We start from the raw sequence: 70,710 nt of genomic DNA on the forward strand, positions 1-70,710 counted from the left end.
CTGTCTGTTGTGTTTGAACAACCAGACACAATGGGTATTTGAAGACCTCAATGCAGAGTTAGAGCATGTTAACAGTGAGCCACAGTAATGCATTATGGTGTACTGTGCTCAACCTGATCCTGCAGTTTTGGTGCCTGTTAGGAATTGTGTGGTATTTGGTGTATAACAATTTATATAACACTGTCAATGCACTTATTAATTTTGTGGTGCTTGCTGTACACTTATGATTGTTACTGTTTGTCACCGACCCTATGAGTTCTGTCAGGGAAACTAGTCTTCAGTTTCTACCCTTCTTAGGCTTTCAAGAATCCTTGGTGGGCATATTTCTTGATGGGCACCATCATTGCTTTGGTGGGCATATTTCTAGGAACTCAGTACTAATACTACTAATGAAAGACTGATTTATTTGCCGTAACCAATGTGCACTTGTTAGAATGTTGCCACTTGCCTCACTCACCTCCCTCTTGGCCAAAAACCAACAATGCGCACTCTCTTCCTTTGCCATTTTGTGCACATTTGACCTGTATTCAATTGATGGCTCTAGTCCAAGTCCTTCTCTTCCTGCCAGCCACCCAATCTATATTTTCATTTTTATTAACTTGAGATAGGATCTCAGTGTAAAATCCTAGCAGAGACAAGGGCTGTAGTTTGCACCTCAATGCATCTAGTCAAAATAAACCCCAGGTTGGGGGTACAGTGTTGACCTAGATTATCTGCCTAGAGGAAAAAACTTGTACCTTGTCTCCACTAGGATTTTACAGTGAGATGCTTTGTCGAGTTAGTCACCTTAGTGTAAAAAGACACTTTTGCAGTGAAGCTAAAGCCCAATGTGGACTCCACACAAGGCTATTTCGCTAAGCTATCCTGCTTTCGATACCACCCTCCACCATCACCAGCTCCCCCACCCTTAGCCAGTACTGGCCCCCACCTGGCACCCCCAGCCAATGCAGTCCATCACCTTCCTCCCACCCGCCAGCCATTGCAGACCCACACCTCCTTCCCCCCACGGCCAGTGCAGACCCCCCAGCGAGTGTAGGCCCCGCCTGGCACCTCCCAGTGCCGGCCGGGCATGGCCCTCCGAAGCACGTGCGCTGTGCAGGCCCCGACCGGGCTCAGGGAGGACTGGCCCCCAGGGCTCCCCCACGGGGCTAAGCTGCCCGGCGCGCCCATGCCCCACTCCAGGCCTTTGTGTGAAGGACCCGACCCAGGCCGCGCTGCTGCCAGGGCTCCCATCCGGGCCCGGGGCACCACCCTCCGGCCGCCTCAAGCCCCGCCCCTCCGCGGCTGCCGCGGCCTGGGTCAGGCGGGGGCGGCAGCACGGCGGAACCCAGCGCCGCGGCACGTGTTGCACGGCGGGCCGGAAGTGCTGCACCGAGCCGCCGCCGGGGCCGGCGGTGCGCCCAGCTCTCCCTTCCCCGGGCAGAGATGGCCGCTGCCGGGGCGCTCCTGGCCTGGTGCATCCAGCAGCTGCGCGGCGACTTCGGGCTGGATGTCAGCGAGGAGATCGTGGGGTGCGCGGCGGCCGGGGCGGGGGAAGGGAGAGGGTCAGGTAGATGGGGGAGGGGGAGGGTATGAGAGAAGGTGGGGGAAGGGAGAGGGTCGGATAGATGGGGGAGGGGAAGGGTATGAGAGAAGGTGGGGGAAGGGAGAGGGTCAGGTAGATGGGGGAGGGGAAGGGTATGAGAGAAGGTGGGGGAAGGGAGAGGGTCGGGTAAATGGGGGAGGGGAAGGGTATGAGAGAAGGTGGGGGAAGGGAGAGGGTCGGATAGATGGGGAGGGGAAGGGTATGAGAGAAGGTGGGGGAAGGGAGAGGGTCGGATAGATGGGGGAGGGGAAGGGTATGAGAGAAGGTGGGGGAAGGGAGAGGGTCGGGTAAATGGGGGAGGGGAAGGGTATGAGAGAAGGTGGGGGAAGGGAGAGGGTCGGATAGATAGGGGAGGGGGTTGGGTAGATGGTGTGAGGGGTAAGAGAGAAGAACTGATTCAAATTGGACTGGTCAGGTTTCAGCTCTACAGATCCTGCTGTAGGGCTCAGTTGACCCTACTTGGGCCCCCACCCAGTTTGGATTGGGATGGCCTGGATTGGCCCTGGTGGGTCTTTCTGTCTCTCTGGTCCCTAAGAGCTCTGGGAGCCAGGAACTAATCTACTACATACATCTGTTTTGCACTGTTCATGGGCCTAAAGCTCCCTACACTGGATATTGAAGAGAGGAAGCTTTTCTTGCAAAAAGGAGTCTTTGATCTTTTCCATTTTTCCTTTTTTTGGCTCAGGTTTTTGTTTAATCGAGGTGTAGTTGTTGGTGTCCCTGTTGAATAAAACTGTTGTGCAGTGGACTGATTGGCACACGTGTGGGGGTTAATGCATGTTACAGCTGAGTGGCCTGTGTTTAACACTGGTATTTTTATTACAGTTTTGCCCATCCCTCCGCTAAACCAAAGGTAGATACAGATCCCATGGAGAGGAGGAGAGGGAATTGTTTCATTCAGGCCTCCATCCTCCAAAGACTTATACTATTTCTTATTGTTATACACATGGGTGGTCCCACTGATGTCAGTGGCACTATTTGCATGCATCAAGTTAAGCATGCTTGTAAGCCTTTCCAGGACCATAGTGTTTGAACATCTTCTGCTAACAGTCATGGAACAAAGATGAGTTTTTTTTAAATGTAACACCTCTTGCTGTGTATATTATTTTTCTTTCTCACTTGTTTATATACAGACATGGGGTGTGTCTTCACACCAGTTAGTTCGAGTTATAACTCAGATATTACCACTAGCTCAAAGCCTGTTCACGCACAAAAATCTCTAACTTGAGTTAAATGCTGCTGTAGGGTACATCTACATTGCAAAACAAGCCCCGCAGCAGTGAGTCTCAGAGCCCAGGTCAACAGACTCAGGCTCATGCTGCAGCACTAAAAATGGGGCTCTGAAACCCAGCGATGGGAGCCGGTCTCAGATCCCAGGCCCTAGCCCAAGCGGGAATGTCTACACTGCTATTTTTAGCCCTGTAGCACAAGCCCAGCAAACCAAAGTCAGTTGATTCCGGCTCTGAGACTGCCCCTAGTAAAGCAGTGGGGATGCTACTGCTCAAGTTACACCTGACAGCAGCTAATCAATTCATTCTGTCATTTGAGGGTTTTTGTAATGGCTGCAGACCCCGGTCATTGATGGGCAGGATCGAATCTGAGACCACTTAAGCTTTGTGTATGAGCCAATGCTGTACGCAATGATTCTCAGTCTTTCCAGACTACTGTACCCCTCAGGAAGCTGATTTGCCTTGCATACCCTCAAGTTTCACCTCACTTAAAAACTATTTGCTAACAAAGTCAGACATAAAACGACAAAAGTGTCATGGCACACTATTGCTAAAAATTTGCTCAATTTTTCATTTTTACCATATAATTATAAATAAATCACGACCTCAGGTTGAGAAACACTGGTCTAGTATAAACAAGTCATTGTCTGTATGAAATTTTAGTTTGTACGGATTTCGCTAGTGCTTTTCATGTAGCCTGTTGTAAAACTAGGCAAATATTTAGGTGAGTTGATGTACCCACTGTAAGACCTCTGCATATCGCCAGAGGTACGCATACCTTTGGTTGAGAACCACTGCTGTATCAGACTCATCAATCTGTAGATGGTCTAGTGCCACCAAAGAGGAACAGAGCACCACACCAAGCAGCCATTGAATTGTGGTCTCTCTGCAGGTACTCGAGTGCAGTAAACTTGAGTATGGCGAGCTATTTGTGCTGGGAAGACCCATCCATAGTCTTTTTCCCTATGGTATCACTGTGCCAGTTCTCTCCCATCACACCTGCAGTCTTTCTCATATAGACATTATCAAGTGGATTTTTATCTCTTTCCAAGGGAGAGAGAGTTTTAATCATGCTGGTATTTCCTCACCTGAAGTCCCTGTCCAAATTCAGAGGTAACTTTGTAACCTTTGGAGCGAGCCTCTAAATGTAACACTGGGTGTCTCAGGACAGGGAATGGCTTAGTTGTGTCTGATTACTAGCAGAGCTCATTTAGCCCTTCAGGTAGATGTGTCAGCTCCTCTGCAGTTTACTGTTTATTCATCTTTGAATGAGCCCTGGAAGGTTATGTGCAAGGGAAAAACTGGGTTTGTGCCCTTCTTTTGCTTCCTTCTGATGGATAAAGATAATCTGAAAGGTGTTTTTTTTTGTTTTGTTTTGTTTTTAATCTCCCTCCGTTCCAGATACTTTCTTTTACATTCAAAATTCTTGTTTTTCCTGGAAGACACTATGAATGATTAGAGAATTAATGGGTTTATGACACTGCAGATACCAAGCAAGTGCAACTTGATTTGCAAAGGACAGATTATTCACATTGTTTACAATTTTGTTTATTGTTCAACACCGGCTTAACTCAAACACTGTGGTACAAACAGTTGGAAGAAAATCAGTACTTCTGCACTTTAAGGATTGAGACGCTCTCAGTCTACCTCTTTGGGACCCTCAGGAAATTCTCCAGTACATGTAAAATGTTTTAGGCCTTTGTTGTTCATCATAAAGAAACAAACATGGGTACAACCTTTTTTCTCCTCCAGTTTCATCAGTCACTTTTAAAGTGAAGGTCCAGTCTGTTCTATGTGGGCGTTCTCTTTTTGATGTGTGTGTCTATAGGTTATGAAGCAGTTTAGGTCACGGCTGTGATTTGTTAGCCCTGGGGTTTTTTATTCCTGGCTCTGACACAGATTTCCTGCATCATCTTGGGCATATCATGTAACCTCTCTGTGAAATAGGTCAGGATTAACTCCTTCATCTGCCATGTATATGGGAAGGGGGTGTTTGTTTGTAAAGTGCTTTGATATTCTTCCATTCGAAGGTGAAAGAGAAGGACAAAAGATTTTGATAAAAAGAATGAGGAATACTTGTGGCACCTTAGAGACTAACAAATTTATTTGTACATGAGCTTTTGCGGGCTAAAATCCAGCTTTTGTGGGCTAAAACCCACTTCGGAAGTGGGTTTTAGCCCACGAAAGCTTATACCCAAATAAATTTGTTAGTCTCTAAGGTGCCACAAGTACTTCTAATTCTTTTTGCTGATACAGACTAACATGGCTACCATTCTGAAAAAAAATTTTGGTGTTTGTAGACAAGTAGAAGGAGGAAATATTTATTTCAATAATATTTAAACCGATGAGATTGTCTTGGACTTCATTTGTGGCTAGATATTCGGGAGTACGGAGTGAGCAGTGTGGTTTTAATTTCCTTTGATAGTAAGGAGAGTGTAGTTCTCATTGTGTTGGTGGGAAGGGGGTGGGTTGGAAAGGTATCTGACCCTCTCCTTTTTTCACTGGTCCAGAAATAACAAGGGATTTCTCCAAACGTATCTTCCTCAGATATGTGTCTTCCTCTTGGGCCTTTTTTGTAATGTCTTCTCTCCCATGCTCGCTGCACTAACTTGATTCGAAGAGTGTGGAGGGGAAGTTGAGGTTAGCTTTGGTGTTGCCTGTCTCTTGGAAAATATATTCACGTTATCAGTTTTCTTCTTTTTGTCCCCTTCCAGGTACATCTTGTCAATTGAAAATGAGGAGGAGATCCGAGAGTATGTAATTGACCTCATCCAGGGGACTGATGGGAAGAAGAGTCAGTTTATAGAAGAGCTGGTAACCCAATGGAGAAAGTCCTCTCAGCCGGCTTCCAACCCTTTGCCAGTGTATAGAAAAAGAGACGGTGGGTCAAAGTAGAGGATAAGTGGTAGGATGAAAGTATCAGAAGTAACCAAAACTTACTTGATTAGCAGATGCTCGTAGGGCCGCAAAGCATCTTCTGCAGCTGGTCCTGGATCTCCCTTTCTGCCTATTTTGAAGGTTTAAAACCAAGTGATCACCCTCCCCAAGAGGTCATCAATATTCACTGCTGCAAGCTAACACACCTTCCTCTCTCTTTGCACAACCCTTTAGAGATTTCAGATGTGCAACGGGCTGGAGACCAAGGCAAGAGAGGGAGACGCAAAGGAAGGAACAAGCAAGAAACATCTCTGTATACTGAGCCGAACCTGCCTGCAGAGGAAGTAAAAACACCCCTTGATCTCGCCAAGGTGAGTGTGCCTGACAGCCAGGGCAGAGTGGCAACTGTGGAATGCAGAGCAAATGGGTCTCACAGAAGAACAGGAGGCAACAGATGGCTTTGTGCAAGCCGCAGCTAACTTCCAGCAATAGGAGTGAACTGTGTGAATAGATGTAACTGTTCTGGGGATTCATTAGCACTGGTAGCATGGGACATTCTTTACTAAACGACTGCATGTAACATGGCCTGGAGCAATACCACTTTGGACTAGGGTAGCAGATCTAACCGACCACAGAAAGCAGACCTTCAGGGCTGATCACTTTAACAGAAACCTCCAGCACCTTTTAGGGCTTGTCTGCACTGGCACTTTACAGCACTGCAGCTTTCTCCCTCAGGAGTGTGAAAAAACACCCCCCTGAGCTGCAAGTTTCAGCGCTGTAAAGCACTAGTATAGACAGTGCACCAGTATTGGGAGGTATGCCCCTCGTGGAGGCATGGCCGCCCGGGGTGGCAGCAAGTGGGGCAATTTGCCCCGAGCTCCCAGATGCCCCCATGAGAATATAGTAGTCTATAGTATTGCAACTTTTTTTTATGGAAGGGACCCCCGAAATTGCTTTGCCCCAGGCCCCCTGAATCTTCTGGGCAGCCCTGTGTGGAGGTGTTTTTTTATTTTTAGAGCACTGGGACTGTTTTTCGAGCACTGCCACGACTACACAAGCCACATTAAAGCGCTGCTGCAGCAGCACTTTAATATTGCCAGTGTAAACTAGCTTTTAGACTAGTCCCACCGGAATGAATGGGGCAGTTCACACATGTTGTTTCAGGCTCTCCGCAGACTCATGCACACAGTACTGCATTGGCATATGCTCTGTTTGTATTTTCAAGATTCTCTGCACAACAATGGGGACAAGAGACATAATTAAAAAAAAAAAAAATGAAAGCTTGCATTAGTACATGCAATAGACATTGAAGATACCAATCCCCAGAAGCAACGTAAATGATTATGCCTGGCAGCGTTAATGCATACAAAGCTAACATTGAAATGGAAAAAGTAATGTGTGTCTTAGATTTTGGCTCATGTCTAAAGGTATGTCTACGCTGGCAGAGTTACAGCACCGCTCAGAGAGCGCTGAAGGGAAACCGCTGTTGTGTGTTCACACTGTCAGCTGCCTGTGCAATAGCATGTTCACACTGGTGGCACTTGCAGCACTATTTGGAGCGGTGCACTCTGGGCAGCTATCCCACAAAGCATCTCTTCCTCTTCTGCTGCTAAGAGTTGTGGGAAGCAAACTCTATCAGAAACATTACCTATAGTATACAATGCCTGCTAGCGAACTCATTTCAGTGCTCAAGATGAAAGAGGACTTGAGGGAAAAGATTGAGAATTCAACTAACCAGTCACTCATGTAGCCATCATCCATGGTATCCTGTCCCAGCTATCATCAGAGTCACCGTGGCATAAGACAAGGTATACACCTGAGAGATGAACATCAAAAGTAACTTGCCAGTCTTGCTAATATTGTGCTTCATATGAGAACAATAGTAAATTACGTTATGTCAAATTGTCAAAGATCATGGAGAAATCCTGCTCAGGTGGTGGTGGAGGGTGGGAGAAGTGAGTTGTGGATTAGATGTGCAGTCCATAGAGCTAGCTTTAGCATTAGAAACCTACAGGCCATTGGTTTCAGCATGTAGCATAGGGCTTGAGGCCTATGAACTCTGGCACAGATAAATAGTCTAATGATCACCCTAAGTTCTGGGGAATTGGAAATAGAATGTGTAGAGGGGAATTTTGTCCATAATGACACCAGCCAACCACAGGAACATGAGCGAATGCCTGCTTTTGGATAGAACATCCGCAGCGGTCTGACAACAAGAGTACCATGGCAATGAATTGATGTATATGGTAAGTTGAGATCATTAATATACTAACCTGCAGGAGAAGGACACCTCAACTTTAGTAGTGTGAGGAAATATAAACAAGGAAGAGGGGAGAAACCCCAACTGAACAGGCATTAGATATAATGGTATCAGCGTAACATATAAAAGTTATATCCAGCCTGTGGGCAGGAGGAGAGAGGGAGCCAGCTGTTGGGAGGTGCCAGAATGATGGCTAATGGTGATGAGGAAGATACTGGCTAACAATTCAGGTGGTTCTGTAAGAGATAGTGTGAGTATATTGATGTTCAGATGTACATTCTATATCATATCTATCCACCTTGCTGGGTTAGAGAGTTTGTGACTTTGCTAAATACGGGAGGGTTCCTAAAGTGTGAGTGTTGCAACTGTGCACGACAGGATTCCTAACTGAACAGTAATTGTAATAATACTTGGCCTGATTTTGGGACAAGAACCTGTCAAACCTCAGAGTGATTACTGGGAATTTGTAACTGATCAATATAATTAATACATAATCTATAGATTGTGCTACATACATGAGCTAAAAGGTGTCTATCTCAGATATTTGTGATTTCTATCTGCATTTAGGCGCATAGGTTACTTTATAGATGTGTCAGGAATGTGGATTTACTGTACTATAACATTTGCCCACCTTGTCCAGCACTAGCACTGTGTATTGCAGCAATGTGTTGGCTGGGGCTTTTGATTGCTGGTCTGATTTTCTATGCTTTTTGTTTGATTTAACAAAACCTAATCTAGGTTCCTGGTTGCAGAATCCAAGAACTTTCTCTCCAGCATATAGAACCCAGTCAATTCCAGTTTGTGAAGAAAGGACACAAAGCTGAGCAGTCCTTCTTTCATGTAAATGGTGCTGACCTTTTCTGAGACTTGCTTCTGTTCAGTGATATCGTCCTGGTTTGAATTTGGAGTCTCGTCCCACTTTCACTCAAACTGGCCAGGTGGCTGGCTGGCTGGCTGTTTATCCCCACTCTTTGTTTAAAGGGCCCCTGTTTCTCTCTGATGTTTGTGTTGCAGTCAGAATGCAGATTAAATTCACTGTTTGCTCTTTCTCAATTAGGCACAGGAGATGGGCAGTGATGGCAGTGTCAGCAGCACCTCCAAGAAGAAGGCCAAATTCGTCAACTTGTACACCAAGGAGGGGCAGGACAAACTGGCGGTCCTGATCCCCGGACGCCATTCCTGTGAGTGCCTGGGCCAGAAACACAAACTCATCAATAACTGTTTGACCTGTGGCCGTATTGTCTGCGAACAGGAAGGCTCCGGCCCCTGCTTGTTTTGTAGTACACTGGTATGTAACCCCCTGCTTTTTTCTATCTGCCATACTTAACTGCAGTCTATAGTGCTTGGGTCTTGGAGATGGCAAGTGGCTGGATTAGCCCCACTAGTTTCTTATCTTTCCTGTAAATTAGCAAAGTTCTCTCACTTCCGAATTGGCCTGCTCAGATCAAAGTCCCTTAAGAACAGGGATTCTCAAACTAGGGGTTGGGACCCCTCAGAGGGCCGCAAAGTTATTACATGGGGGGTCGCGAGCTGTCAGCCTCCACCCCAAACCCCATTTTGCCTCCAGCATTTATAATAGTGTTAAATATATTTAAGTGTTTTTAATTTATGAGAGTGGTAGGGGTCACACTCAGAGGCTTGCTATGTGAAAGGGGTCACCAGTACAAAAGTTTGAGAACCACTGCTTTAGAACCTGGGTCCTCACTAAGGCTGTAGGGCAGGGGTTGGCAACCTTTCAGAAGTGGTGTGCCGAGTCTTCATTTATTCACTCTGATTTAAGGTTTCACATGCCAGTAATACATTTTAACATTTTTAGAAGGTCTCTTTCTATAAGTCTATAATATACAACTAAACTATTGTTGTATGTAAAGTAAATAAGGTTTTAAAAATGTTTAAGCTTCATTTAAAATTAAATTAAAATGCAGAGCCCCCTGGACTGGTGGCCAGTGTGAGTGCCACTGAAAATCAGCTCGCGTGCCGCCTAGGATGAGAGTCTGTGCTGTACCCAACTTGCAGCTCAGGGCAGGAGTAAGGTAGTTTTAAGCCATCTGTTCACCCTTCTGATTTTGGGTGACTGCAAGGGCTGGAGAGGCTGCTGGCATAATTTACATAGGTCTGGGGGCATGCCTAAATTATGACAGCTTCCTGAGGCTTCCCTGTGGGCCATAGCACTGCAGCCCCGGCACACTCACTTTGCCTGCCAGGGCTTGCAAAAGGATCCTCCACAGTGCCTGCGCTGGGGAAAGTCTTCTCCAGCTGGAACCAGGGTATTTATGCTGCTTTGGCTCTTTAACCCAATATAAAGAGGCTGGAGCAGAAATTTAGCATTTCATTCTTATATTTAGAATTTTTTTTAATGATCTTTACATTCAGGAAGGGCTGGGAGGCAAGACAGGACCAGATCAGAAGGTGCCTCCCAAATAGGATTTCATGTGATCATATTTTCTTTGCCATTCAAGCTCACGTGTGTCCTTCCACAGAAGGACATGAATTGCATTTGCCTGGCCCTCAGTTTCCCCATTTATAAAATGGATTGATACTCTCTGATTCCTTAGGGTGGGTGAGAATTAATTAGTTAAAAGCGCTCTATAAAGAAAAGTAAAATAAAAATTGGGGTTGGACCCTCTTTTGCTGTTTCATGATGGATGAAGACCTGAACGGTGGTTATGACAGGCTGTGCATACGTGTCATTTTTTTAAAGGTTTTTTATATTTATTTTTACCTTAGGAATATTAAAAATGTCAAATTGGGCCTTCCTTTGTTTTGCAGGAAAGAATTCTCGGGAGTCTCAGAGCATATTGTGCGTTCTGTCTGCTTATTTGAAGGGAAAATGAGGGGCGGGAGGAGGGTTACATCTTTTAACAGAGAGTTCCTTTCTCCTGAGAGTTCTCTACAAAATGGAGTTAAATATGTTATTTAAAACAACCAAAATGAAGGCATTTTAAAGATAGCCTGAGGGGAAAAAAACTGGCTTCTGACCTTTTTCCCCCCACAACGTTATGATGGATTTTGTTTAAAAAAACAACAAAAATCCTTGAACTTTTTGTGTCCCTTGGACAGCGTAGTGACTGGAAAGCCAATACAATTGACTTCACAAGAAAGTGAAAGCTGAATAGCTGAGGGGAGAGAGAAGTTTTAATCAGACTACTTTAAACTGTTTTAAATGTCTGTTTAACTCCAGTGCCTAGTGATCACCTGAGAGAAAGGATGCCTTTGTTAAATGCCACCCACCTCTTTAATGAAGTTGTGAGAGAACCACACATCCCTGAAATCCTCCGGCAAAAAAACAGGGAAAACCAGTCTTGGTGTTACTGAGATGTCTAAGATAAAAAAGTGAGCAGAGAACCAGGTCTTCTTTCCGTATACAGCGAAGATTCAGAAAGGTCCACGGTCTGTGGAACCTGGTGCAGTCCTGTGGACCTGCTCTTCATTATCCTTTGCAGCTCACCCTTAACTCTTGTCAATGGCTTTGAGGCTGTCAGGTGCTAAGTATCACTCTTAGCCTTGATCTTCCTGTTGTCTTCTAGGTGTGCACGAAGGAAGAGCAGGACATTCTGCAGCGTGACTCAAACAAGAGCCAGAAGCTGCTGAAGAAGCTCATGGCAGGTTGGTAGCAATCATGTGCAATGCAGTTAATCCAGTAAGTTATACACAATTTCAGCTCTGCTTTTCTGTTACATTAGACTAGAGCCCGTGCCTATGTTTTCACCAGTGTTATGTAGTAGCCAGGGCCTAAATCTTTTCTGGCTCTTAGCAGTATAGCTCTATTCCTTCTGGTTATAGAGAGGGGCTCTAGAAAACTGTGTGGGAAATTTCCCAAAGATTCAGGGACTCCCACTGGATGCTTTTTGCATAATTTGAACTCCATGGAGAAGATGACCAAAGCTCTCCAAAATGTTTCCAAGCCACCACAGCCCTGTGGCAGCATTCTTTGGCCTTGAAGGCTTGGATGAGAATCTCGTTGGAGCTCATCAGTCCTGTTTCTTGCCCAGCCTGTTGTGCTTCCTCTTCTACATGGTTCCCAGGCACTAGCCGGGGGAGAGACCAGATCTCGGTATAGTGCCTGAGTTTCTTGAGTGGCAATGCATGATGCACTGACCACAATGCACCAAGGCTGGCCATTAGACAGCCTGGAATTATTTGTGGAAATGAGACACTTGCAGCAGTTCTTAAAAATTAGAATAAAAGTCCCATGTAGAGTGCCCACTGCAGGGGAGTGGGATTACAGCAGTTGGACTTGGGAGGTTTTTGTGGAAGCAGCTGATATTAATATTTGGGAACGATTTTGTGTCTTACACTTTTCTCAGGTGGTAAATGTAGGAACAGGGCCAAGAGGAGAAGCAGAGCTAACAACACTTAAGTCCCTGATGAAATCCTATGGATTCTGGGGCTGGCTGCATTAATTTTGCTGAAATATCTGGATTTCCAGGTTATCTGGTTAGAGCCTAGAATCTAGTCTTCTATGGCCTCAATGTCGACTTCTCTTCCTAGTAACTGAGGAGCAAGAGCTGGCACTAAGTGGCAGCGCCCCAATTTGCTGAGAAGGTCTTTTCAGTATCTCCCTGTCTTTATTGCTGCGTATTTGATTTCAGACGGTGCTGCTGGTGATGGTGTGGGTGAAGGGGGACAGGAGCTGAACTCCATTTCATCTGGGGGGGGCTCTAGTCTAGTTTCCTTTACAAATGTCAGTGGAAGTATCCTCCTGACTTGGGATCTTTAGGGCTCAGCTCTGCCCCTCTCCCATCAAGTGCCACTAGACCCTACTTGGAGTGTGGCTGTTCTTGTCACAGAACCAAGGCTTTCACTGGCACCCTGAGAGCAGGAAAGAATCTAAACCCCTAAGCATTTACAGTGCTTGAGCTGGTGTGATGAAGTGAGATATGATCTGTGAGTCCATGAAAGCTAGTTCTTCAGATTTGTGTCTGGCTATTTACAGAGAGCCACACTCCCAGGAGTAAAATATCCATCAATATGAAACCTGCTCCCAGAGTCCAGCCATAGGGGAGAAATGAGCCCAAGCTTCTGGATCTGCTAAGGGCCTGATGCAAAGCCTATTGAAGCCAGTGGGAATCTTTCCATTGACTTACCAGGCTTTGGAGTAGCCCTAATAGAAGAGATATGTTCCTGAAGAGGAAACGGAGAGGAAAATCCCACTGGCTGGCTTGGGGACTGTGCTTGCTTTCCCCGGCGGGCTGCTGCTGCCATCTCCTCCCTGCTTTTTTGTCCTGTTAAGGTTGAATTTGTTCAGCCCATAAGGCTGGCTTGACCCATAGATGTCACACACCTCTCACATCACCCACTTTGGAAATGCATGTCACTCTGACAGGCCTTTTGGATTTCAATCCCACTGGGAAGTGCAAGAATCAGGTGGGGAGGTCCAATCAAAATAGCTAATGAGGGACAGACATCTGTGTGACTGAGCATGGGGAAAGAGGACAGTCAGTGTAAGACACCCAGGAAGGGAAAGGGGGGCAATCAAACAGTGCCAGCTAGATCAGGGAGCAAGAAGAGGATTGGGGGGTTGCATGTTGAAAGGTGGGGGGAGTAGGAGAAAAGAGAAATCAGAGGATCAGAAAATAAAATAACGAGCAGCATATTGTGGCAAAGAATTCCACGGTCAGGGTTTTGGAAATCCCTTTTCAATAGGGAAAGGATAGGAGAACAATCAGGGGTTCCAGAGAAGGGCTTGAATTAGGAGACATAATCTGAAATTGAGGGAAATAAGGGTAAGTGGGGGAACACAGGCAGAAATACTTCCCATAGAAACTAAACAACTAAGTTACTGAGGAAGGTGACTGGTAAATGGTTTCTGTCTAGATTTTTATCCCATGCCCATCGGCATGGTATCTGAGCACTTCATTTGTTGCTGGAGAAAGGAGGATGAGAGGAGGACATGGAGGGGAGGGGGAAGCAAGGAAGTGGGGGTTAGGACAATTTCAAAAGTGCCGGATTTTTGGACAAGTGACCTCTTCCGTTTTCTATACTGTCACATGTTCTTGGGAGTATCTCTATGCCCAGCTGCAGCAGGAGCGGTGTTTAAACTGATAGCCCATCCCCAAGAACCAGATCATGATTTGTGTCTGTGTATCCCAGGTACTGAGAGTTCTGGGCAGATGGAGATCCTCAGCAGGGACCTGCTGCCTCGTCAGGAAGCTCGGCTTAAGACAGGTCTGGAGTTGGCTGTGAAACACAAAGACAAGTTGCTGGAATTTGACAGAACGAGGTACGGTGCTTGCTGAAATAGCACAAACCATCCTGCAGGCCAGAGTCACTTTTGCTCTAAATAGTATCAGCATTCCATCCCTTCCAAAACTGCCTTGGCTGCAAATCTACTAAACCTGAATTTATGGGTGGGATCACAATCATGGAGAAAATATCACAATATGAGAGTGGTCCAGGCAGTGGTATCACAAGCTGGTGCCTCCTGCCCCAGATGGAGGCCCTGTAGCGGGGACGGGAAGTCTAGTCTCTGACTCATCCAGTCCTAACCTGTCAGGTGAGACTTCCAGCAAGCACACCCATTGTAGTAGTTTTGTCCGCTAGGAATTGCACTGAAGGCATCAGTACATTTCATATTGGCCACTGACCAGTCAGCAGGTGGTCACGCCAGTATTGTATACTGCTGAGAACAGTATTTCTGCTGGAGAACATGGTTCCTCTCTGGCTGTTGGACTTGAGATTGGTAGGGAAGTGGTACATCTGCTGGCTGGCTCAATCACATGAAATGTGCCCAGATTCCCTGGCTCTCACGGGAATTTCTCTTTGGCCCATTGATGGTTCTTGTTTTGAGCTACAGTCTTTTTTGTAGTGCTGCATTTTCTGCTTGTCCATCTTCCTTTTCCCCTCTGAACAGATTGTCTCTCTAAGTGGAGAATGTCCTTTAAAGATGACCAGCAAAGGACATTTAAAAAAAAAATGGTATTTTCCTCTTTTTTCTGCTGATGTATTAAGAAGGCCTGAAATGGTGCGTCGTGGTTGTTTTTAAGGAGTTTTTTCTACTACCTTGCAGTGATCAGGAATTTCAAGTCTAGTCTTCTCTGGTGCTGCTTTCTTGGGGGTCTCTGAGGATGGGTATTGTGAGCTCTTACAAGCTAGCTGTAGCCCAGTGGTGTTGAATCTTTAACAGACACACTCTTTCTTCCCCATGATCCGAAGCCTTTGGAGTTCAATAGAGTTTTAAACAGCCAGAGTAAAATTCATTTCCCCTCTCAATTGCTGCCACTTTCGCTCTCTTGTGATCTCATTTCATTAGTTCTCCCTGTCACCACAGGGTGTTCCAGGGCAGACAAGACTTGGATTTCTAATATAAAAACGAGCAGAACAAACTTTTGCTGCTGCTGTTGGGTGGTGGGAGGCATGGAAAGACGCAAACCCCCCCTCCCCTTACAAGTTCACCTTTAAAGGAAAACCACAGGAACTTTGCACAAGGCAATGGCGTGACAATTCCCCTGCTGAGATGACCATCTTGCTACATAACCACACACCTTAAATGCCCTGTCAGCTACAGCTGATGTTTGTCTGTTCTGACAGTACTCGCCTTGCAGCAGCTGTGGGAACTCTGTGATGGGGACTCTAAACCAGGGGTTCTCCACCTTTTTCTTTCTGAGCCCCACATCAACATGCTATAAAAACGCCACGGCCCAGTGGGGGTGGGTGGGGGGATTCAGGGCTCTGGGCCAAGCGGGGCAGGACCTTTGGGCATAGGCGTAGTTGGACTTCTATTTGGGGAGGGCAACAGTTGGCAGGGCTCGGGCCAGCTCCGCATATCGGGGTCCAGGGAAAGAGCTCCACCTCCACCCCGTAACTCACCTCAGCAGGCCACCCAGCCTGTCTGGATTGTGTGGGGGTGGAGCTGCCCCACTCTGGGTAAGTCACTGCAGTTGGGGAGAAGGGGGGCAACACCCTTATGCCTCCCCAACTTTGCCCATAGGCTCAGGGTGTCTGCCCATGGGGAGCACCAGGGCTGGGAGCTTCAGTCCCGCACTGCTCCCAGCTTCAGCGGAGGGGGCGGGAGGGGCTGCTGGAGTACCCGGCTTCAGCCCTGCACCTGCTCCTGGCTTTGGGGGGAGTGGGGCCTTGGCTTCAGCCCCACGCTGCTCCTGGCTTTTTTTTTTTTTGGCAGAGGGGAGTGGGGGGGATTGACGCTGGCTTCAGCCCCACAGCCACTCCCGGCTTCTTTTATTGAAAAAGTGGAACAGCTTCAGTGAGAGAGATTGAAAGAGCCCAGCCGCAGAATCTCCCATTTCCCAGGGGCCTGTGTGAAATTTGCAGGTCATTTTGGGTTGACAGGCTGCATCGTGCAGTAGATAAACTCCTCACTATCACTGCCCTTCGAGATGTGTTCACAGCCGCCGGGTGGAAGAAGTGTCATACTGAGTGAATTTTTCAAGCACTGTGTTGAGGCCAGGGGCCAGCCCGGTGATCTGTTGGCAGGGCTCTGCAGGAGCCTTGGGCTTAATTCCCTGTCTGATCCCTCATCCCCTGCTGGGCCTGCGAGGTCTGGTGGTGCTTTGCACTCAGTGCTCTCTGCCCTGGGGAAGAGAAAACTGTTCAGTCCCTTTCAGCCAGAAGAACAGGGCTTACAAGGGAAAAGGGCCTTAACCTAGGAAGGGCATGAGTGGGGGCAGATCTTGGGGATCTGTAAAGGACACTGGGGCAGCCTCTGTAGGGAACAAATCACACTCTACTACGTCCATGCCACTACAACAGTGTGCACACCGTGGGCTGAATGCAACGCGTGCCTGACCTGTTCATTATAGAGCCTGCAGAGGATACAGGTTCTAGCACATGATGCCCTGTCTCAGTCCATGAGAGCTGCATCCAGAGCTTGCTGTTGTGTGTAGTCTCCCCAGGTTCTCCTCCATATTTAAGATGGGAGTAGTTGTGATCTCTTTCCATTTTATTCCCTTGAGCTCCAGACAGGTTGCCAGCATGACCCCCAGAAGGGCAAAATTTCATGCCTCTGGCTTAGTGTTACTGACAAGCCATGTTCTCCAGAGACCACAAGGGAGTCGTGGGAGCACAGGGTGGGGTGGCTGTGTGATTGACGTGATGTTCCCAGGTATGTCTGGGGCTGTTTGTTGTCGTACCTGGTACCACTCCACTTTCTCTCTCTCTGGCTGTCTCTCACCAGTGTGTGCCGTACCCAAGTCATCGATGACGAGTCGGATTACTTTGCTACAGACTCCAACCAGTGGCTGTCCAAACAAGAGCGCGAGGCGCTGCAGAAGAGAGAGGAGGAGCTGCGAGAGCTGCGCCACGCTTCTCGACTTGGCAGAAAAATCACCATTGACTTTGCTGGCAGGCAGATCTTGGAGGAGCAGGACAGTATGGCTGAATATCACAGCAAGTGAGTAGGTGGCACCAGGCACCGAGCTGGCAGGGAGCGGAGTATGCTCTGGAGAGCAGAGAGAGGAGCAACACTGTCTGTGATTGTCAGCAAGGCAGCTGAGCTACCGTCAACAGCAACAGACTACAAACTGCAGAGCCCATTCTCTTGAGAGGCAGCCCTGCCACTCGGTTAGAATGTTCTGTGCTTCTCCCTGTATCTCATTGTTTGGGACAAACAGGATCCTAAGCTCTTAGCAACCAATTTGCTCCTGCTGCTTATATTTCCCCCTTTGCAGTCTCATCCCTCTGTCTGTGGTGTTGCAGACATCTGCTGTAGTCATGACAGCACAAACAGAGAGTTTAGGGGTTTGTGCTTCAGGAGCAGATGATGCTCATAAGGAGCAAAAATCTCTTTGTGTGCAAATATGCCTAGTAATAAAGAAGAGGCAAAAAGAAAGCAATAATATAGTGTTCTGTAGAGCTTTGCATCCCTGGGCATCTTCCAGACTCCTTATAACAGGATCACTTCCCCCGCAAATGAAATTCAGCGTCCTCTGGGGTGGAACATGGGAGCCATTCTATGTGTACAGTACTGCCCCCCAGCTTTTAAGAGAGAGAGTGAAGAATACCACATCCCAAATGGAGATGCCCACATTAGGGTTTGGCCAGGCCACCATGGCTCTTAGAAGGCAGGTCTAGTGGCTTGGACACAAGCCTGGGACTGTTTAAGTCTCTGCTCCACCACAGACTCCTTGTGTGACCCTGGGCAAGTCACCTAGAGTGTCCATGCCTCAGTTTCCCGACTGTAAAATTGTGATGTGCCATCATTCCCATCTCACAGGGCTGTTGAAGACTGTGAGGCTCAGATACTACAGGGTGCCAGATAACCACTTTAGATAGAGTCTTGCTCTGTGACCAGTATCCTTGGATCATTACTGACCAGGGGTGATCTGGATGCCAATTTTACAGGGCTATCCTATGCTGTGCAGGGCCATGCTCTCAGTACTGACTGTTCCTGCTGAATTGCGCTCTGTCTGACTTGCAGGCAGAACTGTCCTAAGCTGGCATGTTAGTCAGCGTTCCAGGCTGGTAGCTCTCTGGGAGAATGCAGGGCAGAGCAGCTATATATCTACAGCAGACATGCCCTGAGTGTCTGCAGGAGCCCGAGTATCAGAGTGAGGGAGGCTGCAGGGGAGCAGCCTGGCTGGGAGAGATGGCAGGAGGTGCTTCTGGGATGGGGAGGCTGGGAGGTGTTAACCCGGCTTGTGTCTCCTTGCAGGTTGGATGAAACGTTAGATGCCATTAACTGTGGCACATTAAGCAAGCCATCGAGGAGCCCCAAGGGGAAGTTTGAAGAGAGCTCTGGGCTTCTGGTGAATCCCCACCTTCTCCAGCCTGCCCCCTTGGTCAGTGCCCATTTCTGATTCCTTCCTGAGCAGTGACTGCCAGGAGACATGGGCCAAGTATTATCAACACATGGGAAGTTATGGCATCTCTTCCCTGTCCCCCAGCCTCCTCTGTGGGATTAGGATCATCTGAGCTAGAGATGGACATGGCCAGCTAGGTGGGTTAGTCCATCCCAAACTCTCGGCGTGGGCAGGATTTTTGCCAGTGGCGTATTTAACCCTGAGCAGTGGATTTCCTGCCCCTTCCTCAGCCCGATGTATCTCGCTCTTGGGAAGGTTTCCGGACATTCAGTCTAAAGGAGGTTCCCTTTTAACGTTTCATTTATAAGAATCCACCTGCCAGATTTCAGTTGTGCCCTCTCAGTCACGCTCTCCACTTGCAAGTGTCCCTTCTAGTCTGTCCTTGCTTCCTGTGCACCATTTGTGCTCAGACACTTCCAAGTATTAATATGCACTTGTTCTTAGTCTATGACAGGCCATGCCAGATAATGCAAGTTAAACCCAACCCTGTCTTCATACCAGGCTTTGTGCCTCTCTTGCCTCCACTTAACCTTTTTTGTACATCCAGGTATTTTTTGAGAGTTGTGGGAGCTCTTGAGCTATAGTTGGTTGGTTTTTCTCCTGGCCTCTCAAAGGAAAAGACGTGATAAGTGGCCATGAGTAGTGCATGTGCACCCAGAAGGGGTCTGTGGCTGCACCAGAAGGCTGGCTCTGAATGCCAATATCCCATATGGCAGTCCACAATGAGGGGGAGGATGCTGCGTCAGCAGGTTGTCTGAACAATCCCTTTGGCCTCCCTTAAACTCTTCCTGGTGCAGGTGCCGCCAGCAGGGTGTTGCTCAGTTGTGAACACACTATGAATGTTCCGTCTATGCTTTGGGACACCGGTGGTTGATAGTTCTACTCTTTAAATCTGTCATTTAGTTCAAGGGCAGCCAATGTGAGGGTTACATAGAGCAGATTACAGTTTCCCTTGCTTTGACTGCTATCAGGGAGTGTCACGCCGAGACTCCAGGCTTTGGCATGCAGTGCTCCATTTGATGAGTGGTCTGCACTTCTTCGTATGCTTGGCTTGTGGTCTCTATGGGGGGCATGACAAAGGTGGCCACCTGGCCCACATCTTGCCCTTAGCTTCACTGGCACCATCCCAGGTTAGATTTTCTCCCCCTTCCCTCCCCTTTGGGTTCAAGTCTGGCTTACCCAGCAGAGAATGATAAGAGCAGGGTTCTCATCCAGTGGCCAAGGAATGGACAGATCTAATCCAGCAGGGGGGCTAGGCCTTAGTGCCTTCTGCACTGTTATTCTTAAGTAAAGGAAAAACTTAGTGATTTGGACCAAGAGTTAAACCTTCTGTTATGTGTTTGTTTTGAACATGCTGAAGTGGGTAGACCAGACTGGATTGCTCCTGCACAGAAAAACTGCCCATTCTGCAGAAATGGGGCATGAGTCTGCCTCCGAAAGGAACAGGTTACGGATTCAGGATCGAGAATTACAGGAGATCTCAGATGATGGCTGGTGTCTCAGCATGCACCAGCCTTGGGCTTCCTTGCTGATAAAAGGAATCAAAAGGTAAAAAAAAAAAAAAAAAAAAATATGGAACTGTGATATGTCCTGAACAATATGCATTTATGCCAACAGCTTTGTAATGTCCCCCCTCCCCCCGAACATAGTGCCTGCAATGAGACCAGTTCCCAAAACTCATACCATAAGGACAGAATTCAGGTACATTGCACTGATGTTCTGATACATGCTGAGGATTCGGTGGTCCTAAGCTATTGCCCAGTACCGTCCCACTGGCACTTTCCATCTAGCTTTCTAATCTCACACAGCCCGCTTCCCTGGAGGAAATGTACGAACAGGAAGCTGCACTTCTTCATCCGAGCATGCTGTTGGGTTTGGAGCTGAGCAGGCTGGAAAGAGCCAGCTTCTTTATGATGATAATTAACGAAGGCCTGAGAAAATACTCCAATATTTTGCTATTTTTGTACAAATTCCTTAGTAGATAACCTGCAGCATCGCGGTGCTCCATGCCTAGGAGCTGGGTTCCCAAGGGAGGGCCAGGAGGTGTTATTAGACAAGCTTCCGCTTTACAAGGCAGTTTTCCAGACAAAGCAGCTGCTATTTCCCTGTTCCACTATAATTGGGGTGTCTTAGGAAATCCCTGAATTTCTGTAGATTTTTTTTTTCTGAAGTTTCTGAGGAGATTACATTTAATTCTGAAAAGCAGACTTATCAGTTCCTCAGTCTGTAGAGACTTCAGATCCCACGTTACCGTGCTCCTGGATCTAAGCAGCCTGGGAATGCTGCAAGCCAGCCACTCTGATAAAGTTGAAGCCTTTCGTGCTGTCCCCATAGTCTCCGGGAGCTGCACCTAAAGAAAAGGGCAGATGCTGACGGCTTTGTCTAAGTCTGTGGGCCATGTTGCCCATTAGATTGCATATTGACCGCTGCCTAGCCTAGTCCCTAGGAATACGGGGACTTGATTTCTGGGTACTGTAAAGTCAAAGTAGACTGACTAAACCATGTAAATAAATCGTTTGATGAGATTCACTGACTCCAGAAGTCTTCTCACTAACAGCCCTCCTCACTGAAGAGGAAAAAGCCCTTTCCCAGGGCAAAGGTTGGCAACAGGAATCACAGGGTGAAACGTTCCATTGACGACTGGGCTATGTGGGATCTCAGCTGGTATGTCAGTTCTGCATTCTCTTCTGTCCTCTCTAGGGTGGAGGGCAGGACCTGGTACACATCCCACAGAGGGCGGCTGTGGATAGCAGCGACTGCTAAAAGACCATCCCCTCAAGAAATCTCTGAGCTAGAGGCCACCTACAGAATGCTGCTCCGGGAAGGTGAACCTCACTGTTGAGTCTCTGATTTTTGGTACCTTGAGCAGTGTCACGAGCAGAGGCAGAAAGCAGGTGCTCTTGGGCAGTTATCACTGCTTCTCTCATTAACATTCCTTTCTCCTTTCAGTTCCCCTCTTCCTTTCTGCATTTCTTGAGCCATAAGGGTGTCATGAAGCAGATCAACCCTGCCCTCCTGGCTAGTCACAAGCTGTGAGCATGAGTGAATTGCATCTTACTTTGACAATACCTCCTGGCAGCAATGCCTCTTAGTTCTTGGTTCAGGCAATAGGTCATTGCTTGTGAATGTAAAAAGGAGCTGGTGCGCTGAAGTTCAAATGCTGTCATACGTTCTGGCCTCCTGGAGACCAGGAATAAAAAGCTGCAGGTTAGCATGCAGATCTCTCACTCTTGTGAGGCTAGGTAAGCCCGAGGCATCAACGTGGTCCAGGCTGCATAGCCAGGGAGAAGTTACCTCTTGGTGCAGCACCTCTGGATATTAGTCAGCCCAAATGTGATGCCGAGGGATTTCCTTCTGCCTCATCAGAGCAAGGAACTGAATATCGGCCATACTGCTCCCCAAAAAGCCACAACAGGGGAGAGATGCACAAAAACATGATGCTAACATCCCTCACCAGGAATGAGAGCCCCAAATCTCACACCATCTTGGCTTTTTGTGCATTTTCGCTTTTAAAGCAGCATGGCCCAGTGGCTGGAGCACTGGACTGGGATTCAGGAGACCTGGGTTCTATTCTTGGCTCTGGCCTGCTGGGTAGCCTTGGGTAAGTCGCTTACCTGCGTTGTGCTTTAGTTTCCCCATCTGTAAGATGAGGATAATGTTACTGACCTTTGTAAACTGCTTTGAGATCTACATATGGAAGGTGCTTTACAAGAGTTAGTCTATTTTTATTAAGGTCACTTTGGCTCAGCTGGCAGTTGACAGTTGCCTCCATCTCCAAAGCACCGCATGATCTAAAATGCTGTATTGTGCTCATTAGCAGTTCCTGCTAAAGGGCTGGCTCAGGATTGGAATAATGGGAGTGGTGGTTATCAGGATGGAGGTGCATGGACTGAGTGTATTGGGAACCCCAGTACATTACAGCAGAGGTGTAGCAAGACAGGATGGAGATGTGTTGGCAGAGCCATGCACAGTCTTTGTCTTTACCATCATCTGTCCAGCTTAAGCCAGTTCTCCAAGACCATGTTTCCTAAGCAATGCACCATGCGTCCCAAAATATGAAAGAAATTACAGAAAATAAACACTGATTTAGTTGGGAATTGGTCCTGCTTTGAGCAGGGGGTGGGACTAGATGAGCTCCTGAGGTCCCTTCCAACCCTGATGTTCTATGATTCAAATTTTTCTTATGCCTCAAGAGGTTTGAGTGGGAGAGATGTGCAAATGAGCGTGTGTTTCCAGTTAAGAGCTTACTGAGAAATGGGACAATCACAGAGAGTGTGTGTGTTCAATCCTTTTCTTTCTCTTGATGCAGATGTGGAATTTCCCAGAGATTATCCTTCTGGGTGCCTCCTGGGTTGTGTGGACTTGACTGACTGTCTATCACAAGAACAATTCAAGGAGCAGGTGAGTAAGGAAAACCAGCCTATCCGAACTGACTTTTTAACTGTCTACGTACTGATCTTCAGACTACCCTGACTTGTATCTGTACATTGATCCATGGGAAGGTAAGGAGAATACTGAAGAAAGGATTTAAAGTAAGGTGAGAAGAACCACTACTCTTGTGTGCTCTGGGAAGAGAACACATTTCAGCCAGAGTTTCCCCTGGACCAGTGTGGAGAGTGGTCTAAGTGCTGGTACAGACTAGACAAAACAGTGTTTGATGCTGCTGGGAGCATGATGGAAGCCTGCCTCTGGTATGGCTTTGGAAGTAGTTTTGTCAAGTCTACATTATTCTTATTGACTCTGTTTAATCCAGTCAGCACTGGTTCAGGGGAACAATGCTGAAAGGTGTTCTTGTCTTTCCTGGTGCCAACAAGGCTATTGTGACAGACGTGGCTCACCTGCACACCTGATGGCACTCTGCAGACCACTGTAGGAGAAGCACTATTGTCCTGGATTAAAGCTGTACTCACTGCATTTCAGCGTTGTTTGGCACCAGCTGTATTAAGAGCTAGGAGCTTAAAATTCACACCAGTGTGACATCTGATTAAACAGCATTTATTTCCTTGACTGGTCCCTATTAAACAGAATATATGTGAATGCTCTCCCAGTTAAGCAGCAGTCACTGCCAGTCCCTATCCATAGGTTAAGTGGATTCTTTGAAAAAGAAGCTGATAAAGTGGCTGTCCCAGAGAAGAATGCTCTGGTTAAAGCAGAATGTACCATAGCAGTGAGTTTCCTTTGGGCTGCCGGAGAAGCAGCTGATCAGTGTGACATCATTTCACATGAGGGAGAGCTCTGCTCCTCCCTCTTTCCCCCGCCCCCTCCCACGCCCTGTGGGTTTATACCAAGCAGAAGCAGGAAGAGTGGTGGTTGGGGACTCGAGATAAAGGCGACATGCTGAACTGGATGGGATTTTTCTTTTCCCTGTCATCTGTTTGGCTTTTAGAATTGGGACAGGAGTGTTAAAATTGAACAGCAGAGGGTGCCTTGGGACAGAAAGGCCACTTAAATGTCATGGCCATGCAGCCTGCCTAGAGTGACAGAATCCTAGGAAGTGAAGAAGGGAGTAGACCAATTAGATCATCACCTCCATCCCCTGGGGCCAGAGCCTGATTGTTCCATACACTATATTAGCCAATGCCCTGTGCAGTCTAGTTTCAAATAACGGCCTTTTTCCTTTCCCAGCTGCCCTCGGGAAACTTTCCCCAGTCTAATCAGGTGCACTGATAGGAGATACGATCTCCAGCCTATATTTTTTCTTTTTTTAATTGAATCCCATCACTCCTAGTTCCACCCCATGGAAACGCTCTGGAAAATTCCTCTTCTTTCTTGGTGGTTAGTCCCCGTAGGTACATGTAGACAGTTGTCATGGCGCTTCCCTAGTTTGTATGTAATTAGCCTTTAATCTCTCCTCATAGATCAAGCCCTCCAGACTCTTCGTCAGCTCTGTTGCTGTCTCACAGTTCCTTCCAGTTTGCTGTCATCTTTCTGTTTAGTTGAGGCACCAGAATTGAACACGTTATTCCAGGAGCAGTCTTGCCACAGCTGTGTAATTTCCTTTCCTCTCCTTTCAGTGCTATGTTGCCTTTTCATGTCCAGCCCAAAATCACACTGGCTTTTTGCTGTTACTGTATTGCATTGTAAATGTATAGAGTCTCGAATTTGCTGTTTCTTTCAGAATTAATGCTACCCACGAGTCACTATTTGTGGGTTTGGTATTTTTCCCCATATGTATTGGCTTGAATTTAATATGAAGACCTGAGTGTGCTCCCACTTATATCAGTGATGACGATGTCAACATTTAGTTGTTGCCTCTTATCAATAATGAGTGTCGCTGAATCAGAGTGAAAACAGTTTAACTCTGAGTGTATGTAGAAGCGATATAAATATTGTTTGAAAAGTTAACTGTTTAAATGATTACAAAATATTTTGTTTAAACAGTTAACTGATTAGAGGGCCGGCCGTTGGGGCTGGGGACGCTCTGGCTGGTGCGGCCAGGATTGCTCCGGGCGGCGCGGGGCCACTGGGGTTGGCGGGCCAGCTAGTGTGGGGTTACTGGGGTTGACGGGCTGTCCTGGGAGTTAATGGTTAAGGCCGGTTAACATTTTATGTCTCTAGTATGTAGACAAGACCAACCCACATTCAGCACTGCTGCATGTGATTTGGTCCTGTCTATTCTCATCTATTTTCAACACAGTTTTAGCAGCACCTGATAGAGAAGCCAGCTGTTGCAATGGGTTCCTTTCCTAGTGCAGACAAATCCCTGTTGGCTTTAGGGTAAGTGGGGTAGAGCACCTAGTTTTCTGCACATTTGTATTTGTATCGTAGGAGAAAATATTTTAAAACCCGACAATACAGTAAGATAAACTGTGCAAACCTGGCAGCAGCGATCCCTCCACGAGAGCAAGACATGCTAGACTTCTTCGCAAACATTCTCCTTTAATTATCTGCCCCTCACCCCCTCAGCTCCCATTTGATACTTCTTTCACATTTCCAGGAAATGGAGTAATTACACAGATGCCATGTAACCACATCAGTGGATGATGGTTTGAAAATTAAATAATTGCCCAATATGCACGATGGAGGCGACGTTTTTTTGGAGATCGAGAAGTTTGATTTGACTTGTCTAATCTTTTCTGTAGGCAAAGGTGATTCTCTTTCCTTGCAGTTTGCTTTCTCCATCAGGTTATTCATGAAGATTACTAAAACCCAGCTCTTAATTTCCATGACACTCTGCTGCGGTTTTTCACTCCATCTCATCCTTTAATATTTAGATTACAGATTTGCTCAGAGGGCTAAATCAGAATGAGGCCCCATTGTGCTGAGCAAACAGACAGGTAGAGATGGTCCCTACCTCAGAGACCTCACAGTCTAATTGGTGTATTCTTTATTAGTTGTTAATCTGAGGACTTATTGTATGTATACTGTGACTTTGTATGTTGAGATCACTGCTGTGGGCCCAATCCTTCAGCCCGTACTAAGGTGTAGTTTTTGCATGACTGGTCGTATTGATTTCAGTGCAGCAATCTGCATGATTGAGGACTAACTATGAGGAAGAGTTGCAGTATTGGGTCCTGTGTTAATGGCATGCCCAGGGGCTTGGGGTGGGAGGTGAAAGACAGTCTTAAGGCTAAAATCACCACAGACCTGCAATCAGGTGACTTGGGCTCTAAGCCCGGCTGTGCTACTGATTTGCTGTGTGAACATGGACAAGTCACTTAACCTCTCTGTGCCTGTTTCTCCATCTATAAGATGGTATACTGCTTCCCTAGCAGAAGTGGTGTGAGGCCATGTCATTCCTTGTGATCCTGGGATAGGCATATAAAGGGTTATCATCAGGTACAACATCCACCTGACATGAATGGTTTGAATTGCACTGTCAACAGTAGAGTGAAGCTATAACTCCTCCCATCACTCAGCCTGGTTACAGGTCTGCTCTGCTGCTCAGACAGCCCAGGATGTGGCAGGCTTAACTCTGAATGTCTGGCCTGTGCTGACAGATCTCCCATCTTCTTGTAGCGTGTTGTGGGTTCACTTGCTTTCATTAATGGGAGCCTCAAAAAATGGAAATTCAACTCCACATGGCCCCTTTGTTGCGCTTAGCTGTGCTAATGGTGACTTCCCAAGAGCTGAGTTAAGGGGCTGTTTTTCTCTGCTCCAGGCTGACCTCACTAACACCACAAGCAGAGCAGAGAGCTGCGTTCCTTTTCCTGTGTTAGGTGTTAGTGAGCTCATCAGTTGTAACTGGGGAAACACAGAATGCTACAGGCAGGCCTTGGTAGGGAAATAAAGAACCAGATGATTTACAATTAATGCACTGAGGTCTATTCATATTCTGTTGATGATCTGAGATCTAAACCAGCTTTTATTTTAATTACCAAAAAGCGGTTTCATATCAGCTATTTAGGTATTTCTAAATGGTTTTGAAAGTGGGTGGGTATATCTGTAATTACAGGTAGATCAAACCTTGGTATTAAATACCAGATAATAATGCTGGAAAGAAATTAGGAATTTACATTTCACATGTGAGTGAAAAATCACCTGCCACTTTAAGTCTGTGTAAGGGGGCTTTGCTAAATTTTTGTGCCTGAAGGGCAAGTGTGCCTTTTCAGTAAGCTTCACTACTCCCACTCCACTGAGTTTGAACCTGGTGCTCCAAAAATACCAGGGTGCCAGGAATACAAGAAACAATTAATATCCCATGCAGGAATACAATAAATGAATCTTGCTGTACTTAGGATCCAGAAGATAACATTCTTAGGATGAGAGACTAAGGGCAAGTCTCCACTAGAGCGCTACATCCGCACAGCTGCACCGATGCAGCTATGCCGCTGTAGCACATCTGGTGAAGACGTGCTATGCTGATGGTAGAGCGTTCTCTTGTTGGCATAATTACTCCACCTCCGCCAGAGGTGGAACTTGTATCGGCTGTACCACTGACATAGCACCGGTGTGGACAGTGCTTAGGTCACTGTCACTTGCGTCGCTCAGGGGGGGTGTCTTTTTCACACCCTTGAGTGACGTAAGTTAGGTTGATTTAAGCAGTAATGTAGACCACTCCCTATATACACTAGCAATCAGCCCCTGAACAAGAAATCAAAGAGAGAAAAATACATCTCAGGAACACGGTAACTGAATTATAGAACATAAAATAGTGAAACGATATAGATATGTAAAGATGTAAATAATTTACTGTACAAACCATCTCTGGAACATGTGAATGTAAAATGAGTGCAAGTCCTAAGTATTTTATTCTAAAAGTGCAAAAGAAAAGTCACACTGATGCAGTATTGCCAATTCCAAGTGTTCAGAAATCATCAGATTTAAAAAAAAAAAAAAAAAAAAAAACACCAGTAAATTTGGAGTTTTTATTCGTCCTCTGGGTTTTGAGCCTTTAGGGTACGCTCCGGTCATGTTTCAAGCTTTTCTCTGTAACCATGAATGTCTTCCCCTCACACACACCCTTTTTAAAAAGAAAACTGAGATTCTCATTCAGTTATCTGACCCCAAGGGCTGGAACTTTAAGAACATCAAATATTGTGAGCCTCATGATAAAATTGTGAGAGTTGGCAACATTTCAGAGGAGTTATCCTGGGGGATCTGCAAAGGCCCTCTCATGTTTCAGTTTCTGACTAAAAGTTTCTTGACACAGGGTTCAAACAAGAGGGTTATGTGTGAGAGGCAGTGGCAACCCACACATGAGAACACCTGTCTGTTTGTACTTTCTGTTGGGGTAGGAATTCCATCTCAGATCTCGAGTGATCTGTGTTTTGAAGAGGGATTAATGACGTTGTTTCTCACTGTGGCAGTTAAAACCTTCTACTTCCTGATAAGAGTCTGCTGAGTTGTACGTGTCTACTGTTCAAAAGGTCTCTGTGAGGATTTGAGATTTGTTTGGAACTTGACTAGCCTGGTGCAGAAAGTAGTGTATCTATGCCACAGTTAGCAGTTGTAGCCAGCATCCATGCCCTTCTAACTCAGGGGCCCACAGTGTCTAAACCTGCATTGATCACATGTAATCTAATTCCAGATCAGGTTGTATTAGGTCTAATTCTGGCTTGCAGAGACCTACAGATGGTGCAAAGAGCATGTTTATACCAACCCTCTTGTTTGAGATTTCTCAGTATACTTTTCCAGGCAAGAGAGTCCTCCTCCAGGGTCTTGCTTATCTGTGAAAAAGCAGAGCAAATTAGGGATACAGTTAATTTGGATTTTAGTCCTTCAGGGCCTTTTGAATTTTTCCTTATCCAAAGCTCTCTAGTTTTCAGAAGAGCTTGTTCTGATACTCTAGCTTCTCAGCATAAGCCAGCAGATATTAAAAATTTACTGTTCAAATCTGTTAAGATGCAGGAGAAATTGCCAGTTGATGATTAATTTAGGAACACATTAGCATGCCCAAAGGAACTGAATGTTGGTTTTACAACTTTTGATAGTGGATAGCATGCCCTCTTCTCTGGTTTCAGAGACCCCAGGGAAGAACTGAGGCTAAAGCTGAAGCATATGACTTAATTAATGGTGATTGTAGATTTAGCCTTTGCTACTATTTTAGCAAGCTATTCCATGGTTCGGGACTTAACATTGCTCTCAAACACAGGCCACACTCTACGGAGAGTCGAAATTCACCTCCTCTTTGGTATTTGATTTTACTAATGCTGACAGTAAAGATAAGGTAACAAAATTCAATTCAAACCTTCCTAGACTTCGATGCTTCTTGAGTTCCTCCCTCCAGACTGCTCAGCCCTCACCCTAGATCTTCAATTTCTAGAGAACAAGTCCCCGCTCCCTTATTCCAGAGTGGGGTAATGAACCATCTGCTCTAGTAAATTGTTAAACTTTTAAAGTTTGCGAATGATACTAAGCTGGGAGGGTTTGCAAGTGCTTTGAAAGGTAGGATTAAGATTCAAAATGACCTGGAAAAGTAAAGTAAATAGGGTGAGATTCGATAAGGACAAATGCAAGGTACTCCACTTAGGAAGGAACAATCAGCTGCACACATACAAAGTGGGAAATGAATGCCTAGGAATGAGTACTGTGGAAAGGGATCTGGGAGTTATAGTGGGTTGCAAACTAAATATGGGTGAATAGTGTAACACTATTGGGGAAAAAAAGCAGACATCATTCTGGGATATATTAACAGGAGTGTTGTAAGCAAGACACGAGAAGTAATTCTTTCACTCTACTCCGCGCTGATACTGCCTCCACTGGAGTATTATGTCCAGTTCTGTATGCCACATTTCAGGAACGATGTGGACAAATTGGAGAAAGTCCAGAGAAGAGCAACAAAAATGATTAAAGGTCTAGAAAACATGACCTATGAGGGAAGATTGAAAAAATTGGGTTTGTTTAGTCTGGAGAAGAGAAGACTGAAGGGGGAAACGATAAGTTTTCAAGTACATAAAAGGTTGTTACAAGGAGAAGAGAGAAAAATTGTTCTCCTTAACCTCCTGAAGATAGGACGAGAAGCTGCCATGAAGGTGGTTTAGGTTGCACATTAGGAAAAACTTCCTAACTGTCAGGGTAGTTAAGCACTGGGACAAATTGCTTAGGGAGGTTGTGGAATCTCCATCATCGGAGGTTTTTAAGAACGGGTTAGATAAACACCTGTTGGGAATGGTCTAATTATAACATAGTCTTGCCTTGAGTTCAGGGGACTGGATTAGATAACCTCTCAAGGTCCTTTCCAGTCCTACACTTCTGTGATTAGAACCCTCTTAGCATTCCACAGCAGGAGCAGCAGCTGAGAAGTTGGATTGTTTCAGGCAAACACTGCTGGCCTGCTACAAGGTCCTGCTAAAGACTGGGCCCAAAAAGTAGAGTCTGCTCAGTGACATGGATTTAAAAGGCTAGGGAATTACCCACAAGTGAAAAATTATCGTGTGTGTGTGAGAATAAGAATATTTTGGCTGTTACTCAACACAGTTAATATAGTTCAAATACAAATGTGCAAGGAGTGCACATACTTACATAAGGCTTCATCACCATGTAATTAATACATTTCATACCCCCAAACAGGTCAATCTTTCCAAATCCGTTTGTAAAAACATCTGGATTCCACCAATACATCCCACTGTGAGAATTGGTGGAACCCTGATATAATTTAATCAACAATATCTAAAACAAAGAGCATGCATACAACAATTTGCTTTCATTACAGAGCAATGCTAGGGGTCAAAACCAAGGCTGGGTAGGTAGAGTGATAGTGAGTGATGAAGTTTACCAGAGCAGGGAGTTGGGTGGATACATTAATTGTTAATTTCTAGCTAAGGGTCTTTGTGGGATTGTTCATGGCATTAGCTGGACTCTGCTGTATCATTCTTTTCCTTAACCATTTGCTAACGCGGGTTCTTGGTATTTGAATAATTAATTCCTCAGTAATCATTTATAAAAGGACTTTATTCTGCTGACAGAAGCACTCTCACAATGCTACCATGAGTTGCTAAGGCAGAAGGAAGCACTCTTTCCCCCACCATTCCAGTCCTCTGATTTCTTCCTGATCCTGCCTTTTGTTTGGCCATAAGAGAGGATGGCATGGAACAAGAAAATGTGTGAAATGTACCTTTCAGCCTTTATACTGGTGAATGTTTTTCCAATTCTACCCAGTTTCTCCTGTTGGTCATCAGTCATCCAATAAATGTGTCAGCCAACCCAAATGTAGCTTGCTTGGCTCACTGCAGGCAGGTGTTTTTCTGGGTAGGGAATAGAGTTGCTGAAGGCTTCAGTGGCACTTAATCACTTGGCAGTGGTGAGCCTGGGCATTGGGAAAGCAGAGGAGGACGGCTCACAGTCCAGGTTGTCTGGCACCCTTGAATCCTCCAAGCCTTCTGAGAACAGAGCAGTGTGGGTCTGTTCAGCATTTTAAAATCAAATGCCGTTGAACTAGTTTAAATGTTCATCTATCTTTTGAAGCCCCATTCCTATTAAATCATAATTACTTCCCCCTGCACCTTACATAGCCAGGTACAGCCTGTGGTGCAGATCTGGGCTGGGAACTCTGATGCAGAGAACACCCTAGGAAAGTAGTGGTGCTTGACTTGAAAAGGCCATTCTGGAGAGAATCCAGCAGTGCCCCTGCCTATCCTCCCTCTTGCTCGTGGATCTGATTGTGCTCCGGAATAGCGGAATACTGCATAAGCAGGCAGAGGAAAAAGCGACACCTGAGGGGCATAGTTGTGGGAAAAAGGGGAAATGAAGGCAGCCTAGCAAAGTTCCTTGTGCAGCTCCATGAAAGGAGCCTGTGCCGCTTGCCAGCGTATGATCCACCAGCAGCAGATGTAAGCTCTCAAAAACAGCAGGGAGAATGTTGACTGCAACAATGCATCAAGGCTGTGGTTTGTAACCTCAGTGGTAAGGCAGTTAACTTTTTTAACAAAGACATTATGATTGCCAAATCCATAACCATTAGCAGCTGTGGTTCTGAGCTGTTCCTTCCTCACTCTTTGCAGTCTAGACCGAACAGGCTTTCAAACAAAAGTTTGGCTGGCAGCTTTTGTTGTTGTTTTGTAATCTTCCTTTTCCTCTGCCAGTCCTGTCAAACTAAGTGGAATATCACTGATTAGCTGCTTCCTAGCCCAGCTTGCCCCAGCACTACACTGAAGCACTTCCCCTCCTCTCAGCCTTAGGGCTAACGTGGTGGCTTTGGACAGTTATCTGGGGGTCTCGATCCCAAGGTGGTAAATGAGTCATCAGCGATGAGAGTCCAGATTTCTGGACTAGTAAACTTGGCACTGAAGTTTGGCCTCTCTTCCCACATATCAGGGAAGCTCTTTGCTCATTGCAATCAATAGACTTTCTGGGGAAGTGAGAAATTAGAGAAGATAGTGACAGATGAAACGGCAATCAGAGCAGAGAACATCTCTGAAAATGCAAAGTTCCAGTAACCCCCAATGTGTTGTGAGAGAAACCAATGTCTCAGGTGTAACGGTTTGCACTCATCTAGCTCCTTCAATCCAGTACTTTACAAAGGTGGGAAACTGAGGCAAGGAGAGGTGAAGTATCTTGCCCAAGATGTCTTGGAAAGTGACTAAAAATGGCACCACCCTCACTGACAGACCTGCTCTCTGTGTGTATTCAGCACCAGGGCTGCTGACTTTCTGAGCCAAAGAAGCCCTGCAGTGCCATGTCTGGCCCAGGCACCATGAACAGAACAGTTCATTGAGTTCCAGCTGCTGGGTCAAATTCTATCTTCAGTTACACCTGTGCAACCCTGTGGAAGACCTTGGTGTGGCTGAGGGGACAGACTAGCTGACAGAATCTTGATTACTGGTGCTTATGTATGAGCCAGAATAATTCCAGCACTTCTCTGAGGCCAGGCAGACTTAGCAGCACTTGCGGTCAGAGAAAAACACCTTCTGACTGGTAAATTCCAGCATGTTTCCTCCGTGAAGCCACTGAGATGAGAATGGAACCCCAGGAGGCCATTCTTAGCTTTGCTTTTCAGACTAGAGCTTCCTTCGAGCCTCTGAAGACAGTATCAAGGACGGGGGATTTTCAAGATCCCAGAGAAAAGTAATGTTGGAGACTGTGACTGACCAGGAACAGGATGTTACACTCATATGTATGCCTGGAACAGGAACCTGGCTAGATTGCATGATTTGCCCAAGGAATAATCTGAAAATTCTAGCATTCTATATAGGGGTTGTTTGGGATAAGAAGCATCTGGTGCCATTCTTCTTTGAGTGCTTGCTCATATCGATTCCAATTAGGTGTGCGCGCTCCGCGTGCACGTTCGCTGGAAGATTTTTACCCTAGCAACACTCAGTGGGTCGGCTGGGTCGCCCCCTGGAGTGGCACCGCTGTGGTGGTGAATATATACCCCTGCCGACCCAATGGCCCTTCAGTTCCTTCTTACCGCCCGTGTCGGTCGTTGGAACAGTGGAGCGCAGCTTAGGTGATCTCCACTTCCCTAGCTACTCATAGTTCCTTATTAATAGTTGTGTATATAGTTACAATCTCTATAGCTGTAGTTAGTTTTAGTCATTTCTATGATATATTTAGTGTATATAATAGTGAGGGGATCGGGGATTAGCCCCTTCCTCCCACCCAGTACTGGGGCTCATGCCCGGGTCACCGGACTTCAAACCATGCACGGCCTGCTATAAGCCGATGCCAATGGGAGCTCCCCACAACTCCTGCCTTAAGTGCCTCAGGGAATCCCATCTCTTAGATAAGTGCCGGATCTGTAAGGCCTTTAACCCGAGGACGAAGAAAGAGCGGGACTTTCGCCTCAAACAGCTCCTGATGGAGGCAGCTCTTAGTCCAACGCCCTCGGCACCGAGTGCTGAACAGTCTGTCTCAAGGAGAAGCGCTCTTTTGGCTCCGGATTGCCCCGGTACCGCTAAGGCCCCTTGGCACCGACCGTTGCTGGCACCGATGTCGGCTCGGCACCGTTCCCTGTCGCCGCAGGTCAAGAAGCATCATAAGACTCCCGCTGCTTCGGAGCCGCCTGCACCACAGTCGGAGCGCCCGCCTAAGTCGGACCGCCCGGCACCGACACTTGGCGCGGCACCGCCAGCTTCGGCGCCGTTGATTCCGGTCCCACAAGGACCGTCGAGTCCGGTGCCTGAAAGCTCCCCAGCGCATGCTGTGGTTGAGCTCACTATCTCATCCACGCCTGAGACCTTCTCCACTGCGAGGGACTTGATTGCAATGACGGAGTCTGCACTGCCTCAACCCCCAGCACCGCCGGTGCAGGTTATTCAGTGTATTGGCAAGCCTGCCCTGCTGAGGCCACCCTCCGTCAGCACCGCTGAGAGGCACCAATGAAGATCTCGGTCCCACCGGAGTTCTCGGTCCCGTCGCCGATCCTGGTCCTGGTCTCGACACCGTTCACAGTCCTGGCACCGCTCTCCATCACAGTACCGGTCGCACTCATGGCACTGCTCAGCGTCCTGTTTGCTGGCCCGGCACTCCCGGTACCGATCCAGCTCCCAGCACCGATACTGGCACTGCGCCTCTCGCAGCTGCTCCAGGCGACGAGCCTCGAGATCCCGGTTGACCTCCTGGCACTGGTACGGTCGCAGGTCCCGGTCTCATTCACAGTACCATTATGGTGCCTGGTGCCGCACCGAGAGAGATCGTCTAGAGACGTGGTCCCTTCTCAGAGTTTCTTAGCTCCTCCTTGACCATCTAGACACACCTCAGTGTCATCTCACGCGGACAGTCCTTCCTATGCACAGGACCGTGCAGAGTCCTTCCTATGCACAGTCCTTCCTATGCACAGGACCGTGACTCAGATGTGCCCAGCCGAGTCTTCCAGGACACCCGAGATCAAGACCAAGGGCCTCATCAGTGGTCATTCTGGACACCTTGGGCATATCACCAAGCTCAAGATGCGCACCCAGAAGCCCCACACTCCGTGCCATCTGAACACCGGGTGCCAAATGCGACTGTAAGCTGCCCCCCTCCTGCAGGTATGAATGAAGTGTCCATTCCACCAACAGACTCTCAGGTCCCACCTGAACCTGACACCGCCCAAGAACAAGAGCCCACGCAGGACTCTCTTGTACCTGGCCTCTCCTCTTCCTCCTCTCCAGATGTGGCGGTGGCGGGGACATCCTCCTCCAGCCCTCCCCCAATTGACCTGAGGTCCCATCAGGATCTTCTGAGGCGGGTGGCCCAGAATATGAATCTTCAGGTGGAGGTGGTCCTGGAGATAGAAGACCCTGTGGTGGATATTTTATCAGCTGACACCCCCACAAGAGTAGTCTTGCCCTTTATTCGTACGATTGAGGCAAACACCGATACCATCTGGCGATCTCCAGCCTCTATTCTGCCCATGGCCAGGGGAGTTGAGCGGAAGTACATGGTACTCTCGAAAGGGTTCGAGTATTTGTACGTGCACCCTCCTCCCTGGTCGTGCAATCGGTTAACAAGAGGGAGCGCCATGGCCAGCAAGCTCCTGCTCCAAAATCCAAGGAGGCTAGGTGCATGGACTTATTGGGCCGCAAGATATACTCTGCTGGAGACCTCCAACTCAGGGTGGCGAACCAACAAGCCCTACTTAGCTGTTACAACTACAACACCTGGACGGCGGTGGGCAAATTCACGGAGCTAGTTCCCCAAGACCCCCACCAGGAGTTTGCAGCCCTCTTGGAGGAAGGAAAGAAGATGGCAAGAACCTCTCTCCAAGCCTTACTGGACATGGCCAACTCAGCAGCCAGAACTCTGGCCTCAGGGGTGGCCATGAGGAGAATATCTTGGCTTCAGGTGTCAGGCCTCCCACCTGAGTTACAACAGACTATGCAAGACTTGCCCTTTGAGGGCCAAGGCCTATTTTCTGAAAAGACTGAACCTAGGCTGCAGAGCCTAAAGGACAACAGGGTGATCATGCGCTCGCTGGAAATGCACACCCTGGTGACTCAGCGCAGGTCCTTCCGTCGTCAGCCTCAGCGCGCTTACCACCCGCCTAGGCCGCGACAGGACCTCTGCAGAAGACGAGGCCGGGGGAATCGCAGAAGGCAGTCTGGGCCCCAAGGGGGTCAAAATCAGGGCCCCACCAAACCACCCGCGGGACCAAAACCAAACTTTTAAAGGGACGCCCGAGGACGGCATACCAGTTCTTTCCCAGGATCCTTTTCCGCCTTTTTACAACTGCCTCTCCCATTTCCTCCCTGCATGGGCCCGACTCGCATTGGATTGTTGGGTCCTACGCACGGTAGAATTGGGATATCACCTCCAATTTATTTCGCCCCCACCCCCTATCCTCATCCCTCTTCAGGGACCCCTCTCACGAGCAATTCCTCTTGCAAGAGGTAGAGACGCTCCTAACCGTGGGAGCTATAGAGGAGGTACCGAAAGACTCAAGGGGCAAGGGGTTTTATTCCCACTGTTTCCTAATCCCCAAAGCAAAGGGAGGTCTGAGACCTATCGTAGACCTGCAGGGACTCAACAAATTCATGATAAAGTTGAAGTTCCGCATGGTATCCCTGGGGACCATCATCCTGTCCTTGGATCCTGGAGACTGGTATGCCGCCCTCGATATGAAGGACGCATATTTTCACATCGCTATTTACCCACCACACGGACGGTACCTCCGTTTTGTGGTCAACCATCAACATTTTCAATTTACAGTCCTTCCGTTTGGCCTTTCTATGGCCCCACGAGTATTCACAGAATGCATGGCTGTAGTCGCCGCCTCCCTCCGTCGTCGTCAAGTACACGTCTTCCCGTATCTCGACGACTGGCTCATTCGAGGGACCTCCGAGACACAAGTCACCTGCCATGTGGGCATCATCAAGGACCTATTCAGGCAATTAGTCCTGATGATCAATATAGAAAAATCCACTCTGGTTCCCACTCAGAGAATAGACTTCATTGGGGCCATCCTGGACTCCACTCTAGCCAGAGCCTGCTTACCACAGCCCCGGTTTCAGGCGATGGTATCAATTATCTGAGGCCTGCAAAACTTCCCGACAACTTCGGCTCACACTTGTCTCGGCCTCCTAGGTCACATGGCGGCCTGTACGTTAGTGACCAAACACGCCAGACTACACCTCCATCCCCTTCAAACTTGGCTCAACTTGGTATACCACCTGGGCAGAGACAGTATAGACATGATCCTCATGATCTCCCTGAACTGGTGGCTGTTGCCCACCCTGGTCTGTGCAGGGATGCCTTTCCACTCGCCTCAACCTTCAGTGGCCCTGGCCATGGACGCGTCATCTGTGGGTTGCGGAGCCCACCTTGAGGATCTCCGCACTCAAGGCCTTTGGTCAGCTCAAGAACTGACCTTGCACATCAATGTACGGGAGCTGAGGGCAGTCCACCTAGCGTGCCAGGTGTTTCAAGAGCATATACAAGGCTGTTGTGTCTCAGTGTTCACAGACAACACAACGACCATGTTTTACATAAACAAGCAGGGCGGTGCACGTTCTTCCCCCCTTTGTCAGGAAGCCGTCCAGCTCTGGGACTTTTGCATAGCCCACTCGATCAACCTGGTAGCATATTTTCTCCCAGGGGTTCAGAACACTCTGGCGGATCACCTCAGCAGATCCTTCCTGTCTCATGAGTGGTCGATTTGCCCGGACGTTATCCATTCTGTTTTCTGGAAGTGGGGTTCTCCCCACATAGACCTCTTTGCCTCCCGCGAGAACAGGAAATGCCATGTGTTCTGCTCCTTCCAGGGTCACTCCCCGGGCTCCCTATCAGACGCATTCCTGATACTGTGGACGAGACATCTCCTTTACGCCTTTCCACCATTCCCGCTGGTCCACAGGGTCCTGCTCAAGCTCCGCAGAGACAGAGCCCACCTGATCTTGATCGCTACAGTGTGGCCGAGGCAACACTGGTACACCAGCCCAATTCCCCTACCTCTTTGGCTGGATCTCATAACTCAGGACCACGGCAGACTTCACCACCAAGACCTGCAGTCTCTTCACCTTACAGCATGGTTGCTGCATGGTTAAGCCAGTCTGAGCTACGCTGCTCTGCCTCGGTACAACAAGTCTCCTGGGTAGTAGGAAACCTTCCACTAGGTTAACTTATACAGCCAAGTGGAGGTGTTTCTCCTGCTGGTGCGAGCAGCGTAACGCTGTTCCTACCAAGACACAGGTTCCTACCATCTTGGACTACCTCTGGTCCCTAAAACAACAAGGCCTAGCTGTTTCATCAATAAAGGTGCACTTGGCAGCCATCTCTGCCTTCCACCCAGGGGAGAACGACTGCTCGGTCTTCTGTCACCCCATGGTTTCGAGGTTTCTCAAGGGCTTGGAACGTTTATACCCGCAAGTCCACCGCCCCGCCCCAACCTGGGACCTCAACCTAGTTCTAGCCAAACTTATGGCTGCTCCCTTTGAGCTGCTGGCAGCCTGCTCGCTGCTGTACCTGTCCTGGAAGATAGCATTCCTCATAGCCATTACATCGGCAAGACGAGTCTCCGAACTTTGGGCTCTCACAGTCGACCCCCCGTATACAGTGTTTCACAAGGACAAGGTACAGCTGCGACCACATCCGGCCTTCCTCCCTAAAGTGGTATTGGCCTTCCATATCTACCAAGATATCTTCCTTCCGGTCGTCTTCCCGAAGCCACACTCTTCACGCTGAGAGCAGCAACTGCACTCACTAGATGTCCGTAGGGCTCTCGCTTTTTATATCAAGCGAACAAAGCCCTTTCGTAAAACACCCCAACTCTTCATCACGGTAGCTGATTGAATGAAGTGCCTACCTGTCTCCTCCCAGAGGGTTTAATCTTGGGTGACGGCCTGCTTCCGCACCTGCTATGACTTGGCTCATGTTCTAATGAGTCATCTCACCGCACATTCTACTAAGGCTCACGCTTCATCTGCTGCCTTCCTGGCTCATGTACCCATCCAGGAGATATGTCGTGCAGCTACCTGGTCCTTGGTCCACACCTTTGCGACACATTACGCATTGGTACAACAGTCCAGAGATGACGCGGCATTTGGCTCAGCAGTTCTACATTCCGCGACATCTCCGACTCCACCGTCTAGGTAAGGCTTGGGAGTCACCTAATTGGAATCAATATGAGCAAGCACTCGAAGAAGAAAAGATGGTTACTCACCTTTGTAACTGTTGTTCTTCGAGATGTGTTGCTCATATCCATTCCAAACCCGCCCTCCTTCCCCACTGTCGGAGTAGCCAGCAAGAAGGAACTGAAGGGCCGTTGGGTCGGCAAGGGTATATATTCACCGCCATAGCGGCGCCACTCCAGGGGGCGACCCAGCTGACCCACCGAGTGTTGCTCCAGCGAACGTGCACGCGGCGCGCGCGCACCTAATTGGAATGGATATGAGCAACACATCTTGTAGAACAGCAGTTACAAAGGTGAGTAACCGTCTTTTTCTCCTGCTTCCAGGCCCTGCAGCTAACGAACTAGAGAGGATTATTCTGAAAATGGTGCTTTAAAGTTGAAGCTTGATCTGGCAAAAGAACATTGACACACAAAAAATGGATGATCATTGGAACGTTAGTTTCCTGTTTTCCCTGTTGTTGTTATAGCACCATTATTTTGCATGGTGGAAACCTGGCCCTGAAAAATAACTATCAACACCAGATGAATACTGCCCATACAGATAACATTTCTCCTTTAAAACTGGGCATTTCCAAGTCCAGATCCCTTCTGTGGAATGGCCCCCAGAAGCCAAGCTGATCCATCACTCTACCAACACCTCGCCTTTTTCTGTTTTTCATCAGATGCTATTGAAGTGGCTTATGAATACTGACAAATGGCTCTGGGTTTCACAGGTTGGGAAGGTCGCACAGTGGCACAGCTAGGAATAGATCTGGGATCTCCCATGCTAACCACTAGAGCAGGGGTGGCCAACCTGAGCCTGAGAAGGAGCCAGACTTTACCAATGTACATTGCCAAAGAGCCACAGTAATACATCAGCAGCCTCTCATCAGCTCCCCCGCACTCCTAGTGCCTCCCACCCACTGGCAGCCCTGCCGATCAGCTGTTTCGTAGCGTGCAGGAGGCATGAGGGGCAGAGGGGGAGGAGCGAGGGCATAGCAGGCTTGGGACAGGGCCTATGACAGAGCCAGGGGTTGAGCAATGAGCTGCCCTGGCACATTGGAAAATTGATGCCTGTAGCTCCAGCCCCGGAGTCAGTGCCTATACAAGGAGCTGCATATTAACTTCTGAAGAGCTGCATGCGGCTGCTGAGCCACAGGTTGGCCTCCCCTGCGCTAGACTGTACTGAAGTTGTTGCTTGCTGCCTGTGTGTTTTTGCCCCAGTCCTGGCCTTCTGGAGTACAAAAAAGCAAGAGGTCTAGATAAGCATTGGTGTAATTTTACTGGTCTCTAGTTCCCTGGGCTGCCTCTCAGCCGTGGGTCACATTTGTGCTGGGATTGGAGAGCAGGTTACAAGTGCTGGCATAAATGCTGCTGTTTGGCTGCAGCTCCCATGCTGCTTGCCAGAAACTGCTGACTATTTTTTTTTTCTGTTTTGGAAACCACTACAGCAACATTTTCTAGCTGGATGGTGAGCAATTTCCCTCAGGAGAGGAGGAGAAAATGGCTGTTTAGTAGTTAATTACCTGTTATGTTAGTCTGACAGCGATGAAGCTTATGAGGCATGAAAGAAGAGTAGATCCGCCTTTCCCACAAATCACACTGAAAACTGGGTGAAGTAAGTTTTCCGGTGGCCAAGCACGCTCCCAAACTTCCCCCGACTGTCCTCCGTCATTCAGCCCTCACATTGCTCTCGCAGGGAATGCTTTGCTTCCCAGCCTCCTGACTTGGGGACAGCCAAGTGGCTTCTCGTAACTCTTGGAGAAGGCAGCACAGAGTATGGGGTGTTTCTGCCTACCACAGATGGCTGATTTATTGACACACAGGCCCCGCCCTAGCAGCCCTGTGTTCTTTCCGAGGGGCTGAATCGCTGCCAAGATGTTTTTGAACTGGATTTCATAGTGAGAAATAATCCAGCTCTGATGTCAGCATATGGGCTCTGCTGGCCTTTATTCCTTCCAGACAGCCTTGCTTTCCGGCGCAGCTTCTTTTATTTTGAAGCACAGAGGGGAGATAAAGCCCAGACATCAAGATGGCTGCCTGGATCAGCAGTAGGTGACAAAGTTTAGGTTTGTTTCCCATTCTGGGCCCCGACGAGGAAAGCTGTCACTGCCAGTCAGCTGTTTCCATCATTAGCCCGTATCCCCTCTGTGGGCCCACCTTTCTCTGGTATACAAGGGCACTCAAACTGGCTGCTTTGGCATCTTGCCAGGAGCCTGACGACCACCCCTAACATCCATGGGACAGAACAGATGGCAGCTGCTCTCAGAGACTACAGGTCCCAGTGTGCAGTTTTCTCCATCTTGATAAAATCCGCATGGGACCTGTACAGCTCCATATTAAAGATGGCAGGCTGCACTGCAAAGCTCTGTAGGCCGGCCTGTTTTTGAGGCAGAGACAGGAAAGGAACTGGGCTTATTAACACATTATTTTTATACCTTGGTCTTTTTTGGGGCATTTGTTTATTTCCTTCTGTTTTCCTGTCTGGAGACCTCAGTCAGACCAAAAGAATAGCCTGAAAGGTCACTAGTAAAACTGCCTGGGAAAGGTTTTGCTCCCTGCTTTGTTCTCTGGAACCTCTGCTCCATCATGGGTTGTGCCTTTGTTTTCTGATAGAATTCGACCACACCAGGTCTCTCACAGGGTATGGCTACACTGCCCACTTTACAGTGCAGACACGGCAGTGCTGTGACGTGAGCAGTGTAAACCCGTTTTATCGCTGGGGGGAGAGCTCTCTCAGCGATTTAAAAAAAATAAATAACCACCCCGAACGAGGCGCTGTCTATACAGGCGCTTTTCAGCACTAAAACTTTTGTTGCTCAGGGGTGTGTGTTTTCACACCCCTGAACGACTAAAGTTTTAGTGCTGAAAGTGGCAGTGTAGACACAGCCTTGGTGATTTGTGTTCTCCTAGCATTTTTCTTTCCTTGATTGTTTCAGTTCCACCCTCCTTGGTTTGTGACACCTTTTAGACGGGAAACAGCACTGTAGAGCCAGGGACTTGGAGATGGGGGTGGGGAGAGCCCCATTCAGGCTGACAACATGGTAACGGTTTACAGGCTTCCGAGGAAGCTGTGTCCAGCCCTCTGTGGCCGGAAGGGTAATCGGCTGGAGGTGGGGAAGTGAGGGTGGGAGAATACAAGGAGAAATGGGAAGAGGGAGCAGGAATACCCTCTGTAAAATAGACCTCTACTCTGATATAATATGACCCGGTATAACAGAAATTCGGTTATAACGCAGTAAAGCACTGCTCGGGGGGGGGGGGGGGGGGGGGCTGTGCGCTCCAGCGGATCAAAGCAAGTTCGATATAACGTGGTTTCGCCTATAACACAGTAAGATTTTTTTGGCCCCCGAGGGCAGTGATATATCGGGGTAGACGTGTAATATGAAAATTCAAATATTCTAGTATGAGAAGGAGATGGGGAAAAAATATGAGTGGGTCAGGTTGTCTGTTGTGCCCAGTTTGTGCTGGGTGCAGCAAAGAGAGGGAACTGTGAAGGACTACTTTGAACGCTCTCAGTTAGTAATAGTCCCCTGGGGATCTTCCTCCAGCTGAAAATAGCCTGAGTGCAGTGTGCTCCAGTTGTACCTCCTTCTCAGGTGGGCTACAGGAAGAGTGGCATAGGAGCCAATGGCATCAATCAGGGCCGGCTCCAGGCCCCAGCGCGCCAAGCGCGTGCTTGGGGCGGCATGCCGCGGGGGGCGCTCTGCCGGTTGCCGGGAGGGCGGCAGGCGGCTCCGGTGGACCTCCCGCAGGTGTGCCTGCGGATGGTCCGCTGGTCCCGCAGCTCTGGTGGAGCATCCGCAGGCACGCCTGTGGAAGGTCCACCAGAGCCGCGGGACCGGCGAGCGGCAGAGCGCCCCCTGCGGTGTGCTGCCGTGCTTGGGGCGGCAAAATGGCTAGAGCCGCCCCTGGCATCAGTCTATGCCTGCTGGCAATTCCCATGCTAGGGGAATCCCAGCTTGAGTGGTGCTGTCAGTCTTTCCTTCCTTTATGCTGCTAAGCTGCATGAGCAAGCAGAGTAGGCCAAGAGTATCTGACCCAGTGTTTGTTGCCAAATATGTTATGTCTAAGTGTCTCTGGGGTAGTCTGCACCCACCCACCCCCCACGGCTACAGCTATTGCTCTCAGTTCCTCCCCTTCCTGGCCTCTGTCAGGGTTTCCACTGCTCCCTTGAATTAAGACAAAGTGCAGAAAATTGTCACTTACCTAAGTTTGACTGAATGAAAATGGCCCCCCATGGAACAGGGCCCTGAGTGTCAGACGTAGTAGGCTTGTCTCCCTGCTAACACAGATGACCTGTCTGCCCCTCTACTCCTTTTACTGTGGGCTAGCTGAGCTGGGAGCTGGGAAGTCTGCCCAGGCCTCTTAGTATTGCTGGTCACGGCATGCTGAGGAAAGGTCAATAGCAAAGAGGTGGAAACATTCAATAAGGTGGATTCCATCCTGCATCCTGATTGTTTTGGCTGTGTGGAGTGGCTGATAGCCACCTGCTGTGTGTTAGAACTTCTGAATCTATAGGGAGTGTGGGAGCTGTAGGCAACTTGCCTTCTGTGGAGCTGACTAGATAGCTGACTTCCAGCTGGTACTGAGATGCTGCATTTAGCCTCAAGCTCTGTCTGCTTGTTTAGCAGGAGAAAAGGATCTTCTTAATTCCTCCTAGTTACACACTTGCTAGTAATAAACTCGGGTCCCCCCAGTGCTCTTGTTTAGGCTGGGGTTTGCATCTTTCTGGTGTGGGTGGAATGAGCCAGGAATTCGTGGCTTCTGTACGAGTCGCTGTGCTCATCTAGTTCTACCTCATGTTTGGGGTTTGCTATTAGCTGTGTTTGAGTCCACTCATAGTGGAGAGGAGAGACATTCCAGTTGCCTCAGCGAAGCAGCAGGAGGGATCAGACGTACAGTCCAAGAAGGGTAACGGGGTCAGATAAAGGCGTTACATATAACTAAGCAAAGGGGTAACTAGTACTTAGAAACCTCAGTCCCACTGAAAATCAGGGAGTTAGGTTCCTAAGTGCCTAAGTCACTTCTGGGGGGGGGGAATGGGACTTTTGCTCCTAACTCACTTAGGCACTTCTGAAAACTGTACCTTTGTGTTCTACTGCCAGCATCTCTGTCAGACAGCAGAAGCTGAAAAGCAAAAGGAGGAGAGTTAGAATGCCTGGCAGTAGAAGAGACAGCTCAGAAGAGTGGCAGGATAAGTATCAGTGGGATTCTCTAGTACTGGGATCTGAATTATTCAGGAAGGACAGATGAAGTCGTAGAAGTGGGGGAGTGCCACTGCACCCACAAGATTCCATAGTATCTGCTGAGATAGGAGTTCTGACTAGAGAGCATCATACATCATGGCCCAATTGGTACAAGTGCCGAGTCAGAAGAATACAGACCTATATCAGTTATATTGCATGCCCCCGGTTAGGCTACTGATAGCCCAAGAGATTGAGAGAGGAAAACATGCTTGCCCAAATAGCAATAATGGGGGGGTTCAGCTAGTCAGTGTTAACTGTTCCAAAAATGTTTACATCCCTAGGGGTGGTGATCCAGTAGAGTAGGTGATCAGGCATGCCTTGGGTCCACCAGATTTAGCAAATAGCCTCCTCCATTATGCTCAGGTACATTTCTAAATTGACACTTCAGTCATTGGTGTCTCTTTCCAGTCTGACTGGTCTCATAATTTGGTTGCAATCTAAAACATCCAGTAAGAATTAGGGTTCACTTAGGTAACTTATTAGCTTTACTAGTTCTATCACAAATGTAATTGATGCACAGTGGGGTGCTCCCAAACTTTGCACAGCTGGGGGCTGCATTGGAACTTTTCTCAGAGCCTCAGGTCTGTACACAGATTGATTACATAAATCAAAGGAGTAATTGGGCCCAGTACACAGATCGACAAAGCTCTGTTGATGCCTCATCCACAACTCTCCCGAATGCATTCAGCCTCAGGAAGCCTTGTACACCATTCCTGCATGCTGCTTCACACCATACCACCTGCTGGTGTGGCCAGAGCACCTCTCCTTCCATCCAGAACGTACACTAATAGCCCAGCTTGACAGTGTGCAACTAATGGGACATCAGCGTGGCCGAGAGAACAGGGCGGCACAATGAATTAGGCAGATGCAACTGCTGCTGAACTGGCAAACGGGCTTCGGAATTCCACAGAGGGAAATCTCACTGGGGGTTGGGGGCAGGTAGAACCAATCAGATGAGAAGGAAGCTTTGCCTAAGTTCTCATGCCTGCAACAATTCCTGCTGGCAAAAAGTTCTGCTTCAGCAAAATACTGCCCTTTTCCGAGTCAGTGCAAGGAAAAACACAGCTCTTGAGCCAGTGAATTGTCAAGTGTGTAGGCTCATGCCTTTGCCTTTTGTAACCTCCATGCTGCCATAACAGCCCACTGCCCTGCTGGGGAAAGTGGGAAGAGTGCACAAGGTGAGGTTTAAGAATGGGTGTTGATTACTGTTGGAATGCTATGTGTGCACACGAACATGGCCAGTTATGGAAGCCCAGGTGTGTGTCGTTATCAGATTATACTTTCTCTACCAGTCTAGCATTAGAGAGGTTATTTAACCCCTGTGTTTGGCACTGATGTGCCCGCTGCTGGAATCCTGTGTCCCTACGATTCAAGAAGGATGTGGATAAACTGGAAAGGGTTGAGAGAAGAGCCACAAAAATGATTAAAGGATTAGAAGACCTGCCTTATAGTAATGGATTCAAGGAGCTCAGTCTATGTAGTTTAACAAACAGAAAGTTAAGAAGTGACTTTTTCACATTCTGTAAGTACCTACATGGGAAACAAATACTTGGTAATGGGCTTTTCAGTCTTTTCAGTCCTAAAGTCTGGGGATTGGTAACCCTTGAGACTGGATCCTACCAACTTGTAACTGCAGATGTCTCAGTGTGTGTGTTTGGAATATGTTCTCTTACTCATCTAGGATCTTAAACAGTGTCTAATTTTTTTTTTTTTTACAAAAGCTTTGCAGTTCACCTTCTAAACATCAGTGCAACTGGGCTGCAGCCAGACAGAGCTTCAGTGGATTCCCTTTCTTGGTGAAGTCTTCCTTTTTGGCTAGCAAGAAAAGGGCTCTGTTGACTGTTTTTCCCGTACAAATTCCCCAGATGTTTTCATTGCACTGAAGTTGCTTTACACAAGTTCCTTCCAGAAGATGGCTGGATTTCAAAAGGAGAAAACACTTCTCCTCCCCAACTGCATCTGAGTGCTGGCTCCTCTTTAAACTGCAGACCTGCTCCTAGTGTCACGTTAGTCTGAGGGTATGTATACACTGCAGTCAGAGGGGTGACTGCAGCATGTGTAGACATACCCAAGCTAGCTTTGATCTAGCTGGCACCAATAACAGTAGCAGTGAAGCTGCGGCAACATGGGCTGCATGGACTGAGAGTATAGACTGAAGCGGCTAAGCCATGCTGCTGTGGCTATCCAGATCAAAGCTGATTCATGTATGTCTACACATGCCGGAGTCGCACCTCGGATTGCTGTATAAACATATCCCAAGTTAGAATAAACTCCTTGGAAGAGGGGTCTTGTCATTTGATGGGTTCAGCAAACCATTATGTATACCTGCAAGATTCTGTCAACAACCGCTCAGAAGCAGAAGGTTCTCAAGACAGGTCCATTCTACAGCAAGAATAGGTCTGACTGAATTGTTGTGATAAAAGCATTTCAGTTAAACAGGTTAAACTTTGTGTATGGATCCAATCCTTTCTGCTAAAGCCGACGTTTATAAGATGCAAGCCCAGCTGATATCAGCGCCACACAGGATTTGCCCCTAGTGTGGTTTTTAAACCTATTTAAGTCAGTGCAGCCAATGTGTGTGGACAAGCCCTAAAATTCCCTTCTCGTGCTGCACAAATGTTCCTGCCTGCTGTGCTCTTTTTGAATGTAGAGCTGCTCTCACACCCACTGCGGTTTGTCTTAGGCAGTATGTGTTTGTGCTTTTCAGTATCCGGAGTTGAGCCAGGAGTCTGGGTCTCCGTTTGTCTATGTCTGCACTAATCCCCAGGAGATGATTGTGAAGTTTCCCATCAAAGGAAAACACAAAATATGTAAGTCATGGCACCCCACAGACACACTCCTCTCTCCCTTTCTGGCAGGCTGTTGTCCTCCAGCTCTGCTTGCGTTCTGTGGAGCTGTTCACAGGCTTTGATCCATAAGTGTTTGTTTAATAATGCAAACACATCTGTAGCAGCTTCCTCTTTAGTTCTTTTATCCCCAGATGTTGCTTCCTTGAAAACACCTGACTTCTCCCTCTCCCTTGCTAAGGCTCCTGGAGTCTTAAGACTCATCACATGGAAGTAGGAAACACACGTTTGCAGTTGCTCCGTTTTTGGCACGAGCAAGTAGAGTATGGCTGAGGATGCCAGGTTGTTTGATTAGATGATAAACCTTTGTAGCCAAAAGCATCCCTCAAATAGGGCAAGTAGCAAACCTACACATCCCACTACGCTAGCCATGTGCATGAAGGGAGTGGTGTCTCACTGGTATGGGGTAATAGCACTTCTCTTCCACCTTCACAGACCTGGATTCAAGTCTCAACTTGCCATAGGGTGACCAGACAGCAAGTGTGAAAAATCGGGATGGGGGTGGGGGGTAATAGGAACCTATATAAGAAAAAGACCGAAAGATCGGGACTGTCCCTATAAAATTGGGACATCTGGTCACCCTAACTTGCCATCAAAAGAGAACATGGTTTAGATGGGTCTTGGGCTAGTCCCTAGTAGTCACTTTGTCTGCATTACAAAATTGCCACCCTGTTTGACTTGACTGGTAACAGTATGGGAGACCCAAGAGTGAAATAGCAAGAGGGCTGCAGGTCTAGGCGGAACTGCTTTGGCAGAGCTGTGGGGGGACGCTGCAGAGCATCTGTCCACACTATGCTTGCTAGTGCTGTAAGGCCCTTTTATGAGCAACCAACCATCCACAGCTGCTGGTTTCACTGCCCATCCCTGTAAAGCGAATGGAAAAGGGGTGCAGCAGCTGGGGATCCTGCAGTCAGCTCTGGCCTTTATGAACAGCATCCCCACTTCCTAGCCTCGGGAAGGGACCACACATGGTTCCAAGGGACATGAAAAATTAATTTGACAGGCTTAAATCAGTATAAGCAAAACTAGTCTCTGCCCTTTGTTTCACTGAGCTGATCACTAGGTCTGCTTTCGAATTTGCAGTGTGTTTCACTGAGAGTAGTTAGACTCTGGTGGGACGGAAGCGACAGCATTTCTGGGGACTAGTTAACCTCCTCTGAAGTACAGTCTGGAGTCTTTTCTCTCTCCACTGATTGAGAGGAACGTGCCCCTCCCTGTGGATTTAGTTTGCCTTTCATTGGCTGTATGCAGAGCATTCTCCCCCACCACATTTCCAGAGCCTAGGGGCAAGGTGGCTTTGTTTGGTTTATTGCCTTTTATGCACACCAGCATCCTCATGGGGAAGGTGAGTGCACTAGCTCCTTGAGCAGCGGTTAGCCAGCGCCACCGCAGAACCCACAAGGGAACTTGTTCCTGGGGCCCACCGCAATATGGTGACTCCGGTTCTGGTGGGTGTGTGTGGGAGTGAAAGGAGCTGTTTGGAACAGGGGCTTTTTGTGTTGCTGGAACATCCTTACAAGTGTGATTTATTTTGGCATCAGCTGCCTGACCCCGACCCTGCCCAACCATTCCCCTTCTCTGATTCATGCTCTGCCTGTGCTCCCCGCACCTCCCTCCATCAAGCCACTTCTGGCAAGGAGGCTATGGGGTGCCGTGGCTGAGTGGAATGCTGATGTGCTCTGTGCCCTGTGGGCAGGGGCTGACTGCATCTCCGTGTACAAATGCTGGCTGCCACACCGCATCCTTTGTGTTGCGACATTTTCCTGCTTGAAGAGGGAGCAGTTTAACAGTCGGGAAGGACGCCGGCTGGGCTCGAGGGTGTCTGGGTGTCCCACTTCCACTGCTGACTGCCTTCCTGACAACTCCCGCACAGGATCTGTCATCAGGGTAAAGCAGAGCAGCAGCAGCAGTGGTTCACTTTCCCCTTCAGTGGGGAGACAGTCATTCCAGGCCAGGCAGACGATAGGAGCAGAGAACCTTTGAGCTTTCACCACAGTAATGCAGTATCATAATAGGGGCACGCTTCAAATCAGATACAGTCAACCTCAAAAGCATAATGCCTCGTGAGCCTTATAACAAGGCCTTGAGTATGGGTCACTTTAGCATCCCCACCTGAGCACACTGACTTGCTACAGAGTCTCCTGTAAACCTCACTCAGCCAGGGACCCAAAGGTCTGTCTGTCCCATTGTTGGGAAATGAGGCCCTAGTTTGATCAAACAGAAATGGGTTTTGTGCAGGAAAGGCTCCATCTAATCGGTGTAGAGATCTGATCCTGATCACTGTGGTGTCCAAGCGCCTCCCAGGGGGATACAAATAGCAGTAACATTCTCTTTCTTCATCCCCAGATTGAAGGGGAAATAGCTCCATTGCTTATGTGTGCTTGGGCAGGCAGCATGGGCAAAACTCACGGAGTGAAAGCCAAGCTGGAGAAATATATTTTCTCTTAGTTTTGAGTGTAAGAGGCCTGTGCTCATCCTTAGCTCTTGTGGCAGTGAGTTCCACAGTCTGGGCCCAGCACCTGTGCAAGTCCTGCCGTCAGCACTCACAAGCTTCCCCCTATTGGTCGGACAATTCCATCATTCCAGTAGAACGCAGCGGTCCAGGATGCTTTGGTTGCATGTGGGGCATTCTTTTTGTGGCCTCTGGAATGTGAGATAGAAGGGCATTTAATGACTTGAACAAGTTTTGAGAGAACCGGACTCCTGGTGCCTGTTCTTTGGTATTCACCTTTGTCTTGTGCTTATCTCTGTCCTTGCTCCAGGTTACCCATTGGTTGACCATTTTTTAACTAGCAGATAGGGCTGGGTGCTTTCTTATCAGCCTTGTTTCTGGGGAATAAGGAGAAGCAGTTGCACTTGAGACTAGTAGATGAAGTTGGTGCCAAATGTGAAGCCAAGATGTTCCAGGCTTTAGAGCTCATGGTCACATGAGATGGAAGCGTGTAACTCAGGGCACGTCTACACTACGGGATTATTCCGATTTTACATAAACCGGTTTTATAAAACAGATTGTATAAAGTTGAGTGCACGCGGCCACACTAAGCACATTAATTCGGTGGTGTGCGTCCATAGTCCAAGGCTAGCGTCAATTTCTGGAGCGTTGCACTGTGGGTAGCTATTCTGTAGCTATCCCATAGTTCCCGCAGTCTCCCCCGCCCCTTGGAATTCTGAGTTGAGATCCCAGTGCCTGATGGGGCAAAAATCATTGTCACGGGTGGTTCTGGGTAAATGTCGTCACTCACTCCTTCCTCCGTGAAAGCAACGGCAGACAATCATTTCGTGCCCTTTTTCCCTGGATTGCCCTGGCAGACGCCATAGCACGGCAGCCATGGAGCCTGTTCAGCTTTTTTTTACTGTCACCGTACGTGTACTGGATGCCGCTGACAGAAGCGATACTGCAGCGCTACATAGCAGCATTCATTTGCTTTTGCATGATAGCAGAGATGGTTATCAGTCGTTCTGTACCGTCTGCTGCCCTTGTAAATTGGCAATGAGATGATGGCTATCTGTCGTTCTGTACCATCTGCTGCTATCATGAGTGCCCCTGGCTGAGGTCAGCCGGGGGCGCAAAGGCAAAAATGGGAATGACTCCCCAAGTCAATCCCTCCTTTATGGTATCTAAAAATAGTCAGTCCTGCCTAGAATATAGGGCAAGTGTACTAGAGAACCAGTGTATCAGAGAACCAGAGTGCACAGCTGCTCCGTGTCAGATCCCGCAGAAATGATGAGCTGCATGCCATTCACAGGGGTTGCCCCTGCAACAACCCCACCCGTTGCTTCCCTCCTCCCCAACCTTTCTGGGCTACCATGGCAGTGTTCCCCTCCCCCCCTCATTTGTGTCATGAAGTTATAAAGAATGCAGAAATAAGAAACAGTGACTTGTTAGTGAGATAAAATGAGGGGGAGGCAGCCTCCAGCTGCTATGATAGTCCAGGCAGGACATTAAGCGGTGTGGGGGAGAGGAGCCCAGCATCCCGCTGCTATGACAGTCCAGGCAGGACATTAAGCGGTGTGGGGGAGAGGAGCCCAGCATCCCACTGCTGTGATAGTCCAGGCAGTACATAATCTTTTATTGACACATGAAAGGGAGGGGGCTGACGGAGCTCAGCCCCTAGTTGCTATGATGAAGATGGTTACCAGCTGTTCTGTACCATCTACTGGGAATGACCAGGAATCATTCCTATTTTTACCCAGGCGCCCCCGCTGGCCGGCCTCACCTGAGGCCAGCCAGGGGTATTCAGCAGTTATCAAGCATATTGTACTGTCTGCCGCCGGGGAGGGAAGAGGAGCGGATACTGCTCTTTACTGCCGCAGCATCGCGTCTACCAGCAGCATTCAGTACACATAGGGTGACATTAAAAAAAATCAAACGATTTTTTTCCTTTTTCTTTCACGTGGGGGGGAGGGGGTACATTGACAAGCAATACCCTGAACCACGCCGGACAATGTGTTTGAACCTACAGGCATTGAGAGCTCAGCCAAGAATGCAAATACTTTTGGGAGACTGCTGGGGACTGTGGGATAGCTGGAGTCCTCAGTCCCCCCTCCCTCCCTCCATGACCGTCCATTTGATTCTTTGGCTTTCCGTTATGCTTGTTATGCAGCACTGTGTAGCCTGGAGATTTTTTTCAAACACTTTGGCATTTTGTCTTCCGTAACAGAGCTCTGATAGAACAGATTTGTCTCCCCATACAGCGATCAGATCCTGTATCTCCCGTACGGTCCATACTGGAGCTCTTTTTGGATTTGGGACTGCATCGCCACCCGTGCTGATCAGAGCTCCACACTGGGAAAACAGGAAATGAAATTCAAAAGTTCGCAGGGCTTTTCCTGTTTACCTGGCCACTGCATCCGAGTTCATATTGCTGTCCAGAGCGGTCACAGTGGTGCACTGTGGGATACCGCCTGGAGGCCAATACCGTCGATTTGCGGCCACACTAACCCTAATCCGATATGATAATACCGATTTTAGCGCTACTCCTCTCGTTGGGGAGGAGTACAGGAACCGATTTAAAGAGCCCTTTATATCGATATAAAGAGCCTCGTAGTGTGGACGGGTACAGCGTTAAATCGGTTTAACACTGCTAAAATCGGTTTAAACGCGTAGTGTAGACCAGGCCTAAGTTTGTAGCTCCACTGCTGTTCTTACTCTGTGAGGAACCCTCCATTCTGTAACATGCTGGTCTGACGTGTGGGGCTACTTGGCAGTCTGGCCACTCTGAGCTCACAACTGCTGAGATGTGTGGTGGCTTATCACGCTTTACTTTCAGCCAGAGGGGACTCTAGGGCTGTGACAGTTCTGTTAGATGTGGCCTGTCACCAGAAGGAGAATGAGGGCAGTGGAGATTCCCTGCAGCAGTAGATCCTCCCGGGCCATGGCCACTCCATGGTTTTACCTTGCTTCTGGCTCCCATGATTGCTGCAAACCCTGGCAGAGGAGACCTGCATGCTGCTTACTGCAATCAGCTGCTCACACCTTTTTGCAAATCCCTTTTTGCAGAGAAGTCTGTGCATCCTTATTCCTGGAAAGCTTCAGCTGAAGTGTAGACTGTAGCAGAGGACTGGCTGGACAGCCAGACTTAGCCCAGAACCTGGGCCAAAGGAGGGGAGGCCAATTTCAGGGAGATTTAGGAGGACCTGAGAGAGAGGCAGGAGGAGGAAGCCTCTGGGATTTGATTCCGCCCATTATCCGTGGGAGGTTCTGAGCAAATCTGCCAGGTATGAACAAGAACCTCTCGTGGTAGCTGTACATGTAGGTTCTCGCTGCTTTGGTGCTGGAATTAGTAGGCCAGTTAGCCCAAGACACCATTGTTCCTTGGGCAGGCCCAGGGTTTGTCTCTGGGGCGAGGGGCACTTCCCCAACCACTCCAGCACAACCCCCTTGCTGTGTTTTGGAGCTAGCCGTGAAATGTTAATAGCTAAACACATGGAAATGCATGCGACTGCCCCGGCCCTAGAGAGCCGTCACTGCTGAGGTGTAGCTCAGCTGCAGTGGCACAGCTCTTCCAGTGGGAGACACAGCCAGCCGTGTATGGTCCCATTTCCCAGTGGACATGCTCTTGTTGCCTGGAACAGTATCATACGTGTCCTGGGATGGTACCTTGATTAAGCCCAAGAAGAGAGATGGAGTAACCCAGAGAGCGGAGCGCATGCCGGCTCTGGCTCCTTGGCCTGTTACTGGCCCCTCTCCCACTGCAGTTCTGCCTGTTGTGGTCCCAGCACTCCAGGGCAGGGTTCGTTTCTTTGCTCTGAAGGGCTCTCACATCTGCAGTTGCCATTTGACCAGGTAACTGCCCTTTATCTACCAGTCTTCAATAGCACCTGTCCTAGGCAGAAGCCCTGAGCTGCACGCAGACGCAGACAGGCTGGTAGAACTGCCTGACATCTCTGTGCTGCTTAGAGCTCCCTCCACAGGTAGCTGTAAGCACCTGCGCCTTTGTGCAGCGCCTCTGAACCACAGCGGGAATGCTCAGTTCTGCCAGCCAGAGCTCCACCGGGACAGCAGCTTGTGTCTGTGGGCAGAGGGAGCTGACCCCACGCATGGAGCTAATGAGTTACTGCTGGTTATGGATGAGCGTGTTTAAAGTCAACTCGTGCTGTAACAGAGCTGAGATCAGTGCAGGCTGCTTCCTCCTGACGAATGGCTCTGTCTGTGGAGCAATGATCAGGGGCTCTGCAGCACATTGATTAAGGAATACAAATGGCAGCAGAGAATATGTACAGCAGCTATAAAAGCCAAAGACAAGCTCTGTATTTGCAAAGGGTGGGACCTGCCACCATGCAGAACCCTGCGGGGCGGGGTTATCACTTCACAAGGTGAGATGAGTGTTAGTGCGAGAGGTGGTGCAGTCCTGGGACCAGGGAGGAGGGGGCCTGGCGTAGCATGGCCTTGTTCGGTGGAGCTGTTGTCGCCCAGCATTGAAGCTGGCTGTTCAGCAGGGGGAAGCAATGCTCGTTCGGAGGAGCCAGCCAGTGCTAGGGAGCGAGAGAGCAATTGCCATTCAGGCTGGGGTGATGTCGTGCATCCTTCATCAATCTGACAGGGATCAAAGAACATATGTAGAGCCAGCAACCCCATGGCCCTCTCTGAAGTGAGCACGGCAGCTTGGGAGGATCCCTGCTTCTCTCGCGCTGGTGCGTGGTGGGCGGGCGGGGGACGGAGCTGAGTGCGCCTCTCACAGAAGGCTCTGGCAGAGATTGAGACCATATGGGATTATCCTAACTGCTGGTGGTCCCCTAGTTCGTAGAAGGGTCTCAGAGCACTGCCTTGGGCAGGACTGTCAGTGTGGTGTGTGATGACGTCCCGACCCATTTGTGTATCACCGTAAATTTGCAGTGGGCACCTTCCCCTCACCTCCAAACAAGGGCCTCCAGGGCGGGAGGGAAACCAGCCCTTGGTTTGTGTCCTAACAGGGACAGGTGCCACATGCATTGCTTTGCAGAGAGTGGATGCAGTTCAGGGAAGACATAGAGTGAAAGTAAGGAGAAAGGGGGGCTGGGCATGTCCCCGGGAGGCAAACATTGGCCCCTGCATGCTGGGCTCCAGCTTGCTCCCTCCCAGTGCCTCTGCATGAGCCCTTGGCCTGAACAGAGTTTGTGCTTCAGTTACTGGATCAGGTTTGTTGATGTCCTGCCCTTGCCTCCGTGCTGGGGAAGGGAAGCTGGAAGCACTGTGCGTGGCAGGCGGGGAATCTTGGTAGAGTCTCTGTCAGGGCCACCGCCTGTCTGCTAGCAAAGCCCAAGGAAGGCAGTGTTGGCTCTGGGTCCAGCTGCTGCCCGCAGGGTGCAGCTGGCTGTGAGCCTGCTTGTTCACAGTTGCTGGCCCCCTCTGCTCCTAGGAGGGAGGTGGGGGTTGCCAGAGATGTGCTTCCCATTAGTCTATTCTGGCTGCAGCCCAGAGAGGCCCCCTTGGCTGGGCTTTACACTTGGGAGCCCTGCAGGCTTCAAACTCTGACCTCTCCCACATGGCAGTAGGGCAGGCATGCAGGGCTGCAGCCTGCTCTGCTCTGCTTCTTCAGGTCACTGCCCTCATTCAGCAGGGGCCCTGCTCTGACCGCTGGGCCACAGGGCCAGCACGCAGGGATGTCTCTCCTGCACAGTGTTTGGAGAAGGTACCTGTGTACGAGTGTTTCCTTAAAACATGTCATGTCACACACCAGTGAGCAGAACGATCTGTTTCCTCCCAGCAGCGGCAGGAGCAGTGAATGTTAATTTCCTCTCCTCTTTGCTGAAGCCCCACCCATGATTTCTTTTCTGCATGGTGCACAGTGCCTCCCCGCTCTCTGTGTCACGCCTGCAGAGCGAACGGAGGAGTTTGGAAATGCCTGGCTCCTGAAGCAGGATAATTGAATGTGACAGGAACACACTAACTAGGAGACCTCACTGCCTTCAGCTGATTTGCATTGCAAATGACGCTTAAAAATAAAGTGGTGAGATGTTTTGTTGGTTTTTTCCCCTTTCTCCCCCCCGCTCCAGGGAAACTGGATTCAAAGATTCATCAGGGAGCAAGGAAGGGGTTAATGAAGCAGAAGGCGATTGTTTGAGCTCCTCACCCACCAGGAGCCCAGCCCAGCTGCTCTTCCTGAGGCCTTTGGGACAGCATGGAGGTGGAAGGTTCTGAAAGGCAGGTGCTTCCAGGGGTACTGAGAGCATTGTTAAAATATCTGACTATTGTATTCTGAAACCATTAAACGCGGAGAGCTTTGTGCCTCACTCTCTACAGGCACAGAGCCCAGCCAGTCTTGCAGCTGGGAGTTTCCTGTGTCTTAAAAGACCTCTGGTGCTTTGGCTGCAGAGGCTGGTCTGATGGCAAGCTCAATGGAGTGCTGGCATCTGGCTCCGTCTGCTGGGGCACGGCACTCAAAGCACGCCCCAGACTGGGTCAGAGGATTTGGAAACAGGCCAACGCCAGCCAGCAGCTCCTTGTTGTCCAGCAGGTCCGAGCTGGTTCAGCCCTGGTGGTGTCAGTATCCTCTCCCTGGGCAGCTAGAGGAAGAGAAATTGTGACTCCATGTCCGTTGGCCAGAGCGGGTCAGGCACATCGCAGCACCAGGCTCACGGGAGTTGTGCTGCAGCTGCTCACAGAGCTGCTTTGGCAGCAGTTCCTGCTGGAGCCGCCTTGGCATGCAGTGTGCTCTGTTATAGCAGGAGACATACCGGTGAAAAAAGCTGAATGTTATAAAGCTGGGCCGGGCCCCATCCCTGCCTCTGCAGAGTGCAGGCCGGAGGGGAAAGGTGAACTCAGCGCTTTGCCCCCTCTTTCTCAGAGCTTTATGTGCGAGGCTGTTTCCCTGAGTGGTTAGTAGCAGCTCTTGGCGTCTCCAGCAGCTGGGCAGGCTTCAGTCTGGGCTCCGTTTTTATTCCAACCAGCTGCCTGCCCATGAGAGCTGGCTCCCCTCCAGTAGCTGTGCACGTGACTTGGAAAAAAAACCGCCTCCTGTGTTAGGAATCAGATTGATTTCCCCTGTCTTTAATCCTTCACATTCAGCATCTCTGTGCAGTGACATGCCTGTGTGCGTTGGTGCTCACTGGGCTGTGTGCCTGCCGTGCTGCGTCGCTCCAGGCGCCAGTTCGACACGGCCTAAGCGTTACTGATTCCCAGCCGAACCCACCCCGCCCCCTCCCTCACGTTCTAACCCAGAGCGATGTCACTTTGCACCGCCACGCCGTGCAGAGCAGCAGATCACCCGAGAGGCGCACCAGAGCCCCAAGGTTAGATGCTCTCAGTTCATTATGCAGATAATGGTTAAGTTGCCCTGACCCTGCTGCCCTCTTTGTCTATCACCACAACACACTGGGAGCCAGGAGGGCTTGGAGCATTCTCAGCAGAAGGCCCAGTGCATCACTTCATTATTCTGGAGGTGAGCAGCCGGAGCCATAGGCGTTCTCAGCTAGAAGGGAATTAACTCAGGCGACATGCAAATGCCATCCTCAGCCTCGGTGCCATATCCTGGCTCATCCTTTGCTCGGTTTGTGTCTTGTGTGTCACACTGTCTCTGAGCGATATGGATTCGAGTACATGTAGATCTCAGCCAGGCTGTCCCAGCTCTGCTCTGCCTGGAGCTGGCTCTGAGTTTACTGCAGGGAAGCTGCCATTCCCTAGGACAAGGAGAAACGGGGGTAGGGGGTTCTCCCTTCCTTCCTCTTCTGGTCCTGCCCAGTCTGTAAAATTCCCCCTTCCCAAAATGGCCTTGCTCACCTACTGGTAAAATTCCCTCCAGCTGGACTTTGGCCCCAGGCCCTTCCCCCTTACCTGGCAGCCCTGCACCCTCATGTTAATTGCTTTTTGGTAACTGTTTCTCCTCCAGTGGCAGCTATGGCCTCCACTCCAGTCAGGGCCCTGGTCTGCTGGGTGCTGCCCAAACCTCACCTGCTGCCTGCCCCAAAGTATCTGTGCTCTAAGACTAAGCCAAACATCTCCAGCGACTGCAGAGATCTGAGCTGGAGGCAGAGCAGGGGATCGGAGGAGTTGAGAGGCAGTTGCTCCATAGTGATTGGGGATAGACAACTGCTGGGGCTGGGAAAGGAGGAGAGACTCACCTGTGCTGGCTGAGATACAGGCTGCTCTGGTGCCAGATGCAGGAGCTCTGGGGCCCTGCAGCCCCCTGTGCTGGCTCTGTGGGTGTAGGTGGTTAATACAGCTCTCACCAGGTGGTGTGGTGCTTCTGGAACAGACCTAGGCCAGCCCCCAATGGGGACCTGCTGGGCAGATCAGGCCTTGGTGAAGCACTTTGGGAGACTATTCGGGGCTGCAGGATTACTCCATAGGGAGCAGCAGAGCAGGCCCCACTGCTGCTCTAGCTTATGCTGCTGCCCACTGTGTTTGCCATTTGTGCGTCCTTGAGTCTAGCGCTAAGGGTGGCAAATTGCCTCCTGGCTGGCTGTGCTGGGCTCTGGGCTCTGGCCCCTGTCCCTGGCTCTAACTTGGGCAGGCCATGTGGTCTCTGGGTGCCTCTGCTTTCCTGTTTGTAAAGTGGGGCTAGTGCCCCATTCACAGACTTAAGGTCAGAAGGAACCATTATGATCATCTAGTCTGACCTCCTGTACAATGCAGGCCACAGAATCTCACCCATCCACTTCTATAACAAACCCCTAACCTATGTCTGAGTTACTGAAGTCCTCAAATTGTGGTTTGAAGACCTCAAGCTGCAGAGGATCCTCCAGCAAGTGACCCGTGCCCCATGCTGCAGAGGAAAGCGAAAAACCTCCAGGGCCTCTGCCAATCTGCCCTGGAGGAAAATTCCTTCATGACCCCAAATATGGCAATCATCTAAACCCTGAGCATGTGGGCAAGACTCCCCAGCCAGCACCCAGGAAAGAATTCTCTGTAGTAACTCAAACCCCATCCCATCTCACATCCCATCACAGACCACTGGGCATATTTACCTGCTAATAATCAAAGATCAATTAATTGCCAAAATTAGACTATCCCATCATACCATCCCCTCCATAAACTTATCAAGTTTAATCTTGAAGCCAGATATATCTTTTGCCCCCACTACTCCCCTTGGAAGGCTGTTCCAGAACTTCAGTCCTCTAATAGTTAGAAACCTTCGTCTAATTTCAAGTCTAAACTTCCTAGTGTCCAGCTTGTATCCATTTGTTCTTGTGTCCACATTGGTACTGAGCTTAAATAATTCCTCTCCCTCCCTGATATTTATCCCTCAGATATATTTGGGTGTGGGAAGGCTCAGTGGGCCAGCAAGGGGTTTCACAAACCAAGGGGAGCCTGCCTGCCTTCCAGCCTGTGGCCCCAGCTGCACTAGAGTAGGGATGGGCATGGGCTGCAGTTCTGGGGTGCAGTGTGGACAGGCTGGTTTGCACCCCATGAAGCTCTGAGCTCCCCAAGGCACTGACAGGGGCCAGCTTGTGTCCAGGGTGGGCATGGGGCCCTTGCCTTGGGCCTCAGACTGTGCTGGCCTCCTAACCATCCCTTGGGCATGTCCAGAATGGGTTGATACTGCAGCTGTGTTGGGATTGGCTGTCAGGCTTGGCCTGGCCCCTGCTCACCCACTGTCTGGGTCTGCGGACTTGGCTAATGTGCCCAGTTACACCCCCAGGCATCCCATAGCAAGAATCTGACCTGCCCCTGCCCCGCTATTGCCCTACTGGGCTGTGCACACTCCTCCAGGAGGCAGTGCTCTGCCCTGATTCCTCCACCCCTGACTGGGTGAGCACCTGGTCCCATCTGTACTTCACCAGAGTCTCACACAACCTCCACTAGCACAACGCCCGCAGCCGAGCACAGCACAGCCTGCCTGCCCATCCCCCGCTCCTTGGTGAGGGCAGAAAGGGAGGCAAGACTGGCACAAGGTTTGCGGGCACTGCCTGGGGGTGCGGTGCTGCTCATGGTGCTTCCGTGCAAGCAGCCTAGTTTCTTGCTCCCATCCGGTACCCCCAGCCCTGGCTCCTGAGCGGTGGCTGAATTTCGGTGTGGAAGGAAGTGAGCCTTGTCTAGGTGTGTAATGTACATGCAGGCCACCCCACCCAGCCCTAGTGCAGGAAGTTAGAGCCGAGCTGGGCACTATGACTGCAAAGGCTGAAAGATACTCGGGGAATGGAGCCAAGATTCCCAGCCCTTCCCAAGGCCCCTCTCAGTGTGTATTAGATGCTAGCCCCCTATCTCCCCATACATACAGAGCCGTGTGTCACCAGCAGCCTGTTCTCACACAGCTCCCCTGGGGCCATGGGAGATCCAGGTGAGACTCACCCCTTGGGGCCAGCTTCTGCTCTGAGTGCCCCCAGCCTGAAGCCAGCAGAGGCAGTGGAACAAATCCGAGCAGGACATGGAGAGTTCCTTGGATCTCTTCCTGGATTTGCTCGCCTTAGTCACAGCCCTACATTGCCCCAGGGAGCTGGGCTAACTCGGTGATCAGGGTCTTTCCTTCTCCAGGACTGAATTCTCCTTATCTCCCTCCTGCACCCACTCCCCTGGCTGCCATCTCCTCCCTCCCTCATCCCTTCTCCAGTCTCAGCCATGCAAGAGCCTTCTCCTCTGCTGCTCTCCGGGGCAGTCTCCTTGAGCGCGCAGCCTTACTGGCTCTCCCCCTTGTTTCAAATCTGCCTTGGTAGGCAGCACTCACTTCCTCTCAGAGTCCCTCCCACAAGTTAATTTATTCATGATGTCATTCATTTCCCCATGTTTTACACTGCACATGATCTTGTCTAAAGCCAGCGTGGCTCCAGTTTGTGTGAATGACCCTGAAGAGAATAAAGTGCCTTTGCCGCCTTTATGTTACTGGAGGTGTTGTGGGAGTTGTAGTGCACTAGCATTTAGACAACCCCAGCTGGGCTCAGCGACTCCATGTGCCAGAGCCTCCCTGGCCTCAAATGTTTACACTCTCAAGAGACGGTGAGAGGAACATGCCCAGAAATGGGAGGTGACATGTCTAAGATCACACAGGAGCTCAGTGGCAGAGCTCAAGTAGGCTATAGGTCACATGACTCCTGGTCCACTGACCTACCCACTAGACCGTGCTGCCTCTAACTCCTTATTGGGATTCCAGTGGTGCCCAGATACCTGCCTGGCCTCTGGGCCCCACTGTTATCTCATAGCCAAAGAGACTAGCTCCCGGCTGGGTGGCAGCTTTCTGAGACCGCATAGGCTGCTTGCCCGGTCTTATTTAATTGACCAGCTACTGTGCTATTGCAATCCATGCAACCTCTCTGAGCTGGCGCGTGCCCATTTCCTGCCGCCACAGTCCCCCACCCCATTGGCCTTCAACATTACAAGCCAGTGCTTCAGAGAGGGGGTTGGGGGTGAAAGGCCAAGCCAAAGTGAGAGGGAGCAGATATCAGGCACTGCTGAGCTGTGGCCCGGCCCCACCCCCGGTAAGAAACACCCGAGACGAAAAGATCAAGGAGCCCCTGTGATGCGAAATTAACTCAAGGCACTAGACTTGACTCCCTGGAGCTGGTGAGACCGTGGGAGGCACAGTCCACTAACAACCCCTTGCTCTTCTAGCGCTTTCCATCTGTAGAGTTCAAACTGCTTTACAGATGGGGAAACTGAAGCACAGAGCAGTAAAGTGGCTTGCCCAGGTTCACCCAGCGGCCTAATGCAACAGCCAGGAGCTGAACCCTGGCCAGGGCGCTACCCACTAAACCACATTGTCCTTGTGGCTGCTAGCAGTCGCTGTTGAAGTGCTGCCTTGTGCACGGTGCTGCGTAAGATGTAGAAGAGGGACCAGGCTTTCCCTCAAAGCTTACAGGCTCCACAGATGGCCAGCACAAAATACATTGAGGGAGAAGGGCTCCCTGGCGTGAGAAGGGGCTGCAGCAGGGAAGGCGATGCTCCAAAACTTTGGCAAGCTGAAGTACTAGCAACCAGAGCAGAGAGAGAGAGAGGCCTAAGGCCATCTACTTCCCTTGTTTGTATCATGCTGCTGACCTCCACTTCCTTGCACCTGAGCTGTGGGGGACAGCTGGGAAGGAAAGCGTTCCTTCCCCCCATCCTTGGGGCCACTGGCCCAGACCTCAAGTGAGCGTGCAGCTCAGCTGTGCCAGGACAGACTCACTCTGGGTCGTTCAGGAGCCCAAAGAGCGTGGGAAATTTTCCTTCCCAGCTGTCCCCCAGTGGTCCTGTGGTGAGTCTAGGCTGGGGCTCACTCTTGGAGAACTCGGCCATGGTGTGTGTGGAGCCCTTGGGGGACTGGCCATGTTTGACCAGACACGTCAGGGAGGGGTGAGTCCCCTCCTCAAGGGAAAGCAGGCCGGTCCCCTGGGCTGGCACTGAGCCCCCAGGTATTGCACCCATGGGGCATCAGCACACATGGGCTATGCAGTACTCCATGGCTTGGACTAGAGCAGAGAAGGGGCCTTCTGTTTGAGCCAGACACACAGTCCACCAACCTGCACAGCTTTCACTCCTCTGGCTGCTCCCCACCCACCCACCACAAGCCATCCTGCACTTTGCCAGCACTGAAAGTGCATTGGAGAGGACCCCGTAGATCTAGCAGGCCTTTGAATGGAGCCTTGGCACCACAAATGTCACCCCCCGAGTGCTCTGCCCTTACCCGGCCTGCACGTTTAAAATCTCCCTGCACTCATCTCCTTGATCTTGTTTCTGGGGCCCTGAGTGGGCCTTTTGCAGGCCCGCTGCACCCTGTCACCACAGTGCCCATGGTTCCATTTCTCAGTTTTGCCCAGGGTACCCACTGTTGAGCAAAACACACATGAAGAAAAGAGGCATTGCTACATACACACAGTTGCAGGCCATGTGTCGGCCAGCTGAGGGGGCCTGGCCCAACGGGGCCTTGCACTGCAGTGCCCTCTCCACAAGGCTGCTGTCCCGGCTCAGTGTATAAACTGAAGGTGTTGGCATCACAGCTGTCAGTCCAGCCTATCTGCCAGGGAGATGGGCGCTCTGAGTGCCGCCTACCTGCTCTGAGTCGAAGCACCCGCATCCTGGCTGGAGCTGGCAGGTCTCCTTGGCGAGCGGATGAATCTGAGGAGAGGCCAAGGATGATGAATCCACTTCACAGCGGTGAATGAAGCCAGCTCTGGGAGTGCCCCTGTGTGCACAGGATCATGCAGGGCTCAGCGAGAACGGGCAGTGCTGTCTGCTCCCATTGGCATCCCTGTCACCCCCAGGATCCAGCCTGCAGCACAGCTCCACGGGAGGCAACTGTACGAGAGCAGAACAACACAGCTGCAGGGGAAGAGCAGCGAGACTGCACGTCTCACCTGGTGCCTACCGCAGCAGAGCCAGGTGTGTGGGGGTGTCCATGTGAGTCTATCAGCACGTCTCTGTCCTCTCTGGGTCTGGCTGTGTGGCCCTACCTGCCTGCAAGTAAGCGTGTGTCACTTTCTCCCAAATGCGCATGTGTCTGTAGATCTGTGACAGGCTCTGCTTGCTTCTGGGTGGGTTCATTTTTGTGTGGCCAGGTTGTTAGCCTGACTCAGTACCGTGCCAGGAGGCCTGGTGGGGGTAGCTGTTAGCCAAGCTCCTGCTCTCCACCTTGTCTGGCCTGCGTGGCCCTACCAGGAGTTATACCTCCAGTTGCATAGGGTCTCAGAGCACACAAGCCATACCGTAGCAAGATGGAGTCCCTGGGGAAAGGCTCTGTCACTGTGTCTGGGCTGCATCACACGGCTCAGCATGCTGTAGCCTCTGGAAGACAGAGGCGGCTCTGGTGGTTTGGCCAGGTCATGTGGTGGATGCACAAAGGGCGTCTTACAGTACATCCCACCTGGAGGGGAGAGATAGTGACTCAGTGACGATGGCAAAGCCTGCTGCTACGTGCTCCAGGAATTAATGTGGGGCAGTTCTCTGGCCTCTGTTATACGGGGGAGCACAATAGTCCCTTCCAGCCTTGGAATCTGGGAATATGCTCCTTAGGATGGAGTCAGCTTGTTCTGGGAGAACTGGGTTGCCCAAGTGCCACACCCCATGTGTGTCTGCCCCTAAAAGTGTGTGTCTGCCTCTGTCTGCCCAGGTGAGTGTCTCTGCCTGTGTGCACGTCTCTCTCTCTCAGTCTTTGCATGTCTCTGGCTGAAGTGGTTCAGAATGACCGGTTTTGCCCCAGGGTGCTGGTGCATGGAGCGCAGCCTGATGGGTGACTGGCTCACCCCCAAGGTGGGCACTGCATGCAGGGCCTTGGAGGACCTGTCCCTGGGCCTTTCTAGGGCTGCAGCTGGAGCCACTGATGGAGCAGGAGGGGGACCAGCCTGGCCTGGGAGCCTGGGGAGAGAGTGCACAGCCCCCCCAGCTGTCTGCGCCCCATGCCTTGCTGCTGGCCTAGCACTCGCTTTCCTCTCCACCTGTTCAGGGACCCTTTATCGCTAGTGCTGCTGTGAGAGCACGAGCAAGCCCCGCTGTCACCACATCCTGGGAGAAAACGAGCTGAGCAGGGGAGGTTTGCAGATAAGCCTATAAATTACTCCTGCTGCATGCACGGCTGCAGGTGCTTACTCGGCAGCTCTGATCTCGCTGGCCCTGCTGAGATCCCCCCTTCCCTCCTGCTAGGTCACCTCACTCTACTGCGCACTCTGACAGCTAGTGATTGTTCTCAGCCCCGGCACTGCGCTGCCTTTCTCCGGGGCCTGGGTTTGAGCAGGAGCCCGCCAGGCTGCTCTTTTCCCAGCAGCAGCTCCCCCTGCTCTGCCAGCGCGAACCCAGCCACCCTTCCCACCGTCTGCTCGCCCTCCCAGAAGTGTCAGTGCGGCACTAAGCTCTGCCTGCCCCAGCGATGGGCACGGGACTGGGGCAGGGCACTGGCTGGCACGGCCCAGGACTTAGTCTGGGAAGGGTGGGAGGCTCTGGCTTAGAACGGGTGGTGGTCCAGGGAGAAAGTGCTGTCATAGCTCATGTGTTCTGCACCAAATAGCCCATTAAAAACATGGTTTGGGGGCTGGGCCAGTGGCCCCAAGGATGGGGGAGAAGGAACGCTTGGCATCTCAGCCCCATGCTCCTACCGTGTGGCTGTCCCCCAGTGAGCCTCCCAGCCTGCGAAGAGAGTCTTGGGGATAGGAGCTCACACTAGCACACTCAGAATAGCTCTGTGCACTTAGCAGCAGCAGTCGCGGCTCAGGCATGTCACCCAAGCTCAGAGCCAGTGGATAGGGTGGGCTTAAGCTCAGGGGACTAGCCTGAGCCTCTGCCTCAGCTGCTGCTGTTACTGCTCTAGCGTGAGCCCTGCTGGTGCGAGTCTGGGCTGGCAGACCCCAAGTGAGCATGCAGCTCAGCTGTGCCAGGACAGACCCACTCCTGTATGCGATGTTCCGTTGTCCTGGGAGCCTCTTCGGGACACTTGCCATAGCTGGCTTTGCATTTCATCCGGCCAGCACGTGGGAGGCCGGTTGGGTGGTGGGCTCAGCACATTAACGAGCAAGATCTGCCCTGAAATGGGCAGTGTTGACTTTTAAGAAGTGGCCTTTATATTTCTGAGCTAACACTCCCCTGAGATGTGTAGGGGGGAGGGAGCGTGTGTGACTTTCATTAAAAGAAACAAAATTACATTCCAGTTTCGATTCGCAGGCACCTTTCGAGCACGGCGCAATGCAGCGTTGCCTCTGCAAGTCTGCACACAGGTCAGTGCAGCCCATCCCCCAGGCTCATCCGAGGCACCCACTGGCATTACACAAGGGATGGATTTGTCCCAGTAACTCTGAGAGGTGTGACTGGATCCCAATCATCTCAATGGGATTTTGTTGACTCTGAGGCCTAATGATGAGAACTGAATGGACTGTCAGTTATTTCACTGCTGATCATTTTAGCAGTAACATCCACCCCAATCCCACCCCAGGGTTACGAGAGCAGTGCCTGGCCTGAGTCCTGCCTTGCTAGGACCCATCCTCCCCTGGCCTGCATTCCTGATGGGCGTGAACCAGCCTGGGGGAGGGGTGCGTTGGGAGGACAAGGTAGTTGAGGAGGAGGAGCTAGCCCTGCATGAGAGCACGAGGCCAGCGGCCACCTGGAGAAAGGGCTAGGGAAAGGCTGGGGAGCTGTGCAGAATTTGGTTCTGATTGGACCTGAGCAGCTCAGCTCCTGCTGCCCAGCCAGATTCCCCCTAGGCACTGAGCTGAGTGGGGCTGTTGCACTACTTAATGCCAAGCACAGGTGGCTGCAAACAGCTGGCCCCAGGGCAGTGCACCAGCTGGAGCTGGCTGCTTCACCTGCACAGGGGACAGAGAAGGCTGAGGGGGCCTTGACCGTTCGGAATGGGAGCAACCCACTAGAGCCAGCTCCTCTCCCGGGAGCAGGTGCCAGCACCCAGAGAGCAAAGCCAGGCCCAGTGACTGTGGACGGAAAATGCCTCGCTGACTGAACAACCACTTCCACCAGAAAATGGCCGTTATCATTTAAAGTTTGGGGAGGGGGGAAGAAAAATCAAGCCCCCAGCCCATGACAAACCCCCCTATTCAGAAACCAGAGCAGAAGGGTGTTGTTCTGGGGGGAGTTCCCCAGCGCACACGTGGGCCTAGCTGTAGCAGAGCCTATGCGTGCCGCCCCCTTATCCTCTGTTCACCACACATCAGCCTTGGGAAGGGGACTAATTAACTCAATAGGCCACACTAGGATGGAATGAGGCTGGATAAGCAACCCCTGCCTGGAGATGGAGCCCAGCTAAGAAGAAGTAGGTGGGGCTACAATAAAGCCAGGGAGAGGAAAGCAGAAGGGGCTGCAGCATGGAGGCCTGCAGCCAGTCTCTGGCTGTAGAAAGGGCGAGGAGGAGAGGTGATGTGTGGCCCTGGCAGAAGGTCATACCCAAAGGAGGATAATGGCAAAGAACCTGCTAGAAGTGAAGTAGGAGTAGCCGGGGGAACAGCAGCCAGGTTTGGGACCATGGCTGCAGGTTGTTGGGTCCCTAGGCTGGAACCTGGAGTAGAGGCTGGGCCCAGGTTCCCCTACCAGTCAGTGGGGAAGTGGTGCAGATCAGACAGTGGAGCAGCAGACTGCCTAGGACAGTCGTCCAGTGGGGCTTTGCAATCCTGGAAGGGGAGGATAAGGGTGACCTGGGAGGAGGGCCAAGCTGCAGAGAAAAGGCAGCAGGGTATGCAAATGAGCAGCAGCAGGGCACGTTGGACATGAGTGGAGCCAATCCCTGGAGCAACCAGGAGGAGGTGACTGCGGTGAGTGGGACCTTAGGACACCCTCCAATGAGTGTGTATGTGATGCACCATGTAGACTCATAGACTTTAAGGTCAGAAGGGACCATTATGATCATCTAGTCTGACCTGCACAATGCAGGCCACAGAATCTCACCCATCCACTTCTATAACAAACCCCTAACCTATGTCTGAGTTATTGAAGTCCTCAAATATACCATGTCTACGCTTCCCCCTATGCACAAGGCTTGTGACCCCATCACAGGTGGCTCTCAGGCCGCTCTGACCAGCTTTGTTCACAAACCCAGGCTGCTGTCACTAGCCCCTCATTAGCTTCTGACTCCTGGGATGCAGCACTATCCAAATGTAATGCTTCATATAAGCGCTGGACAAAAGCAACCAGAACTCATTGGTGATGTACCTCCCCTTTACCCTCTAGTGCCTTTGGCACATGGATCAAAAAGCACTGACCCAACTGTCACAGCTCCCCACGGGGATGAGTGAGTTATTATCCCATGTTACATATGGGGAAACTGTGTCAGAGGCAGCTGAAGTGACTTGCCCAAGGTCACCCAGCAAGTCACTAGCAAAGCTGTCCTGACTCCCTGTTCTAACCACCACCCATTACTGCCTCTCATGGAATTCTCCAAGTAGAATTGTTTGCTGGGGTGATATCGCCCTTCTCAGTGATCAGACAGGACCAGCTTTGAAAATGCAGCCCTTCTGTCTGGCCTGCCCCCTTCTGGGCCAAAAGCCACCTGCCAGCGACTGTCCCCCGGGGTGTTTAATCTGCCAGCCCAGAGATCCTGGCTTATGCTCCCTCTGCATGAAACTCACTCAAACAGGGAATTAATCCAGCTGCCTCATGCCCCAGCCAGGTGGCAGCAGTGGGTTACCTCTTAGCAGCTGAATCGGGCACAGCTCTGGCTCTTTACAATCCCCATCGAAAGATCTCGGTCTTTCACTGCCCTCCCCTCCCCCCCCCGCAACCTGTTTTGTCTGAGTAATGGGCATACTTGTTTGCTGCTGGTTCCCCATCAAGTTTCCTTGGGGCAGTAAAGGGAAGAGGTAGGTGTGTGTGTGTGCGCGCGCATGGGCGCCTGGGCTTCCTTTGATATTATACAAACACCTTAGGGCAGCCCCTTTGCGCTGCACAAGATCTGCAGGAGCCTTTTCCCCTGCTAGCCCTGCTCAGTACCAGCAATGTAGCTGGTTGGACCTTTCACTATGTACTTGACTTGTAACAGTGACGACATCCTTCGCTCTGCACTTTGCAAACTCAGTGAGAAAACCTCAATTGTGCATGCTGAGTATGGGATGTAGGGTTGCCAACTCTGAATGAAGCTATTCTGGGAGACTTTTTTCCCCCAACATGATGTAATGTAATTTTCTTAAAGTATCCTATTAAAATCTCCTGGACTGCTTTCAGCAGTCACTGGGAGATCAATGCAGATTCCGAGGGACTCCAGGCCAATCCTGGAAGTTTGGCAACCATAGGTTTGACCCATCCCCAGCAGCCAAAGCTCATGAGATTGGCTTAAAAACCATGAGACTGTAAACAGTAAAATGTTTGTGGTGTTTTTCATTGACATGAGGGGGTCCTGGTCTTCAGAGTTCACACTCTGAAGCTTTTCTCTGCAACCATGAAAGTTACTTTTTCCTTTCCGTGCAAGTTATGATTCTCATGGAATCCCATGATTCCATGAGAATCATCATTCGTTGCATCCAAAGAAGTGGGCTGTAGCCCACAAAAGCTTATGCTCAAATAAATTTGTTAGTCTCCAAGGTGCCACAAGTACTCCTGTTCTTTTTGCGGATACAGACTAACATGGCTGCTACTCTGAAACATGGAATCCCATGACTCCAAGAGCTGGGGCTATAAGAAACACAACACATATTAGGAGACTTATGAGAGTTGGAAACATGTGATTTCTAAGGGCTTATACAACAGTGAAAGTCAAGCCAGTTTCCTCTGTAGCAAGGAAGCACCAAATCTTGCCTTCCCAGGCTCAGTGGCAGGACACATTTTAAAAAGGTTGCAAGAATTATTTTTATAATAGAGAAAGTGTCAGGGGTATTTTTTCACCCCACTCGCTTCACATTCACTAACAGCAGAACCCTTTTGCTTGGGCAATGCATTCCCCTTGGAGCAGAGACCAAGCCAGGATGACTAACACCAAAAGGGGAAAGTTTCAGAAAGTTATGAGTGGTGGAAAACAGAGGTTAAAATGGAAACTGCTATGTGACCTTAACTACAGCAGTTAACATGGATTTAAAAAAAAAACTGGAATATATTATGATGTATAATTTAATAGCAGGAAGTTATGAGGTTGCTCAGGTTACAGAAATGCCAAAGTTAAGGCTGCATATTCAACCTTAACTCTATCCCATATGTGTATGCATCACACTGCAGGCTAATTACATGGTCTGTTTCCCAAATAATACAATGTAAAGTCACACCAGCTTTTCCACACCGTTCCATAAGTGTGTAACTTCCTGCAAGGTCGTTCCCATTGTCTTGTAGTGTCTCTCAGTTCTTCGTATTCCTTTGGCGCTTTACACATTAAGTTCCCCTGTGAGTGGGTTCATCACCCCAGCTCTGGCCCCTTTACTAGGTCAGAGGACCGAACAGCACAGAGGGCCCATAAAAGCCCTGGCTCTAGCAGAAGGAGGATTGCTGTGGTGCAGGCCCTGGGGATCACAGGGGACCCCTTCCCAAGCTCTAGCATGTTGGGAGTAGCACTGCATCATGCAGGGCTGTGGAGACGCAAAGCAGTCCTGGGGCCTACAGGGAAGCCCCCAGAGGCTGCCCGAACTCCTTCAAACCCCAAGCATTCCCTTAAAATACAGTGGGGTGAGGGGGGGTTTTCACTTTCCCCAGAGCAGCCCAGGGAGGGCATGTGGGGAATTAGCCTTAGAAATGCAACAGACTCTCCCCCGCTGCACTTTAATAACGTTGCTAGCGCCCCGGTACTGTGTATTTTTCTTAAAACCTTTGTTAGGTGCAAGCTGGGGGATGAGGCAACTATGAAGCTAATGTAACTGCAGCCATAAATGTACTGTCGGTGCCATCATATTTTCACTAACACTCTATGCTGATACTAAGCTCTCTCCGCTGCACAGGCAGTGAATTAGCTGTATTACCTGCATTTCACAGCAGTGATTTTCAGACTTTGCTTGACTGGTACATGCAGAGTGTTCTGGACACAGGCTGGCTGGAGTGAAACAGACACAGTTCTAGGAGCACCGTTCTTTGGATTTGTATAAGGTAGGGACAGTGGCCAACGGAAGGTGAGGGTGAGTTTAAACATGTTAAATCACCTTAACCTGTGTCTTTACTAGGGAACAGGTCATCACCTTGTACCTAGATAATATACTTTTTGGGCAGGGCCCAGCCCTTCCAACTGGGTTTATACAGTCCCTAGCACAATGGGGTCCTGGATCATGACTAGGGCTTCTTGGCCATACCATGATACAAATGATCATAATACTTTAGTTCAGCGGGGTGAGAGCCACCCCCAGGTGGGAGCCTAGGCCTCCCCTCCATCAGTTAACACACTTTCAAATACAGCTTGCCCTGTCTATGCTAGAATCTTCACAAGCATTAGCTAATTTTATTAAAAACCTCATATCCTAATCTGGACTGTAAGCTCCTTAGGAGTCAGCTCCTTGGGGCAGGGATACTCTGTCTTTCCTAGCACAATGGGTCCCCGCTTTCTGGGTGCCACTGTAATATAGATGTTAAATAACCATTAACAATACACTGAAGTGCGCACGTGCGCATGCACATGTTCCCTCTCTTCAGGCACAGATGTGGGGATTCTGAATTCCCAGGACCCAAACCTCTCCTTGTATTAACCCAGAGCAATCCCTGGCTGAGGAAACCAACTCTTTCTCATCTGGGCAAGGATTTACAGGGCTGATTTCTGATTAGATTGTTCTGTCCAATTAT

At 49.7% G+C, this 70,710-nt stretch overlaps 1 protein-coding gene across 4 annotated transcripts; it reads left to right on the top strand.

Moving 5' to 3' along the window:
• The first annotated feature begins 1,366 nt into the window (after positions 1-1,366).
• Positions 1,367-60,447, top strand: TRIP4 (thyroid hormone receptor interactor 4). 4 transcript variants are annotated; one of them, XM_050967435.1, is made up of 14 exons: positions 1,367-1,511; positions 5,529-5,695; positions 5,926-6,062; positions 9,009-9,239; positions 11,479-11,557; positions 14,045-14,174; positions 17,085-17,300; positions 18,561-18,687; positions 20,069-20,256; positions 21,409-21,533; positions 23,018-23,109; positions 46,086-46,160; positions 47,072-47,174; positions 55,686-60,447. In XM_050967435.1, exons 1-14 carry the CDS (start codon positions 1,426-1,428, stop codon positions 55,751-55,753), a joined length of 1,824 nt encoding a protein of 607 aa, XP_050823392.1. In that variant the 5' UTR covers positions 1,367-1,425; the 3' UTR covers positions 55,754-60,447. The 4 variants fall into 4 exon arrangements, 3 of the variants coding, with proteins under 3 accessions (XP_050823392.1, XP_050823394.1, XP_050823393.1); XM_050967436.1 differs by lacking the exon at positions 46,086-46,160 and having other exon boundaries at positions 1,369-1,511; XM_050967437.1 differs by lacking the exons at positions 46,086-46,160; positions 47,072-47,174.
• The last annotated feature ends 10,263 nt before the right edge of the window (positions 60,448-70,710 follow it).

This window comes from Gopherus flavomarginatus, chromosome 9, assembly GCF_025201925.1.
Source record: "Gopherus flavomarginatus isolate rGopFla2 chromosome 9, rGopFla2.mat.asm, whole genome shotgun sequence".
NCBI classification, from domain to species: domain Eukaryota; kingdom Metazoa; phylum Chordata; order Testudines; family Testudinidae; genus Gopherus; species Gopherus flavomarginatus.

Excerpts from the sequence above, each read along its gene's own strand:
- TRIP4 (XM_050967435.1), top strand. The coding sequence starts at position 1,426 with ATGGCCGCTGCCGGGGCGCTCCTGGCCTGGTGCATCCAGCAGCTGCGC. Across the intron at positions 5,696-5,925 it reads AGTGTATAGAAAAAGAGACG|AGATTTCAGATGTGCAACGG; the intron begins GTGGGTCAAAGT and ends ACAACCCTTTAG. Across the intron at positions 11,558-14,044 it reads GCTGAAGAAGCTCATGGCAG|GTACTGAGAGTTCTGGGCAG; the intron begins GTTGGTAGCAAT and ends TGTGTATCCCAG.